This window comes from Podarcis erhardii (genome assembly GCF_964252035.2).
Source record: "Podarcis erhardii genome assembly, chromosome: 10".
NCBI lineage: Eukaryota > Metazoa > Chordata > Lepidosauria > Squamata > Lacertidae > Podarcis > Podarcis erhardii.
In genome coordinates, this window is record NC_138500.1 from 29,450,166 (window position 1) to 29,522,254 (window position 72,089).

At 45.8% G+C, this 72,089-nt stretch overlaps 1 protein-coding gene across 2 annotated transcripts; it reads right to left on the reverse strand.

Moving 5' to 3' along the window:
- Positions 1-636: 636 nt before the first annotated feature.
- On the reverse strand, positions 637-43,406 carry CARD10 (caspase recruitment domain family member 10). Of its 2 annotated transcripts, none has more exons than XM_081879457.1 (22): positions 43,151-43,406; positions 41,806-41,950; positions 34,891-35,103; positions 34,257-34,394; positions 31,914-32,239; positions 26,869-27,051; positions 24,640-24,795; positions 23,662-23,787; positions 22,540-22,737; positions 21,469-21,615; positions 19,523-19,638; positions 18,396-18,436; positions 17,017-17,137; positions 16,295-16,475; positions 14,327-14,450; positions 12,250-12,490; positions 8,905-8,974; positions 7,417-7,510; positions 5,421-5,573; positions 3,789-3,910; positions 2,932-3,047; positions 637-1,328 (listed from the first exon to the last, which is right to left on the reverse strand). In XM_081879457.1, exons 2-22 carry the CDS (start codon positions 41,810-41,812, stop codon positions 1,121-1,123), a joined length of 3,081 nt encoding a protein of 1,026 aa, XP_081735583.1. In that variant the 5' UTR covers positions 41,813-41,950; positions 43,151-43,406; the 3' UTR covers positions 637-1,120. The 2 variants fall into 2 exon arrangements, with proteins under 2 accessions (XP_081735583.1, XP_081735582.1); XM_081879456.1 differs by having other exon boundaries at positions 43,053-43,406.
- Between the last annotated feature and the right edge of the window lie 28,683 nt (positions 43,407-72,089).

Below are 72,089 nucleotides of genomic sequence, written 5' to 3' on the forward strand. Positions count from 1 at the left end.
ACCACCAGTCAATGCAGACAACACTGCAAGTCCGACTTGCTATAAGGCAGATTCCTACTTACACAGTTTGTGCCTTTAGCCACACAAGAGGCAACAGGTGAACTGCAAAGAGACACAATTCAAGAATTGTGCACAATTCCAAGCACAATTCAAAGTATTGGTGCTGACCTTTAAAGCCCTAAACGGCCTCAGCCCAGTATACCTGAAGGAGCGTCTCCACCCTCATCGTTCTACCCGGACGCTGAGGTCCAGCTCCAAAGGTCTTCTGGTGGTTGCCTCATTGTGAGAAGTGAGATTACAGGGAACCAGGCAGAGGGCCTTCTCGGTAGTGGCGCCCTCCTGTGGAATGCCCTCCCATCAGATGTCAAGGAAATAAACAACTATCTGACTTTTAGAAGACACCTGACGGCAACCCTGTTTAAGGAAGTTTTTAATGTTTAATGTTTTACTGTGTTTTTAATATTCTGTTGGGAGCCGAACAGAGTGACTGGGGAAACCCAGCCAGATGGGTGGGGTATAAACAATAAATTATTATTACTAGGCAAAAAGGAAGGAGTGGAGACAGAGGCAGGCAACTAGGAAGAAGTTGGAAATGTGCTTCCTTCCCAGTGAACTCAAGAAGCAGCCAGTCAGTCATTTCCATTGTTAATGCTGTTTAATTCTCTTTCCATATTCTGGTCTTCAATAAAAAGGGTCCATCAATAATTTAGGCACAATAAAGCAGCGGGCGCAGAGGGTGTCTCTCCTGCCCGCTCACAGTCCCTCTGGCTGAGGGGACACTGTATGTCCATATGCGTGCATACGAGGGCACCCCATCCCCCCCAACGCACACACATACTTCCATCAGGATGTGAATGGAGGTAGAGGCAACAGCCACAGAGAACACAGGAAACGAGGAAGGGCCTGGGAAAGTGGAGTCAATACTGGAGGCAGTGAAATGCAGGGGCACATTTTTCCCGATCTCGGGCTAATTGAGGGAACGACTGGACCACAAAGGAAATGGGCAATGTCTGTAGGATATCTGGGGTGAATCACAGATCCAGAATATCATCAGCAGGTCGTGGATCGAAGCCTCTGTCCTGCAGAGGCTTTTCTGCTTGCAGACACCTCCAGACGCCCATCACAAATCCCTCTCCTCGACCCACACAATCCTGGTCTGCTCCTGGAAGATGTGGGCCCGCACCACCTTCACCAGCTCCTCCGCACTGGCCCAGGCGTGAGGATCCACCCAGGCCCCCAAGCACGGCAAAGTGTGCAGAGTCCACTTGGCCTTCCGGCACTGCTTCAGCACCTCCGAGTCGCGAAGCCCAGGCTTCCCCAGCCAGCTCCTAGGAGGGAAGAGCACAGCAGAGAAACATGCCATCAGTAGACTCCTCAAGACGCTATGAATAATGCATTTGCCGAGATGGGTTAAGTCAAGCATGTTAGCTTAAGCATGTTGAAGTCTAATGGTCTGATCCCAAGAACTGATGGACCGCCAAGCAAACGCTCCACTTGGGAGCTTCCTCCGCCCCCTGCACCAGGACGATGTCACAAATCACAGTCCACGTGCGTTCCCATCTGAAGCAAAACATTCAGGATTTTTGCAGAAGGAGCTTAGAAAAATTCAGCTGTAACTGCCCAAAGGAGAGTTTGGGCAACCGGTGAAACCTTATGGTCCATAGCGTATCTGGGGATGGGGCGCAGTTCAGTGGTTGGGCACTTGTTTCATGTGCAGAGGGTCCCTGGGTTCAATCACCACCCAAGGCCAGGAAAGACTGCGTGTCCAAAACTGGGAAAAGCCACTGCCAATCCATATAGAGAAAATTGAGATGGGTGCAACTACCTATATGGCTTCTAATGTGGTGGTTTTTAAAAGCTTTCTGCATCAGCACTGATTGTGAAGGAGTTGCAGGGAAAAATTGAAGCAATGAAGGTGCAGGTTTTTAACTTGGATGGCCACCTGTCGTGGATGCTTCCGTTGAGATTCCTGCATTGTAGGAGGTTGAACTAGATGGTCCCTTCCAACTCTGCAATTCTATGGTCCCCCAAGTCAGTTGATTCAGAATATTGGCTCAGCCTACTGGGTCTTAGTGTCCTCTTGCACAAAATGAGAATAGTTCCCTAAAAACACTTCCTTGAGGCTATGGAGTTTGGGAGAGGACCAACAAAGATGGGGAAATTGTCTTTCAGGGAAACTTGTCAGCTGTTATACTCATCTTCTCACTGCAAGACACCTGTGTTCTAGGGTGGTCAGCTGGCAAAGCAAGAAAGAGGACATGGCTCCTGCAGTTTTGATTGCAGCGCAGAAGAGGAAATGTCAACAAGCATAGCTTGCTACACCTCCTTAGACGGTTCAATACCCCAGTCCGCTGCCTTATATTCATAGAATCATTAAAATTGTAGAGTTGGAAGGGACCACAAGTGCCATCTAGTCCAATCCAAATCTTTTGCCCAACGTGGGGCTCAAACACACAACCCTGAGATTAAGAGCCTCATCCTCTACTGAGGGAGCTGCATTTGTCCATTTAGCTCAGTCCACACTGACTGGCAGCAGCTTCCCAGGATTTCAGACAGGGCTATCTCACAGCCCTACTTGGAAATGCCAACGACTGAACCTGGGAGACTGAGCATGCAACACAGATTTCAGACAGTGTCTCTCCTAGTAGCAGGTGCTAGAAGGTGAACCTGGGACATGCTACATGCAAAGAAGATGCTCTTCCACTGAGCTATTGCCCTTCTCCAGGTGCTAATTCAGTAGGGCGTGGAGCTGGGTCTAGGCACAATGGAAAGGTTGGTGCTTCTCCTGGCAGGCTCAGCTAGAGGAAGAAGGGCTCTCATCTGGAGCTGTGTCTCGGCAGAACAGGGGGCGCCAGACTGCCTGTACCATCTGAAGCCAGTCTTCCCATCTGCATTGCAACCCGTGTCAATCCTGAGAAGGGCTTTTCATACCTGACTCCCCTGACATTCTTCTCTGTGACCTCGACATGGATAACGATGGGGTATATTTCACTTTTAATTAGTTCCCTCGCCACCTGGACCTCCAGCTCCAGCAGGCAGTGTTTGTTCTGCAAGGAAATCCAACAGATTTACTGATTTAAATGGAAAAGAAATAACCCGTCCCTGACAAGTTACATTAAATCAAACCCTACACTGTGAAATATCATTGCTTTTCCAATAGTAATTCCATTAAAAGATGGGATTTACAACCAAACCAGTGAGGAAAAGAGAGAATTGAAGGGCAGGGTCAGTTGATATACAGCACGCTGGGTGTCCGATACGTCTGGGTGGGAGGAGATCTCGACACTCACCTTCAGGGACACTCAGTCTCCCATGCTAGTCAAGGAGAGCATCCCCCCACAGACCTGCAGAGCTCACCAGCTTGCAGATCTGCACTCAAAAGACCCTCTCTTCTCTGGAGAAGGACAAATGGGATGTGTACAGATATTACACAAAATGGCAGTCATGGAGCTTACATAGGAAGTTGTGGAGACAGCTTGGTGGGACTGGTTTGAGGCAGAGGAAGACAATTTGGATTCTCCTTCCCTGGAAACAGGGCCAAAGTGTAGCCATTACATTTCCCACAACTCCAGATGGCAGCTAGTACACTCCCTGCTCTAAGAGGAATTTTAATAGTCTAGCAATTGGGAGTAGCAGTGTAGAAGCTCTCTCCACAAAGAGTTGCCTGGGTAGTGTTACAATAAAAGGGGAATCTAATTTGTCTCCGGTTTTTCCATAAGGCGTATTTAGCATAACCATTCGTCTCGCCCTGCCTCTCAGCCCTGAAATTGCAGTGCTCTAGTCCTCACCTTTCCAATAGCCTCCTTGATGGTGCGCATCTTCCCACAGTTCCTCTGGCTTTCAGAAATCCCATTAGCAATAAGACTATTCTTGGAGGAGGCAGAGGAGAGTCTTTGGTCAGGAAGGGCATCTGTGAATGCAGGGAGCAAAAACCACAAAAGGATGGGTCTTGGAGGAGATGTGCCAATAAGCATGAGTTATCATGGGGGGTGGGGAGGGATGCTTTGAAAGCCTAGGCCAGGGGTAGGCAACCTAAGGCCCATGAGCCAGATGCGGCCCAATCGCCTTCTCAATCTGGCCCACAGACAGTCCAGGAATCAGCGTGTTTTTACATGAGTAGAAAGTGTCATTTTATTTAAAATGCATCTCTGGGTTATTTGTGGGGCATAGGAATTCGTTCATTTTTCCCCCAAAATATAGTCCAGCCCACCACATGGTTTGAGGGACGGTGGACCGGCCCATGGCTGAAAAAAGGCTAAGAGGTGCACCTTCAATCTGAAATTCTCTTTAATCAAAATTACGTCCCAGTGAATTCAGCTACATTTACTTTCAGTTAAGAGTGCAGGGAATGGAAGCCTAAGGCTAACCTGTGAGTCAAACCCATTGAACACACTGGGAGATATTTCTGAATAAACATGCATTGGATCGCACTGTAAATCATGCAAGTTGCAATGCAGAACTTTTCCCCCAAAAATTGCCCTATTTTTTTTTCTTTTGCAAGGGAAGGAAAACAGAAGCAACGTCTTTTGTTTTTATGACCTTAGCGCTGTAGTTCCCAGCAGTTTTGTTAAGGGGATCGACCAATGGGGTTTTTTTCAAGATCCATCTATTGGCCCGGACCTCGATGCAGAAGAACTTCCTGTCCTTTCGTTTTCCACACCACACGGTACAAGAATCATAGCACAAGCTCAAGGTCCCACATTTCACTGCATTAGGAGGCATTAATCTCGTATCAGCAAACCTTCTTTGCAGCAACACTATGGGCCATGAACATGGGTCAGTGGCAGGTTTTCTTCTTTACATCATGGGTGGGGGACCTGTGGCCTTCTAGATGATGTTGGACTCCAACTCCCATCATTCCTGGCCATTGGCTACATTGGCTGGGGTTGATGGGAGTTGGAGTCCAACAATATCAGGAAGGCCATAGGTCTCCCATCTCTGCTTTCCATGAATACAGATCCTCAGAGTTCTGTTTCCTGCACCCAAAGTGTGGAACCTGCATTTGTGGGGCTCACGTAGGGAAGAGCAAAAGGCAGAAAGTCTTGTCAAAAGTCAACCCCCACCCACTTCAAGATGCAGAAGGAAGATCCTTGCTCAAAGCAAGGGTGGAGAACCTGTGGTCCTTCAGGTGTGGTTGGGCTACATCTCCCATCAACCCCAGCCAGTAGGACCAGCAGTTAGAGATGACAGGGAGTTGCAACCACTGCAAAGCCTGGATCACCCCAACTCTGAGCTAGAGGCATGAAAAGGAGACTTTCAATGCTTACTCCTGTAGGAGTAAAGATTATTAAACCAGAGACTCATTTCCTAGCATGGTCTCAAGGTGCAAGTCCAGAGCTAGGATAAAGAAAGTAGACCCACTTGGGGTTTCCACCTTCTCCACTGCCCCTTCATCAATTCACTCAGCCTCTCCTGCTTACCAGACGGGCACGAGCAAAAGTCGTGATGGGAGGAAGGGAGAGCCAGAAGGTTCTTAATGAGACGGGGTGCTAAGCATGCAGGAGAGAGCATGACAGGACGACGGGTCTGAACCATGAGAGGGCAAACTGGGCTGTAGGGCTTTTCAGTTCCATCTGCAAATATAAAGGCAGTGTCAATCAGCAAGAAAAGCGAGGGCAGGCTTGCTGGCTTCAGTGATTCCTTATCTGTCTTTAATATGGTGATGGTTGGAAGCTGCGTGGGCCTTTGAGGTCCCCATTCCCTGACCCCTGCAAGCTCTGCTCAGCCCTCTTCTGGCTGGAGAGGGCCTGCTTATTTATTTTCCAAGCGGAACAAGGAGTCCTGTGACCCACCACGAAGCAGGGATGGGAAACCTGTTGCTCTCCAGGTGTTGCTGGACTGCAGCTCCCATAATTCCTGACCACTGGCCATGCTGGTCGAGGCTGATGGGAATTTGAGTCCAATAGCATCCAGGAGGGCCACAGCTTCCCCATCCCTACCACCCTACCATAAGGTAAAGGGACCCCTGACCATTAGGTCCAGCCGACCATAAAGACTAGTAAATAAGACCAGTGAATAAAGCACAAGCTTTATTCAAGCAACAGCAAGTGCCTATCACCATCACCTATGATTTACTGGAAGGTAGGGAACCTCAGTCCTGGGGGCCACATGCAGCTCTCCATTTGGCCCTCGATGAGACTGTGCCACATACCCCTCCCACAGGCCACACCCTCCTCAAATGCTTTTGCCAGGCTGTGATATAACCTAATCAACAAAGGCAAGAATCACATCCATTGTTCTGCCCGCTTTGGCAGAACTCCTGACCCTCGGAAGGTTGCCCTTGAAGGAATGGGGTCCTTGGGCTGAAAGGGGCCCCCACCCCTGCTCTGTAGTTATCTTGGGGGAAACGAGAGGGAAGGAATGAGATTCCCATGGTTCCCACTTCTTTGGCAGGCACACAATGCCAACATAATCCAACTCTAAGGTTATCATCAGAGTGCCTTCTCCAAGATCAACAAGTGGTTAACAATGGAAGGGCCTTTTCAGTGGTGGCACTGTGGCAATGGAGCGTTCTCCCAAGAGAAAGGCTCACCTGGAACCCTCATCAGTGCCTAGCTAAAAGCTTTTTTTATATATATAATCTATTTAATCCTGGCCCATCTTTATGATTTTCTAGATTGGCTATTATTCTTTATTTTTAAGTACTAGCTATTTTAATGTGGGTTCCTCCCGTTCACTTTATTGAAAGCCACCCTGATTGCATAATTAAAGGGTAGAGTATCCACAAATTAGTGAATGAATGAATAAATACATTCAATGGGGCCAGACAGTCAGAGCATATAATGCCAATCCTGGCCTGGCTGCCAATTAGTTTCTGGGCCCAGCTCAAAGTGCATGTTTTGACCTCTAAAGCCTTAAGCAGCCTTAAGGACCGCAATACCTCAATGACTGCCTCTCCCCATATGAACTAATCCAGACCCTGTGATAATAATCAGAGGCCCTTTGTCATGTGCCTCCTTCACAAGAGGTTCACAGGGGCCTTTTCTGCAGCCCCCACCCCCCATTGTAGAATGCCCTTCCAAGAGGGGCTCGCCTGGCACCTTCATTACATATCTTTAGGCACCAGGTAAAAATGTTTCTTTGCAACCAGGCCTTTGGCTGATTAGCATTCTATGTCTTATAAAAATGTGTTTGAGGGGAGGGGGGCGTTATTGGTTTGCATTTGTTCTCCTTTCTATTTTGGGTTCTTACTTTTTATTTTTATGTTGTGAGCCACCCTGTGATCTTTGGGTGGTGTTTTGCATATTGAATAAATAAAGCAAATCCTCATGAATATGCAAAACACACAGAGAGAGACACTGCCCCTGTACAGAGAGCCCGCACACCACAGTAGGTAGACCATTCGTGGGAGCTACTTATCTGACGTTAACTCAAGAGCAACTCTTTTCTGTTGGGAGCAGAGGTTTGCAAATTCACCTGGGCAAAGCTCTTGCCAAGGGGCCTCCTCACTCTGCCCCCCTTGCTGCTTATGTTTCACCAGGCGAAGCTGGTCCAGGGCCCGTTTCTTCAGCTGGAAAGAACAAAGAGAAAGGGAGGGGAGGGGAGGAGGAGGAAGGAGACAGACAGAACAAAGCATGCATCACTCAGGCGCTTGCAAAATGACAGCTACATGTTTATTATTGGAAGTTAAATAGGCTGTGCCTTGAGATACAACTCCCCGAGTGAGGCAGGGCATAGCAGCAATTAAGAGCCTTCCTCTCTCGCAAGCTCCGGTCCTTCGAGAAAACAGCTCAAGGCATTTCTCTGCATCTCCCATAAGGGAAGGCTGTCCCTAAGAAAACGCTGCACCAGCAGAGACAACGGCTACCACACAGGGAAGTGTAGCACTTTTCGCCTAGGCTGTGTGTCGGAGAGAGAAAGGCAGCAAGAGCCCAGCTACCCACTCACACCCCCGATCCAAGAAACCAGACACTGAGGCCAGGAAGTAGGAGCCGAGGACTGCTCCAAGCTTTGCAGCCTGTGGGCAAGGGAAGAGGCTTAGACCAGGATGGGGTTTTCTCTCTCCATCTTCCCTTCCCCACCGCACCACTGGATTTTGCCATGATGAGCCTCCCGAAGTCAAGAGCTGTGATGATTTCCTAAAATGCAGGACCCTCCTGCCTAAAAATTGGTCTAAAACATCACAATCCTGCATCTTCAGCCACTCGTGGTAGCTTATGACCGCTAGACTTTTCACGGCAATTCCACAGGGTACGACTTGATCACTCCACAGCTGAGATAAAAAGTACTTCCTGCATGTTCAAAAGCACTCCCTCCTTGATGGTACGTCACACGTTGCAGGAAAGAACCTTCTTATTACTATTAGCAAAGATTCATATTCAGCCCTTTATCCCAGGGGCAAATGTTTAGTAGGCTAGCCTGGAGAGAGACTGACTGGCCCGAGGCTGCCCATCATGTTTTGTAGTTGAGTGTGGATTTGAACTCAGGTCTCTGTGGTCCAAGTCCTTCATTCTATCTGCTGCACAACACTGGCTGCACCATATCATTTTGTGTTTTTATACTGTAAAAGTGATCTTCGGTTGAAGGGCAGTTACTGATTGACTGACTGATTTGCAGGTTCCAGGATTGAGTCTAGACAATTCCTCTTGTGCACAGCTTACAAATGTGAGCCTCCTCTCTCAGCAACTTTGGCATTAACAGCCAAGGAGTTATACCAAAATCACCAATGAGAAGCAACCATTCTATCTGCTTTTCCCCCTCTGCTCCCTCTGAATCCCTTTTCCTTTTGGATTGCAACCCTGAGGATAGGGACTCCCTTACTAGTGCAAGCTGTTCTGGAAGGCTTTTGGAGAGGGGGAAGGTCTCCAAGAATGGAATAAAAGAACTTTTATGATTAACAATAAGGACCACCGGTCCTTTCTTCCCAACCCACACATTCCCCCTGTTCTCTCACCTCCAGCTTACCTTAGTCTTGCAGCCTTTTTGCTGGGCTGCCACTTGACTTTTCTCCTGTATCTTCAAGAGTTGATGAGCCCTGAAAGATGACGGCAATTGAAAACCAGTTTGCTGGGAGCACACACACACACACACACACACACACACAGAGAGAGAGAAAGAGAGAGAGAGAGAGAGAGAAGCAGTACCATGGCCAACTGCTCTCAAGAGGCACAGGAATTGATCATTCCAAATGCCCTTTTTAGTGAAGAAGGCATATTGAGATATCTCTCATCCTCACAAACAGCCAGGATGGTGAGCCTCAGCTCCTGTTTTGCTTAGCAAGGCATGGAGACACAGAGGTACACTGTCAGTGCTTCCAAACAGTCAGCGTTTTGCAGGATTCAAGCGCACATCAGAACTTTGGGTTTGTGCAACTAAAGTGGATTAAGGGACTCTTTCGGCCTAGCAGAACAAATCCAGTTTAACAAAAACAAAAGCCAGACTTAATGCAATTTGGAAAGTGATGGGGAATTCAGTGTTCAGAATTCAACACTGGAAAGAGGGAGGCGCAACTGGTTTTTCATTAAGGAAAGTCAATTAATCAAATGGATTTCAAAAAAAATCAAATGTGCATAAATATGCGTACAATTACAACAATAGCTTATGTAAGTGAGGGGAGGCATGGTGATGGAAGTGCATGCTTCAGCAAGGGCCATCTGTGAAGAAAGTGATGTGGGGGGGGTGCCACTTCTAAGATATGCCTGCCACCTTCAGTTTTTGCAAGTATTTAGGGTAAACTCACATTTAACTTTAAAAAAAAAAACTTACCATCCAATCAAACCAGAGATCCTTTTTCCCCCAGTCTATTAAAATGGCCCTAACCAATTAATTTAAATTATTAAAGGTTGCAGCCTGAGCTTTTATATACACATCATTACTTCCAGAGGGGCAGCCGTGTTAAGTCTTTTGCAGCAAGAACCATTTATTATGGCAAATTCCGTTAGCCTTTAAGATGCCACAGGACTGTGTGGTCATTACTTATTTCCACTCTGTTCCAAGTGCTTTAACACAATTCTCTTCTCATTCATCTCTAATGATACTGGAGGTGAGCTCAGCACACAGATCCCAACCAGGGAAGGCCACATGGATATTCCAGAGCTTGGGTTCTCCCGAATCCCAGCTCACATCCACTGATTCACCAGTTCCCTACAGCTCCCAGGCAGCCTCTGCAACAGCAGCATGGCTACATCTCCACCTGGTTGCCCCCCACCAAATTTCTGCCTCTGTTGCCTTACCCAGCACTGCCTGCCACCCACTCAGCCTTCTCTAAAAATCCAATGGAAACACAATAAAAAGCACGGCACCAAATAAAACTCAATTAGCACTCCAAAACCTAAGTCCATCTAAAATTAATCCAATAACACTACATAAATATTACAAGATACCTTTAAAAACCCAGTTTAAACAAGGATGCTTTTGCAGATTCTGCTAAAAACCTGCAGTCTGGACTTGGGCAATTCTCAGGGGGCAGAATGTTCCACAAAGCTCTTGTGCTGTTCTCCAACTGTTAGGATTCCTCAAAGGAGGAGGGCCTTACCAGAATAAATTAAATGGGAGTGGGGAGGCACTCACTAACAACCTCCCCTCCTCCCAGTTGTGGGTTCCCCTATAAACCCTTCTCCTACAGCACCCACATATCATAGTGGTTCTTAGATCTATGGGTTACAACTCACCGTACCTTGTGCTAGTCAAGTGCTGCAACTACAAAAAAATAGAGGGGAGTCTTAAGAAGCTGCCTTATGCCATCTCTTGGTATTAGTTGCTCTCTAGATCTCTGTTATGGTCTCTATTTTGCCCAGCAGCTGTTCTCCAGGTTCTGCTGCCCAAAGAGCACGACTGCATCTAAATATGCTTAAGTTATAGGGAGGGAGTTTTCCACTGAGCATCAGGAGAACTTGAATGGTTATGGGAAGGGTTGTAGTGCAGTGCTTTGAATGAGGAAGGCCCCACATTCAATTCCCATCATCTCTCAGTAGTGCCGGAAATGTCCACTGCTTGAAGCCGTGGAGAGATGCTGCCAGTCAATGTAGACACAGCCAGATGTTCCAGTGGGCCTGACTTCTTATAAGTTCCCTGTGCTCCTAAGAGCAGCTTAGAAGGCAGCCAATGACCAAAGCAGGGTGGAGGAATCCTCCTTCAATGCCGATCTTTATTATTATTATTATTATTATTATTATTATTATTATTTATTTGTACCCCGCCCATCTGGCTGGGTTTCTCCAGCCACTCTGGGCAGCTTCCAACAAAGATTAAAAATACATTAAAATGTAACCCATTAAAAACTTCCCTGAACAGGGCTGCCTTCAGATGTCTTCTAAATGTCATCTGATGGGAGGGCGTTCCACAGGGCGGGCGCCACTACCGAGAAGGCCCTCTGCCTGGTTCCCTGTAGCTTTGCTTCTCACAATAAGGGAACCACCAGAAGGCCCTTGGTTGTGGACCTCAGCGTCCGGGCAGAACAATGGGGGTGGAGACGCTCCTTCAAGTATACTGGGCCAAGGCCGTTGAGGGCTTTAAAGGTCAACACCAACACTTTGAATTGTGCTCAGGAACGTATTGGGACCCAATGTATGTCTTTCAAGATCTTCAGGCAAAAGCTGGGCAGCCATCAAGCATTTGGAATGCTTGAATTCTATGGATTCCCAGACTCAAGCACAGGGTTGAACTAGGTGACCCCTTGACCCTTCTCTCCCTCCCTCCAGTTTTAAAATTCTGTCTCAGGCAAATTTCGGCTGCATCACCTGCTGCTACTGTCCTTTTCCCCATTTTTAACTAGAGATACCAGGCATTGACCTTGGTTGCTTCCAGACAACCCGCTTACTGATCGATCATCCCAATTTGTTCGCAGGGAGATTAGATGACGAGTGGCTGTTTACTGAGCATCCATTCCAATTTGCTTGCTGAGAGGCTAGAGGATGTTGTCTCAAGTGTTACCCCACACTTTCTGTTGCATTTTCCAGTTTCTTTCCTCATTGCAAGAAGTATGATTGGGGCAGGGCAGGGCAGGGCAAGGTGGGAGGGAATGTGGTGGTTGCCTAAGGCCTGCCTTGCCTAAAGGATAACTTACTTAGTAGAGCATGAGATTCTTAATGTCAGGGTCATAGGTTCGAGCCCCATGTTGGAGCAAGGATTCCTACATTGCAAGGGGTTGGGACTAGATGACCCCCGTGGTCCCTTCCAGCTCTACAATTCCATGATTCTCTCATTCGGCTATAACTGCACAGCCTGAATTTGTCAGTTTGACTGAATCCCACCCCAAAAGACTTAAGTTCTTGTGCATTAAATCACACCCAAGGGACAGAGGCCCATTACCTGCTGTAGTTAGGTACCGTGCCACTGTCCAAGTCCTGGAGGGTGAAGGGATCCACGCGGGCACAGTACCACTCCAGCCGCCCCTTGTACAAAGTGTCTGTGACGTGAAGGATCTCCCGGTGCTTCACGCACAAGGCGTAAGGGTCGGCAAGCTCCAGGAGGCTCAGGTTGGCCCGCACGTAAAACGAGTCGCCAGGAACTTTCTTCCCAGCATCCAGTGCTTCTTTGAGAGGCTGGTATCCTGGTAAAGAGAAGAGGATGCAAATGAGAAGGGCCCTGCTGGATCAGGCCAAAGGCCCATCTAGTCCAGCTTCCTGACTCCTGCATTTGCCAACCAGGTAGCTCACAAGCCAGGCATGGAAGCAGCAGATCTCTCTTGTTGTTGCTGCTCCCCCCTCCACCACCAGTACAGCCTCTAGCATGCAGAAGAGACAGCAAATAGCAGTCGAGAAGCCCAAATAAATGCATTAGTTTTTGATCCAAAGCATGTTTTACCATCCTCTTCAGGAAAACAAATGGGGGCTCAAGGAGAAGCTCACAAACATCAATACAGTCCCTGCCTTCAGGCTTACAATCTAAATGACACAGCACAAAAGGAAAAGTGACTGGGAGGGAGGAGGGAAAAGGCAAAATCAGGCGCGGTTTTGTAACAAAGGGCCCCTCCGCACTTGGTTTTTGTTTGGGTTTTGCAGGTAAGGAAGAAGTTGTTGTAAGGAAGCTCTTGTAATGACCAGCTGGAATGAAAAGAGTTCCAAGGAGGAGGAGGAGGAGCCATGAGCTGCTGGTCTCTCGGCAGAGCAGATGGATGGAGTGCCCTGCTTCCTTTCCCTCCAACAGCTGGAGCTCAGTAGAGCGGTTGTCTCCAAGTTATTGTTGATGGAGGAAGGAACCTGATGGAGCTCATCGGGATGATGCATTATGTAAAGTGCACAGAAAAAGTCACACGAGAGAGGGCAATGATAGATAGAAGTCTTCAAATTCTGTGTAGCTGGGGGGAAAGTTCCACATAAAATTAGGAACTCACAGGAGCTCCAAAGAAAAAAGAAAAGAAAAGATGGGAGATCTAGAAGCCTCATGTATCCCTCTCCAACATCAGATAAGCAGGTGTGACTTAGGGGGCCCAATAAGTGGCCCCTCTACTCCTCCTATCCCTCCTGTGAACATGGTGTTCAAAAAAGCATTTGAGAGAGACAGAGAGAGAGAACTTCTGTATCCTGTTACTGATCAGCATGAGAGCAGAACAACACTGCCTTGCTCCAAAAACGGAGCAACAGGAAGAGTCCGTGGCTGGTCCCCTCTCCTTGCTCTTTTGCACGGAATTCTGCAGTTCCAGCATTGTGACAAGGCTACTTGGAGAAGTCCTATAAAGTGAGGTTCTGTATGTAAAAGAAGCACTAGTTTAAAGATGCTGATTATAGAGAGCTGATTATGGAGAGAGGGCTCCATAACGGCCCTGCTACTCAAAGGGAAGAGAGGCATCTGGGCTTCCAACCCAAACTGCCCTCCAGGCACTAACTCCCATGATCTGAATCCAAGCTAGTGGGGAGTCTGGCTTGAGCCGGACAGATTTTGGACAAATTCCATCTAGGTGACTTAAATTAAAATTAGGGGCTCTTATCACCGCAAGGGTAATCCTTAAAGCTGTACAAGCAAATTAGAAAGCCATGGGATACCAGAGACTTGCAGCAGCAATGGGAAATCTGTCCCAGCATGGCAACCTATATGACACCCTAAATGAACGGCGTGGTATACACTTCAAGTATTGCAAAAGAAAAGCATAGAGCTGCAACAGGGGCACTGCACTGAACTGCCACTCTTGGCTAACCGCAAGTCTCGTGTGATCTGATGGCAGGGTTCTAAGTTATCATTCCATAGCCACAGGGACTAGAAACTTGGTTTGTGCTTACTTTCCCTAAATAAATCAAAACGTGAAAAGTGGCGGCACCCTAGGCCAGATATTCAGCTAAAATATTTCTGCTGCAGCATCGCAGCTGCACAACAGACCCACAGCCTTGACTGTCCAGATTAGTTAAGGATAGAACAATCACATATGCAGGATTGGGGGAAAGTGGCTTACCTCTCATATCAGGGAGGAAAAGCAGAGCAGATGGATCATCCCAGTGCAGCAGACTCAGGTAAGCTACTTCCAGGGTGCAGTTCTCCAGAGAGAGCACTTCCCCGTTTAGCTGTGGACCCCTAAGCTGCCGCAGAAACACACACAGAGCAGAGATGCAGGGATCAGTTACAATTAGCTTTGTAAAAAAATAATAATAATCTGGACTTTAAAAAAAGAAAAAGAACTGTGCTGCTACCTCTCCATCCATCCCCTCTGCAACCTTTAAAACAAAACAAGCAAGCAAGCAAGCTGTAGGCTGTTAATGCACGCTTGATAGCAGGTTTCCCGGGGACAGGAGATCTGAAAAAACAGGCTGCTGTTGGATTCTTTGATCTTTCTTCAAAGAAGGGGTGCAGGGAATTGGGAGATCCTAAACTGAAGAAGAACTTTCCAGAGCTACTGAAACAGGCTCCAGGCTGCTCTGTTCAGAGGTGGACTTGTGGCCTATGCACATTCACCCCAGTGCCCATGTAAATGCTGGGGAATGGGACAACTTCTGGGGAGAATCAGGAACAAAGGAAGCTCATTCTTGCAGCCTAGACGAATATCAGCCACTAGGGTAGCACATGGACAGACATTAAGAGCAGCTATAGAACAAAGGGGGGAAACCCTAGGTCCAACTTGGCCCTTGAGATTCTCCCCAGTCACACCCTCCTTGAGCATTTTTGCCTGGCTGGAATATGTCTGTTAACTCTGCTAATGCCTCTTGCTTGCCTGGATGTGAAACTAGCCTGTCAAACAAAAGTAAAATCGGCATATATTGCTCCGCCTGCTTTGCCTCTGGCCCCTCCCACCACGAGCACATGGCCCATGGAAGGTTGCACAGATGGAAATGCAACCTGTGTGCTGGAAAAGGCTCCCCAGCATCGCTAGGGCAGGCGATGGGAGTCGGGCATTTAAGTGGGCACAGGTGTGCAAATCAGATTCAGAAACTAAAAAGGACGCCCAATCTTTTCGTAGTTGGTGTAGCCTGGTGGGTAAAAGACTTAAGAGCTGGGACTCAGGATATCCTAGGTTTGAATCTTGCCTCTACCATGAACTTGATAGGCAAGGCTCTCTTTCAGATTTCTATCTGCAAAATGGGAACAGCAGCAGTACTTGGCACATCCTACCCAGCTGTTGCAAGAAGGACAAAGAGGTAATGTATATGAAGTATTTTGGGAACACGGAATGCTGCCTTGTACCTAGTCACACCGTCACTCCACCTGGCTCAGTATTCCCTACACTAAGGATGTCGCTGGACTACAATTCCCACAATCCCTGACCATCAGACTCTGCTGGCTAGGGCTGATGGGAGCTGGAGTCCATCGACACCTGGAGCACCATGCCACAGGCTCCCTACCTAGCCGGCTTGCACAAAGTGCCAGTGGTTCTCCAGGGTTTCAGACAGGAATATTTCCCAGTCCTGTCTGAAGATACTAGGGATTGAACCTAGAACTTTTTCCCATGGAAAGCATGTGCTCTGTCACCAAGTTACATCCCTCCCTAACCACCTTGACTGCTTGCAAAGGTTAAATTACATGTGAAGTATAATTAGTATAGTCTTGGAATGGACCAAGCCCACATCCACATATCAGCGCCATCCTCCATGGGGGGGGGGGGGGATTTATGCAAATAAACCACTTACGACCTGATGCCAGGTTTACTTATGCATGGATGTAAATGACATCTCCATTGCAGGACTTATGCAAAAGTATGAGGGGACCCGTGCAAAAGTAACTAGGCATCAGCTGAATGTCTGAAGTAAGACATTTGCAATAAAGAATTCAGCCACTAGGTGTCATTCTGCATTGTATATCTGACTAACCAAGAGACAAACAAGGGGAGTCACCTTTTGGTTTATTACTGCAGCCCCCCCCCCACCCATTCCACTTCCTTATAACTCTTCCCACTCCGACATTATCTGCAATTCCATACATTCATTCATACCTCTAGGAGTCGGCATCCCTCTCTGAGCCCCACGCGCTCCGCTTCTGAGCCTGGCCTCACCCACTGGACATAAATCCCAGTTGTGTTTCCTCCAAGGATGGTGATGTCCCCAGCCAGTCTGCTGCTCTGGGGTGCTGGGACATCTGTGGGCCCCGTGTGAGGCAGATGCACCACAACAGACCTGAATGGGGAAGGAAGACAGCATGGATTTAGACTCTGGTACCTCTCATTCTCTGTTTCAATGAGCAGGATATGCGGCCGGGATGGACCTGTGGCCCTCTAGATGTTGCTTGGACTACGAATCCCATAATCTCTTTCTTACTGGCCATTCATTGGAATTGGGAGTCCAACAACTTTTGGAAGAACCACAGCTTCTGGTTGAGAACAGGATGCTCGACTAGAGGGACCTTGGTTAGAACTTGGAGAGCTGCTGCCAGTCAGAGCAGGCACTGATGGAGTAGATGGGTCAACAAGTCTATAAAAGGCAGCTTTACGTGTTCCAATCTTCACAACCAGGTGAAGCGGTGGAAGCAGCAGCAATGGTTGCAGGACCCAGTAGCAGGGAGGGGAGCTGAGTCCTGGAAACGGATGCCATTCAACTGCGGGCACAGACCTCACAGAGTTACCCAGAGTGGCTGCCCCACTTATGATGCCTGCATTCATAGGGCTGCCTCTCCAAACCATCAGGGGAAGGAGTGTTTGTTTGAGAAAGGGAAACAGACCTCCTGGAGAAGTCCTGCTTGACCGAGGTTCTAGACAAGCAGATTTCTGACTTTGCCCTGGTGTAGGCACTGCTGGAAGAGGAACGGGATCTGGCAGATGAGGGAGTGTTGATGGCGCTTCCTGAGAGAGACAGCCAGAACAACAACAAGTTACCATGGGCAACATGCAAGGATTCATAAGTACCTTTCATCTGAAAGGCATTGAAGTCATTGGGCTGGGGAAACCCCAAGCTCCAGAGCCGCATTTAAATGATCCAACTACAGGGGCAGCTGGCCATGTAGGTTAGGATTCACACAACCCCGCCCTCAACAAAGTTATTAGGTCACTTAACACCAGCTCGGTTGCGCAATGGACAGCTGCGGAGAAAAGCAAATCCCAGACAGCTAGAGTAAGGGCAGTGAAAGCTCAGGACAGGGGCTGCATGCCTCCCTCTCTGACCCTCAGGACTCTTCCTAGGCCACACCTCCTTTGCAAGCCACACCCCCTCGGTGGCCCTGTTGCACACCCTCCTTTCGCCTGGCTGGAATGTGTCCCCAAACTGTGGTTATGTATCCAAGCTTGCCTGAATGGAGAGCTGCGTGGGGGGGGGGGAACCCTCTGGCTTTTGTGTGTTGTGAATGTTAACCTACATTCAGTGCTCTGCCTCCGGTCCTGTGCCTCTTCCTTCATGCACCTCTTGGGTTGAAAAGAGGTCCCCCCACAAACACACACCTGAGCTAGAATAATCTCAGAAGAGACCCCTCAGTACATTTGGAGAACAGTGTATCAAGCAGAGTGGCAGGCAGGCAAAAGGATGGTCAGCTGTACTCCACCAATACCTAGACTGGATTCTTCCAAATGCCCATAAAAGGAGGCAGCAGGACAAATCCAGGAGTGGATTCCCCAAGTATGTTGGAGTGGACTCTGGGCAAATCTCCCCACTTTCCAAAGCCTCTGACTGCACAAGCCAGACACTTTTTGCACACGGGCCAACTGCCCCAAGGAGTGGCGTTGGTAGAAAACTCCACAATCTAGCCAAGGCCTGAGATATACAGTGGGACAGGCGTTGGGAGATTTACAGCCTGTCACCAAGAACCGATAACAGCCTGAAGCTGAAGCATTTATCTCTTCCGGTTCCCACTCCTCTGAAACTGAATCAAATTCACTGTCAGACAAAAACCCGCTGTAAATTAAACACACCAGACCGGAATAGCCTCAGAACGATGTGCTGCCAAGACCCTGGAGGTGGATCCCAAGAGCTGGCAGGGGAAGTGTGGGGCAAGGGTGCCCCCTCGTGGGCACATGGGAAGCAGCTGATTTGGCAGGGGGGAGCCCGCAGCTCTCAAGAAGAGAGGCTCTGTAACGCAGGGGGTGGGGGCAGGAGAAGGATTGGCAATACCTGTTAAGTCTTCCAAGCTGCCAAAGGACCCACAGGACCAACTAAAAGTACAAAGGAAACACAGAAGGGATTAATTCAAAAGCATACAAACATCAAAACCATCCCTCCACCTTTCTCCAGTGTTCTCTTGATGTCTTTTGTTGCATTTGGATCCTTCCCTGTCTCCAAACAGCTCAGGGTGGTTTGCATGAGGTTCCTGAACAGTCAGCCGTCCCAAATACTAGCTGAGGACAAAACAGGCTTAGCTACATTAGGTGGGACTGCTTGCAGCACAATCAAGCCACTTCCAGGGCTTATCATTGCAGAGATGCTCATAGATGCAGCCCTAGAGCCAGCTTTTGCATCCCTTCTCAAACGACAGCTGCTCATCCATCCTCCTGCACACAGACATCATCTGGTCCTACCCAAAAAGATACCCCACTTTCTCCGGAGAGGGCATATTGAATTCACCCCACCTTTCCTCCCTTGCATTTATCCCTGTGATCTACTATAACTGGTGCACCTGTATCTCCCTAGCTTAGGTCCTCCACATTTGCTGCCTGCCACCCCCTTGCATCCTACAGCATGCACAGACCACGAGGTCTCAGGTCCTGCCCACGGAGTCCCTTTTTCTTTCTACCTGCCCGTCGGCTCCTGTCCCATGTAGACATGGGGAGGGGAAAGTTTGAAAGGGAATCTTCTCCTGCTGAAAGAAGGCTGGCTGCATTTGGAGTCAGATCCAGCCCTTTTCAAGCTGCACTCAACTCAAAATGGGGTTTGTTTCCCCCCCCCCTTCACTGCCTCCTTGCTCTCCATGACAGCCCCACCTTTAAAAAAAGCTTTATGTCCAGGAAACAGGACAGTGGGAGAGCAGAAAAGGGATCCATGATGGGAAACTATGAAAAGAGCATCATCACATCCAATGAAAGGCCCTATATGGCTACTCTCCTGCCCTCCTACACAGATTCTACCTCCCTCCTCCCTCCCCCCCCCCACCTTATGAAGCTGGAGACTTGGAGAAGGGGAAGAACTGGGATTTTAAAGCATTCAAGTTCAATGCTTTAAAAAAATCCCTTGAGCCTTTGCCTGAGGCTGAAGACACCAACATGTAAGAGAGAGTGCCATTGCGCTGGGATTCCAAGTGTCACCTCTTGATGGGGGTGGGTCCGTCCTCACGCTGCCGCCGAAGAATGGAGCCAGTGCAGGGGGGGAAGGGAAAGATGGAAAGGCGGTTTATTTCTCTCTCGCGCTCTGGAGTCACTTCCTAGGGAGAGGGGAGAAAAGACCTGAAAGCCAAAACACCACACACACCACAAACTTCCTTGTCTCATCAGCGAGATTCCTTGTGTTCATCAGCGAGATTAAAACCTAGTAAACTGTAAATCAAGTGTGTGTACAGTTACACACTGCTTCAGTTACACCTCGGGTTACAACCGCTTCAGATTGCGTTTTTTCGGGTTGCAGACCGCCGAAACCTGTAAGTACCGGAAAAGGTTACTTCCAGGTTTTGGTGGTCGCGCATGCACAGAAGCACTAAATCACACTTTATGCATGCGCAGAAGCACCAAATCGCAACCCACGCATGCGCAGACGTGGGTTGCAAACGTGCATCCTGCACGGATCACGTTCGCAACCTGAGGATCCACTATATAAGTTTGTGTATGAGGAGAAAGCCTATGGGGGGTGGTTGGATGGAGGGGGTGCATTTTACAACAGGCAGCATGAAGGGCAGAGTTGCACCACTATTTGGGTCGTGGGTTGAAGAGTTTGAATCATAGAATTGTAGAGCTGGAAGGGACCCCAAGGATCATCTAGTCCAACCCCCTGCAAAGCAGGAGTTATAGCAGGGGCAGGGAACCTCAGGCCCAGGGGCCGAATGCAGCCCTCCAAGCCTACCTGCCTGGCCCTTGAGACTCTTCTCAGACCATATAAAGTTCCCAGACGCTGCTTCACACTCTCATTTAGTGTTTTTCAGCCTGACTGGAATATGTTCTTGAACTCTGGATAAACAAGGGAGTGTGCAGAAACTAGCCTAGCATACTAAGGTTACATCCACACCCACTGCTCTGCAAAACAGTGAAACAGCTGCCTAAACTCTTAGGAACAGAGGAAAATTGCCTCATTCCAAGTCAGATCATTGGCCCAGCTAGGACTGCGTTGTCTCCTCTGACTGCCCACAGCTCTCTGGGGTCCCAGGAAGGGTCTTTCCCACCAGGACTTAGGGCTGGGCAATATCTGGTTTTCGACATCGTGATATTATCAATTATATACCAATATATCACAATGTCTGAAATGAGGATGGAGTTATGTAGAGGCACTGGTTGGCTTCACGTTTTCCACCGCATAGTGATTTTTGCCAGCACCTGCTCTTGTGATTCGCTGGCCCCTGCAGGAGGCGGAGGAGAGCTGAGCTGGCTAAGTTAAAGGAGCAGCAGGAATGGAGAGAAGCTTTGGCTGGCTTCACGGTTTTCCTCACATTGTAATTTTTGCATAGCACACATACACATCATGATTCAAAATATATTGTCAGGTCAAAAATGATGAAACCGATTATCACAATATGGACTTTCAAACAGGTTTTGGATGATGTATTGATATATTGTCCAGCCCTACCAAGATTAAAGGTAAAGGTAAAGGTAAAGGGACCCCTGACCATAAGATCCAGTCGTGGTCGACTCTGGGGTTGTGGCGCTCATATCGCTTTATTGGCCGAGGGAGCCAACATACAGCTTCCAGGTCATGTGGCCAGCATGACTAAGCCGCTTCTGGCAAACCAGAGCAGCGCATGGAAACGCCGTTTACCTTCCCACCGGAGCGGTACCTATTTATCTACTTGCACTTTGATGTGCTTTCGAACTGCTAGGTTGGCAGGAACAGAGATCAAGTAACGGGAGCTCACCCCTTCGCGGGGATTCAAACCGCCCACCTTCTGATCTGCAAAGCCTAGGCTCTGTGGTTTAACCCACAGCGCCACCCGCGTCCCTAGATTACTTGATTCTTTTAAACTGGAGATGCCAGAGATTGAATCTGGGAAATGTTTACATGCAAGGCATGAGTTCTACTACATTCTGGCTTTATCCAACCCCTCTCTTACCCCGTTCTGGCTTATACAGTCATCAGGGAAGGCGACATCCAAGACGCCTGGCGTATCAACCACTCCACCCTCCAGCGATGGAGGCTTCTCTACCATGCTCCAAGTGCTGCTTAGGATGGAGCAAAGTGAATGCGAGGAGGAACACATCTGCAGGGTGGAAAAACAAAAGACGTCTCAGGGGTCAGCTCCTCAACGAGAGAGGTGGCACTGTTGAAACTTGGCAAGAAGCTGCCCTCTCCAAGCTGCACCTCCTGCAGTGATTCTAGGGGGGACAGAGGAGAGTCCACAACACCTCTGACCACGAGCCACTTCAAAGGTTAACTGCACCACAAGACTGCGCAACTGAAATTAACCAACACACAGGCTGCACTCCTATGCTCACTTACTTGGCAGTAAGCCCTAATGAAAACAATTGGGCTTACTTCTGAGTGAACATACACAGGCTTGCATGGTTCAAAAATATATGTGCATACGACAGGTAATGAGGCTCCCTGAAATCACACCATCTTCAACACGCTTGAGCTATTGTTTGTCTATCTTGGGCAGGTGGAGCTGCAACCAGAGCTATTCTGTTACTGAATGGTAGGAAAGCTTTCACTACGGATGTACACGGCAGATACTCACGGCCTACTTTATTATGACATGTGCTTCACAACACAGCAGGGTCCCTCCCAGGTTGTGGCATGAAGGCGCATGATCCAGCTACCTTGCTGAAGCAAAGCAGGTGTGGCTCGAGTGAGGGCCTGGATGGGAGACCACCTTGGAAACCCAGGCCTGCCAGCTCAAGCTCCATAAGAAGAAAAGCAGGAAAGACCCACTTGAATTTGAAGATGGACAGCTGGTAAAACTGCAAGTTTGCAGTTGAGGGCTTAAGTAACAAACCAAGAGCTTGATAAATTATCGGCTGCTAGGTTACCTTCAGCCCATCCCCTTAACGTGCAAGGAATTCTGTCCTTCCCTCCTAACTTTATTCCACCCAAGTCTAAGCTGACGCGCCTTCGCACCTTCCAAAATATCCACCTTCTCCCCTTCCTTTCTGCCCAAAAGCTTTCTCCTCTTTTCAAAACGCACCTTCTTGCCTAGGCCGCTGGTGCAATGGCATCGCTGCACCTGAGCTTCAAGGGTGCCAATCTTGCCCTCGGCCTCTGTGAGTCTGCCCAGCAGCTCGTCCCTCTCTTCCTCCAAGGCCCGGACACGCTTGCGGTACTGGTCCTTCTCAATGAGGATTTGGGAGTATTGCAGCTGAACGCCATCTCGGCTCTGGATTGCCTGAAACAAAACACATTCCTGGTGGGGGGTGGTTGACATACCTTGGGAAAGTGGGATTGCACACAGACAGACGCTTTCTTCTGATTTTGTTTTTTGTATACTGTAATGGAGTATACAAATTAAGCAACTTTGCATGCCTCTGTTTATCTTGCACAGCTTATCGATTCTGCTTTCCATAGCCAGGGGACAGGGACAAGGAGTTACCAAGAACAATAATGCCCCACCCTTGGCTAGTGCAAGGTCCTCTTCTGCCAACCAGGTGCCATCTGTATGCATTGGTGTCTTAAGGACTAGAGAGCCTGCTTTCTGGAGAAATTTTGGGTTTCCCCAGATGCTGAGCTCTGGAGCTCAGTATCATATCCCACACTTACGGACTACAAATCGCAGACAGGTACGGCAAGGCTCATACTTGGCTGGCAGGATACCAATCCTCAACTCCCTGCAGCTTCAGGAATAGAGTGGGGGGGGGGGTTTCCTCCGCATGACGGCTTCTAATGGGAGCACCTTCTCACTGGACACTGCTGCCCTCCAGATACCGGTGGACTCCCAATTCCCATCAGCCACAACCAGCATGGCCAATAGTCAAGAATGATAGGAGCTGGAGTTCAACAACAGGTGGGCCACAGGTTCTCTCCACTGTGGCCCAATGTAGTGATGAGCTTTTCAGCCACTGCCTTATATGGTGACATAGGACTAAGGAGAGGAGGGAGCCACCAAAAAGGTCTCCATTCCAGTTGATCTCCTCTGCTTCCAAATACTTTTCCTAGCATTCCTTCCATTTTGGCTTCTTGATTCTCATGACTAACTACATCAGTACCACTCGTCCTCACCTAGCAACCCAGAATGATAGTAGAGGGATTCTATCTCTTATCAGAGACCCTTGCTTCTAGCATAAGGGGAGACTGCCTTAAAGAAGCAGCTCACCTGATCTCTTTCCTTCTCAATCTCCTCTAACTGAGCCAGCACAGTATTCATTCTGTGTTTGTACAGGTCACAGTTCTTCTGCAGAGTTTGGTGCTTCAGCTGGAGGTCTTCCTTATCTTGCAGATACTGGAGAGGTGGGATGGGGGGCGGGGAGAGAATCCAGAGGGTTACATTTTCAAGGAATATATTTAGGGCTTAAAACTGCTGCAGGTTTAGACCTGCAACCTGTGCAACCAGATCTGTAACACATCAAGTGGGGAAAAAGAAGGATGCATGTGCAAATATTTATTGTCACCTCTTTGCAAGCACACACAGCTCAGCATACACCAGCTAATGGGGTTGAGAGCCTGGCTTCATGGTAGTAGCTTTGAACAGGGCTAGTGTCAGCAGTCAGCATTGATGGGCAGCTGCCAAGAGCCACACCCGGTGCCAGCACTTTGGTCCTGCTCCTCTTCTTCCTGGCTACCTCTGTTGTTCACCTTCCCCTCTCCAAGCAAGTGAGCAGTGGAAAGAGCAAAGGCAGGGGCAGGCGGCAGCATCCACTCATTTTGCCCTCTCCTTCCAGGCAGTGAAGCCCAAGAAGGGTCATGGCACAGCGGCAGAGGATCCGCTTTGCACGCAGACGGTCCCAGGGTCAATCTCAAGCATCTCTGGTCCAGCTGACAAAGAGACTTCTGTCTGAAACCCTGCAAAGCTGCTGCCACTATGGACGACACTGAGCTAGATGATGCTATGGGCTGTCTTGGTATCAGGCAGCTCCTAATGTTTCTGTGAAGCAGATTGGGCTGGGGCCGGAGTGAAGGGGAAGCAAAAGAGCCATAGCGAGGAGGGGACCCACTTAGAGAACGGTGACTTTTGAAAGCAACTTGGTGAAGGGCCCTGCAAAACCTGGCTGAGACATTAACAACTGAATGCATTCAGACCACAACTGCATCAAAGCTTCCCCCAAAACAGATGCCCAGGGAAGGGGCAACTGACCTTATCTCTCAGCTCCTCAGCCCACTGCAGCTCATTTTGCACAGAGTCCAGTTTCTGGCACAGTTCCTGCCTGTCTGCTTGCGCTTCCTTCCAGTCGTGCTCCAGAATGTCTAGAAGGATCCTCTCAGAGCCTGGGACTGGACCTTCACCTGCTACCTAAGCGACAGAAACGCAGAATCAGCTGCCTAGTGGGATGAGCCGAGTTAGAGATAGCATGATGGACAGAGAGAGAAACAGCAGTCAGCACTTGCAGGGTGGCTGTTTACAGTATCTCCCACTGGGGGCTTCAGAGTAGAAAACGTCATCTATATATACTTTTTTTGTTTTGTTTTATAATTTCCCCCACCACAAACTGCAGGTGCCTCTTACACTACAAGCTCCACACCAATTTTTATGCCAGGATGCTGGCCTAGATGGGCCATTGGCCTGATCTGGCAGGCTCTTATGTTCTCAATCCTGGGAATTCTAGTTTGGTGACTCCCTATCCACCACCTCACAGAACTACAACTCCCAAGGTTTCCTGGGGAAAGGAATGATGGGAGGTCTGCAGGGTGGATGTGCCCTAACAGCTGGTTCACATGCTAGCTCTGTTTGCACGTAACATGCCGGTAGGGATATCCAAGATACTGAATGGAAAATATACCCTCCATCTCAAACTAAAGAACCAAACTATGAATGATTGAAACTGTAATGTCAAAATGTCGTAACTAAGCAATGCTTTATGGTTCATTAGGAACACGGAAAGATGGGGTCACGTCTTCCAAGATAAGAACCTTATAATTTCATGCTTTATGGGCCCTGCTCTTAAACCACTCCAAGTTTAAATTACACAGTTTTAAATGGCAATATCAACATTTTGCTGAGCATGTAATAGATTTATATAACGAACTGATTCTATCCAGATGCTAACTCCTCACCAATCAATTTATTTTCACATCCTCAAGTTAAATTATGTCCTCTCCTGGTTAAACCTTTCTTCTTTGGGGGGTTGGGGGATTGGAAATAATCTCAAACTGAAAATGTGTTTTAAACATTTTTCTCCAGGTTTTGCAAATAGGCTGTGTATCGTGATATAAGGTCGTACAAACAGCATTTAGGGTGGAGAGATAAGAGATTTCACAAACCACAAGAGGTCTGTGATGCAGGATACCTTTTTTTAAACAAAACAGGGGGAAACGGTAAAATAATGTGTTCACATACTATCTGTGGGTTAAGATTTTGTAACCCAGATATCAACAGGCAGCTTTCATCTCCTAAACAGTCACAGCTGTTGAAACCACCCATTGGTATTCTACCTACATCTCTAAGCCAATACTAGACGCCTTTCTTTTAAACAGATTCTATTTCTCTTAGCATTTTACTAGGGCTAGAGGCGTGATCTAGCAACAGGGGCACTGAGATCCATCCTCCATGAGAAACATTGTGGTCGCCTTGGATGCAGCATCAGGGACCAGCCTTGCTGCAGGAGATTTGTCTGTTCAGCACATTTTCTCTTCGAAACGAATTGTGGGCGGTGGAAGCTCCAGCAACACAAAGGTGAAATTAGGAGCTTTGAAAAGGGTTTATTTGGGGCAGGGGAAAACAAAGGTTCGCAAAAAGGCAAGGCACCGCAGCAATGAGAATACGGCAGCCTTGTTGGAGGGCCACACGTAAAATCAAACATCTAGCTAGATAGCAGAGACAGGTAGAGGCAACGGAGATGAGGCTGAAGCACTGTGATGGGCAGGTGTCTTGAACCAGACCTTCCAGCAGCCTGCATCCCACAAACATATACCTCCTGCACCACCTCCAGGTGTGGTTAAGACTCCAGCTCCCATCAGCCACAGCCAACATGGCCAATGGTCAGGGATGATGGGAGTTGTAGTCCAGCAACTGTTTTTGCCCATCCTGAACTATACCAACTGTCCCAAGCCCTTTTGCTCTTCAGGTTGCCCTCAGGTCCTGCTGAAAGGCTTCTTGCAGGCATCTGGTTGGCCACTGTGAGAACTAAATGATCCAGCAGGGCTATGTATTTTAATTTTCCTGGGACCTTCCACATTCAAACCATATGCTCTGCCTTTGAGGTATCCCCATCAGACTGGAGAAGACATTACTGGACCGAGAAGAACCTCCCGCACACAGAGGCTGACTCTTACCATCCAGGAGAAGCTCAAGTTTCAGCGTTGAGACATTAGATGCAATTCAGTACAGCCCCTCCACGGGTTAGCATTAAACATTTTCAGCAAGTACCTGCAGGTTGCTCTGCAGCTCCTGAAGTGAAGCTATCAGTCTCTGGTTCTCTGCTCGCAACTCACAGATAGTGTCAGCAAGGCCACGATCCTCCACTTCTCTCTGGGGAGCTGCAAATGCCTGCTTCCTAAGTAGGGAGCATTCTTCTTCCAGGCTGCTGACCTTGCATTTCATCTGGTCTACCTGAAATATAAGAAACAAAGGCCACAGCCGCTCAATCCCCTTTTCTTTACTGATTTGATTGATTTGATTAATTGATTGATTGATTGACTGGCAGGCTGCCTTTGAAGGATTAACTTCTTCAAAGTGGTTCACAACACTTTGAAAACATAAAACGATGTAATTACAAATTATAAAGCCGCAGTCTAAAACCCTCAAACCTATCAAGTGATAATAAAGACAAGGGGATGAACTAAGCATGAATGAATCTGAGCAAAGTGAGCTTCTCTCCCCATAACCCATCCTATGATTCTGGGGATCGGAATCAGAACTTCCAGATCAAAAGGGAAGGATGCCAAAACAACCACTTCTCTTTTTAGGACAAGCACTCAATATCTCTGATTAAGAAGAAAGAATGCCAAGAATTAGATAGAAATTGGGACTGATCAGCTATTCCTAATAGCCTTGGGCCATTCTACTGGAGTAAAAATCAGGGTCCTATAAGGGTGGCATTCTCCTCGTTCCCAACCCCCAACCTTCTTTTCATGTTCAATGGCTCTGTCTTTCCCTTTTCCCAAACTGGGGGAGGAGTAGAGTCTTGCCAGATGCCTGGACAGCCTCAGGTGCAAAGCAGAAGACCAGGGTTGATCTGACAAAGTAGGTTTGCAATTTTTTCTTGATTTTATCTTTTGTAAACTGCTTTGAGGGTTTTTTTAACAAGCAAGTGGTACACAAATTTTATGACATATGTCATATTGTTTGGAAAACAGACTTGCAAAAACGGGAGGGGGGTTGCTCCTTTGTAAATGAAATTAATATGAAAACAGAAATTCTCCAACTTAGGCAGGATCAATCAAGTTATTCTCTCTCTCTCTCTCTGCAAGGGGCAGTCAGTGTGGCAGTTGTTGCTGAACTACAACTCCCACCATCCATCACCATTGCTCCAAGTTGGCTGGGTTGACCGTAGTTGTAGTTTGACAACTGGAGGATGACCCCTTTGGCTATCTCTGCACTAGACCCACATTCCACATTGTTTTCCATAGTGGTGTGACAGAAAGTGCAGAGGTGGTGCAAGATAAACAGGAAGGAGTACAGGATACAGGTAAACAGGGAGGAGCAGTTTAGGTAAACCCAGGAATGAAGATGAAGATGTTACAGCAGGGCAACAGTGAGTAAGAGCTCTGTGGCAAGAATCCCAGGAACCAGAAGACTATTATTATTCCAGATAAGAGACTAAAACAGCACTGCAGTTATTCCAGATAAGTAAAATCAAATCAGAACAGATTAGCTCATAGTGAAACTCTCCTGTCTCAGAGAGAGGAAAAAGGTATGTCAGTTGCTCAAGGTGAAAGCCAGGTGACCAAGCTGCAGCGCCATAAACTCCTTCAGGTATTTGGAATGATAAGAATCCTTAGGATGTGGGTTTATCACCCAACCGTTTAAGCTTCCAACCACTTTCTAACCAGCATCTCCTTAGTGGCCTTACAAGGTCAATTAAAGGTTCATTCATGTTTTTATCTCACCTGGAGTACCTACAAATTTCCTGATGAGTCATCAGCTGGGAAGTGATTGGGAGCACAAAAACAATCAGATGACACACCTACATTCTAAGCAACAACGGGGAAATCCTAAGCTTGCCTTGCATGCACACACGAAACCTACTATGCTTAAACCACAGTACACCAAACTCTTTATCTGATTAAAACAAATGTGGAAAAGATCAACGTTCTGTCCCATAAATCACAAGAAGGGCAAATAAAGAAGTTTTCATCTCTCTCGTGAGCACACACACACACACTAAACCATTTCACATGAACACAGGTTTTAGCAACAGCAAATAAGCATGAGGCTTTCTTTAATTGCTGCTACATACTGATATTGCAGATCTGGGTTGGTTTTGCTAGGCTCATATTCTGACTCTGCCATGAGCTCAGCAGAGGGCCTGGGGCAAATTCCTCTCTTCAGCCTCAGCCTCCACTTCTGTAAAATGGGGGTGACTAGTGGGACTTGCAATAAAATGTTGCAGTGCAAAAATGCTTCTTCTTCAGGGTTCAACACTTCATTCTGTTCCCCCCATCCACCTGGTTTTCTTTATTTCCCACCAGGCAGCCAGCATTTGACAACCACTGATGCAGCTCAGGCAACTGCCGGTAGATTTCAGAGCTTTTTAATACTGGCACCTTTTTTGGTCACCACACCCCATTCAAAAGGTACTGAATTACAGCTAGAAACATAGAATCAGGAGTGCACTTACAGCGGTTTTCCATTGCAGCCACAGCTTGAAGTCAAGGCACGGCTACAAAGGATGGCTCTTTTCAGATGCAGCTTGAATTAAAGAGGCTGCAAAGGAAGCATCTTCTTGAAAGCTACAGGTTTAAAGTTGGAACACCTGACATCATATCATGTCAGCTGATTGACAGGTGAGTAGCCCTGCCCAGCTGCCAAAGTGGCCCTTGGAAGGTGAAGGAATTCTGGGTCCAACCTGCCAATCTGATCCAGTTCCCTACCCATGGTATATCTGATAAAACCAACCTCACCCAACTGGGGAGTTTTAAGGGAATTACTGATATAATAATAATAATAATAATAATAATAATAATAATAATAATAAATAATAAATTTATTATTTATACCATGCCCATCTGGCTGGGTTTCCCCAGCCACTCTGGACGGCTTCCAACAAAAGATTGAAATACATTAAAACATCAGTCATTAAAAACTTCCCTAAACAGGGCTCCCTTCAGATGTCTTCTAAACATCAGATAGTTGTCTATTTCTTTGACATCTGATGGGAGGGCGTTCCACAGGGTGGGTGCCACTACCGAGAAGGCCCTCTGCCTGGTTCCCAATAATAATAATTTATTATTTTACATGAAGCATTTTGAATACTGTGAGCCACTATTAAAAATATCGTAATTTTAATTGCTGTTGGCATCCTATCCTGAACCTTTAGGGACAGAGTGGGAAATGTGGAAATAATAAAAATAATCTACAAGAAGAATGACATGTTATATACATGTTCCACTGTGAATAAGTGCAGGCAGACATACACAAACGTACCCTAGAAGCAGGCCCTCACTTTCTGGTACTTGCATCCTACATGAAAAGATGCTCTGTTATAAACACAAACGAAGCCCCTTTTCAGTTCACTAAAGAGAAGATTAAGAAGTGCCTTAGCCATGGTCTGCGTATTAATGCCTTCCTGGAGCAAATGTGAAAGTAACTACAGGGCTCAGATCTAACCAACGAAGGCGAGGACTGCCACCATCAATCATTTTTACGGCGTCATCAATATGCATAGTGCTTTACGGAGCAAAATAGCAGACAGTTGCTTACTCCACAGTGGCCGTGCCGTACAGGGGGACAAGTGGGAGAGATAATAAAAGGAAGGGGAGGACAAGAGGGGAGGGATACAAACAAAAGAGAAACCACAAGACAGAAAGCAAACAGGGTGTGTACATATGCCTAAATTAACTGAAGGGGAAGTGGGGGGAGAGAGAGCTTTGAGAGGAGCCCAAGAGAATACAAAACTCCCAAGGAGGGACTTGGAAGGCGAGAAAAAGCTGGCTGGGAATATTTGGAACATCAGGAAATGCTATACCTGGTAAGACATATGCCTTGCATGCAGAAGGAAGCAGGTTCAATCCCAGGTGTCTCCAGTTCAAAGGATCAGGTGAGGTGATAGACCAGGCATAGGCAAATTTGGCCCTCCAGATGTTTTGAGACTACAACTCCCATGATCCCTAGCTAACAGGACCAGTGGTCAGGGATGATGGGAACTGTAGTCCCAAAACATCTGGAGGGCCGAGTTTGCCTATGCCTGTGATAGACCCTTGGCCTGGAGAGCTGCTGCCAGCCAGATCAGACACAATGGGTTGTTTCCAACTCAGTTATACTCAAGGTAAACCCATAGAAATCAGTGAGTTAGTCCTGTTTAGCAACGTCAATGGGTCTACTCTGAGTAGGGCAAACACGGGCTACATTCAAAAAATGTCCAAGACTGACAAATAATCTGACTGGGTATAAGACAGCTCCCTACCCCAGTAAACCTCAGCTTAAGAATTATTGTGTTATGAGACTTGCCGGAGAACACAGCTACTTCTCTATAATTCAGAACCTTTTATTTGTACCTGAAGCTTTTCCTAAAGTATATGCACGCTCTGGCCTTCATGCAAAAACAGCAGCCTGGATATTCTCTTATGACACCAGTCCTCCAAAACTGATTGCACGACAAAAGTTCACACACCCATAACATAGTGTCATTTGGAAAATATAAGGCGTTCCCTTTCCTGGTACAGTGGTACCTTGGGTTAAGAACTTAATTCGTTCTGGAGGTCCGTTCTTAACCTGAAACTGTTCTTAACCTGAGGTACCACTTTAGCTAATAGGGCCTCCCACTGCCACCGCACCACCATTTCTGTTCTCAGCCTGAAGCAAAGTTCTTAACCTGAGGTACTATTTCTGGGTTAGCAGAGTCTGTAACCTGAAGCGTCTGTAACCCGAGGTACCACTGTATATACACTCCTGTGTTTCTGAGAATCCACTGGTGGTGGCATTCATTCCAAATCGCTGCATTCCTTTGCCTAATTTCCTTGAGCACTACTCTGGGGAAACTTTTTTAAACCTTCAAATGTGAGACAACAGTCATGCAACTCACTGGCCAGCCTTCAGACACCTTTCCCCTATTTCCCTATAAAGGAGTGGCTGGCAGGCCTGGGCCAATGAACCCAAAGCACCTACATCCAGGCAGGCAGTGAATCATTAACACAGTGATTCCTGGCACCTTGGTTTATCTTGGGTGTGCGCACCCATTTCCATTGCCCTGTTAACACCTGCATGCATTCACCAATAGTCCCCACCTCCCTCTTTCCCCCTGCTCTCCATACCCCCAGCTGCAGGTCCCGGCTTCGGAGAACAGCAGCGTTCTTCTCCTCGCACAGGTGGGTGTAGCGCATGGCCAGCATGTAGTTGTCGTCCTTCAGCTTCAGCAGCTCCATGCTGTGGGAGTCCCACTCCTCCTGGAACCTCTGGTAACGTTCCTGCACCTTCTGCAGCTTCTGGAGCTGCTGCTTCAGCTGGGCGCCCTCCTCCTCCAAGGCCCGGTTCTTCGCCTGGAGCCCGTGTTCCTTCTCCAACTGCCCTCTCCGCTGAGCCCTCATCTTCTTCACCTCCATGATCAGGAACTGAGTCAGGCCTTCATGGCCCTCCTCGTCTGGAAAGCAAGAGGATGCTCAGCAAATTGGGCACATGGGGGTTACAGCCAACCAAGTTTCCACTCACACTAGACCCACTGAAATTAATGGGCCTATGTTAGTTAGTGGGACACAGGTGGCACTGTGGGTTAAACCACAGAGCCTAGGACTTGCTGATCAGAAGGTTGGCGGTTCGAATCCCCGCGATGGGGTGAGCTCTCATTGCTTAGTCCCAGATCCTGTCAACCTAGCAGTTTGAAAGCACGTCAAAGTGCAAGTAGATAAATAGGCACCGCTCCAGCGGGAAGGTAAACAGCATTTCCGTGCGCTTCTCCGGTTCCCCAGAAGCAGCTTAGTCATGCTGGCCACATGACCTGGAAGCTGTGCGCCGGCTCCCTCGGCTAATAAAGCGAGAGGAGCGCCGCAACCCCAGAGTTGGTCACGACTGGACCTAATGGTCAGGGGTCCCTTTACCTTTACTTATGTTAGTTAGTGGGTCTACTCTAGGACTCGTTTTGCAGATAACCCATGGACTCTCAAGGGCCATAGCTCAGTAGCAGAGTGCCTGTCTTGACTGCAAAAAAAAATCCCAGAGTCAATGTTCAGCATATGCAGGTAGCACTGGGATAACCTTCCTGCCCAAAAATCAGTTGGTATAGATCAAGAGTGGCCAACCTGATGGTCTCCAGAGGTTGTGAACCACAACTCCCATCAATCCCAGCCAGCACGTCCAAAGGTTATGGGAGTTGTAGTTAACATCTGGGAGTTGTAGTTAACATCTGACTGGTAGTCATGTTGGCTACCAATCACGTAGACCAGGGGTTCTCAAATTGTGGTCCGTAAGCTTCATACAGGTGGCCCATGGTGTGTCTGTGAAGAACAGGGGGAGCAGCAGATGTGAACAGCAGGCACAGTGCATTTAATATCCATACGGATTTTTATTTTATGTTGTATTTATGGAATTCACCCTGTAATACAATACAACATATGAAATAAAATCAGCAATAACAATGCAATTAAAAATCATGCCACATCTGTCACAGCACACCACAACTGCTGCAACAGGCAGGAGAATCATTAAGTGGTCCACCAAGATCCTCAGCAATTTGCAAGCAGACCACAGGGTGGAGGGAAGTTTAGGAATAATAATTAATAATAATTTATTATTTATACCCCACGCACCTGACTGGGTTTCCACATCCACTCTGGGCAGCTCCCAACAGAATATTAAAAGCACAATAAAACATTAGACATTAGAAACTTCCCTAAACAGAGCTGCCTTCAGATGTCTTCTAAATGTCAGATAGTTTTTTATTTCCTTGACTTCTGATGGGATGGCGTTCCACAGGGCAGACGCCACTACCGAGAAGGCCCTCTGTCTGGTTCACTGCAACCTCACTTCTTGCAGGGAGGGAACGGCCAGAAGGCCCTTGCAGCTGGACCTCAGTGTCCCGGCTGAACAATCGGGGTGGAAATGTTCCTTCAGTTATACTGGACCGAGGCCATTTAAGGCTTTAAAGGTCAGCACCAACACTTTGAATTGTGTACTAGGCCAAATGGAGCAATGGTCCAGCTCAGTGTTTCTAACCAAGGGCAGTCAAATCACACATTCACAGGACGAACATGTTCACCACACATTGGCTGGCATTTGCAGCAGCGGACAATGCCACATGTGGAGATGTTTCTTTATAAACATACACTGGGCATATGCCAGGAAGATGCAGTCCAACTGAAGCATCCCACTGCGTGTACACAAACACACATCTCTGCTTCACACTTTGCAGCAGTCACAGAGTGGGAGTTGGGGTGCTGCTCCTGCCCTGCCTTCCCAGATGTGGCACCACTGCTGCTTGTCAAAAATGGGATGGGGCAGGGAGAGGTGGCGGCGAAGGCAGCAGAAGCACCAGGTTGGCCACCACATGCCCATTCACCCTGCATGTGACTCCCAGGCACTGACCCGACCCTGACCTGCTTAAGCAAGCTGTCAGCCTCCTGTGCCAAGGGACCTATAAGGAGGAGACTTCCACAACTTCTTACCCAGGATCATCGAGCAACGCTGAACTGGCTGCTTCCCTGTCAGCTGGGTGAAATGCTCAGGGTAATAGAACTCCAGGGATTCTAGGAACGCTTCGTAGCCTCTTTTCCCTCGGTTTCGCAAGATATCCATGAGGAGTCCTGCAGTGGAAGACAATAAATAATAACAATAGAACAAATGTGTGCCACATGATCAGTAGCGAGCCGAACCAAAAACCAAGCAGCTTCAAGTATCCAAAGATATTATTCCAACCTTCTCCCGCTGTCCCAAAACCAGCACAGCCATGCAGAAGCTGCTAGATCCGGAAGGCTTGAGCCCAATTTCATTTCAGTCTCCGTCTCCCTGCGTGTGTCTTAAGCTCCATTTTGTAAAATTGGAACAACAAGAGCATAAATCATAGTGATTGTTGCGTGGGTAAGGCAGAGTGGGGGGGAGAAGGAAAGGGAGAGAGAAAAGTTCTTTTCATATTAAAATGCAATGTGAAGCCATGATAAATAAAAGCAATAAGCCAGGACCGTAGAGACATGTGTCTGGGATCCATTCCTGGATTAGGGCTTTGGGCCAGGACTGCTTTATACAAAGCAAGCCCTCACCCCCAGCGCTGTACTTTCCATGTGAGTTCTTCACTTCTCTCACCTGTCCGGTTGCTCTTGCATGGAAACTGATGGGGACTCAGCACCATCTCTTCATCCTGCTCATCAATCACACGGCACTGGCGGAGGTATGGAGTCAGTTTGGCTGGGTTCAAAGAGCGGGTCAGCTTGTGCCGGACACTCTCAATCTTTTCCCACAATGCATCTTCTTCCTCTCCTGCCTCTGAGAGGCTTTCGTTTACTAGCTCCTTAGGCCCTAGGGGTGCACAGACAGGGTCATTAAATTTGAACTCGTTTTGTCAAACATATGTTGGAAATGTAAAGAAAAAGAAGGGACTTTTTACCATATATGGAGGGAATGTAGAGAAGTTAAAAAATTTTGGGAAATGATATACAATGAATTAGAAAAAAATGTTTAAAATGACATTTGTAAAAAAAAAAAAACAGAAGCATTTTTGTTAGGGATTGTAGGACAAGACCTGCGAAGAAAAACAAAGAACTTATTTATGTATGCTACAGCAGCGGCAAGAGTCTTGATAGCACAAGGATGAAAGAATGAGGAAATCCCAATGAAAGAACAGTGGCAAGAGAAATTGATGAACTCTGCAGAACTGGCTAAATTGACATGTAAACTGCGGGACAAGGACAACTGTGACTTTAAGGAAGAATGAGAACTTTTTACAAATTATCTAAAAAGACAACAAAATGAACTGGACTCCTTGGCATGTTCTGAATAAACATACACAAATTTATTGGTTGATAACATGATAGATAGACAACGCAAGGATATGTATAATTTTATAACATGCAGAGAAATCAGAGAGAGGAGCTGAGGGAAGTCCCTCTTGGGGGGCAGGAGGGATAGAAGGGGGTGGGGGAAAAGGGGGGGAATAATGTGTGTGATTATGTGGTTTGATAATTTGTTATGTTGAAATTGCTTAATAATGTTTTTTTAAAAGAAAAATGAACTCGTTTCCCCTTGATGAGCTTTCAGCCAGTCTTCCGTACTCATAATCAGGATGGCTATTTCCCACCCTTTCAGAGTGCGCTCCTGGGTGAATGGGGAATGACAACATGGAAACACATGTCTGTTTGTTGTTCTCCTTTCATTTACAGGGAGCCAGTGATGTGCTCTTATGTATGTGACATAGAAAATTATGGGCTACACTGCATGGATAATGAAGGAATTGGCATTGGACTTGACACCAGTTCTTGGGGTGCTTCCAGGCAGCCAATTTACCAAGCATTCATTGTGACTTGCTAGCATGGAGGTTAAATGACACTGCATCAAAGCAAATAATATTCCATGTTTTCTAGAGCATTCACTCATCACCTTCCTTACTGGAAAAAAAAGTCTGACCTTTTAGGGAAGCAGGTTTGTTGTACGAGACCTCTTGACCAACCGCAACCACACAACCTGAATTTGCTGGTATGTGGACTGAATCTCACCTGAAAATTGTGACAGCCTGCAAGCACCCTTTGAGTGCAAAAGCAAACCCAAAGAACGAAGCAACAAAGCTGTTGCTGTTGCTGCTGTAGTGACCAAATGCTCCTCCAGACAAACCAGTTTATGCAGCATTCACCCCAATTTGCTTGCTGTTTATTGAGCATGAGGTCTGATTTGTTTGTGGGGTGGTTATACCACAGTGAGTATTCATCCTGACTTCCTTGGAATTTTGTTTTTTTTTCATCAGTTCCCTAATTGCAAGACAGCTGGGTTTTTTATTTGTTTTTAAGTAGATTTGTTGCACCACTTTAATTACAAAAACCTAAATTTCCAGCATCTGACTGATTTCCTCCCACACGCTATTGATGGTCTGGAAGTCGCCCAGAAGCAACAGAGATAATCTCCCTGCCAAAAGGCCTTTACAATGTCTCCTCTTTAGCATCTTTCAAGTCCCTTCTCAAAGCCCACAAAAAAGGCAACCATCTCCAACCTGGTGCCATAGAGCCAAAAACTCCCATTGTGTTATGTGTCCAAAACATCTGGAGGGATCAGGCTGAGGGAAGGCTGGGTTAACTCTTTTGTTCTCATTTGCACCTGAGAACTAAATAGAAAGAACGGCATTTGCTCCCATTCATCTTTGTTACTATTGCCTATGGTGGCCATCTGCCCTAATTGCCAAAAGACAATCCTCTATCTGAAGGGCGATCAGAGGACAAGTCCAGTGGGAAAACAATGAATTATAAGGGAGAGCAGGGCCTTGAAATTGCCCATCAGGAACAGGGAGCACCTGAGTGGCAGACCGAGCAGACACACAGGACACCTGGCCACAATCTTCCTCACTATGGCGAGATGTATAGCTCGGTTGGTAGAGCATGAGACTTTTAATCCCAGGATTGTGGGTTTGAGCCCCATGTTGGGCAAAAGATCCCTGAATTGCAGGGAACTGGACTAAATAACCCCCGTGGACTCTTCCAACTCAACATGACTCCATGAAATTATAGTAAATGATTACTACATTTGTATCTATATAAATCAGGGGTGCCCAAACCTTTTTTAAAGAGGACCAGATTTGATGAAGAGAACATGCATGAGGGCCAACCAGAGTTGCTGAGCTTTCTTTTGAGGTTTTTTTGGAAATTTTACCCCAGGAAATAAACTGCCACAGGGGATGGATGAAACCGACCAGTGGGCCAGATTAGACCCCCAAAACGGACTTTGGGCATGCCTGACATAAATAGATTAGTTACAGATATCTGGTATCTGAAGAAGTGTGCATGCACACGAAAGCTCATACCTAGAACTAACTTAGTTGGTCTTTAAGGTGCTACTGGAAGGAATTTTTTGTTTTGATAAATAGATTAGCGTAGCCTTGTTTATTCTCTTCAGGTGCTGATGCATTTCATATTTTTCCCCTTTTTGCCATGCATTGACATTTAATTACTAAAAGGACACCCTGCTCTTCCTCCTCTGCACCCTTACGGAAATTTAACTTTTTCAAAGCAGGTGTCTCAATTTTAGTCTGTAAACCACCATGTGTATTGATAATGCTTTGTAACAGATAAAAACATGCTGAGACCATAAGGAGAGCCCTGCTGGATCAGGGCCAATGACCCACCTGGTCCAGCATCCTGCTCTCCCAGAGGCCTCACCCTGATGCTTATGGGATGTCAGACCTGATTGCCTGAACACTCTCCTCCCCAGGTGTGACTCCAAGCAGCTGGCATTCACAAAAGTGGACCTTGTGCGGAAGAAGCAGGAGCCTCGCCTTCTCTGGCAGCTGCCCACCCTAAGGCAAACCAGAGTGGTGCACTGTTCCCACCAAGCCAAACCAGCAGGAATGTGAGAGCATTTAAAGGCCCTGAAAGGAACCAAGCTGATAAATCTGATCGCTCAGTGACAAATAGACATCCCCAACTGTTTGGTAGTACGGACACACAGAAAACACCTTCCCACAAAGCGGAAAATGTTGCCTCCACTCCCTCCCTCCAAAGCTCAAAAATGGCAATCTTTACATGGGCAAAGTCAGCATCCTCCAGGGAACAAAACTGCCATCATGCCATCAAGCAGGAGCAAATCCCCAACCTCAGGGCCTCCAAAGCAGCCCAGTATCAACGTTGCTCATAATGGCAGGCCTGAACCTGACCTGCAGCTCCCTGGAGCTTCATTTCCCCTGCCTTTTCTAAGAAATTGAAGAGGCAGGCAGGCAGATTAGAACAAATACGTAATGCAGAGCCCCAGATTCATATGTTTGCTTTTCCACGGAAACCTCGTTCAGCAAACACCAGTGTTGTCTGCAGGAACAAGAAACCAAGCCTTTAGTGTTATCAGTCCAATCCTGAGGAATGCTCTGCCCATAGAGATCCAGCAGCCGCCTTCTGTTTCAATCTTTATATGCCTCCTGAAAACTTTTTGATGCCACCAGGCTTATGCAGATGATCAGGAAAGCACCTTCCCATAACTGGAAACTGATGGTCTCCAATTACAATTTTTAATGTGGTTCTTTATTATATACAATGGTACCTCGGGTTACATATGCTCCAGGTTACAGACGCTTCAGGTTACAGACTCCCCTAACCCAGAAATAGTACCTCAGGTTAAGAACTTTGCTTCAGGATGAGAACAGAAATTGTGTTCTGGCAGCAGCGGGGGGCCCCATTAGCCAAAGTGGTGCTTCAGGTTAAGAAAATTTTCAGGTTAAGAACAGACCTTTGGAACGAGTTAAGTTCTTAACCCGAGGTACCACTGTATAGATATTGCTGTAAAGGTCTTTGATATTTTTATGCTATAGAGGTACAGTGGTACCTCGGTTTAAAAACAGCCCTGTTTACGAACGATTCGGTTTACAAACGTCGCAAAACTGGAAGTAGTGTCCCAGTTTGCAAACTTTACCTCGGTCTAAGAACGGAATCCAAATGGTGGAAGGGCACCGGCAGTGGGAGGCCTCATTAGGGAAAGTGCACCTCAGTTTGAGAATGGTTTTGGTTTAAGAATGGACTTCCGGAACAGATTAAGTTTGTAAGCTGAGGTACCACTGTATATGAATATTTTTATAAATAAATAAAATGGACATATGGTACCCAGTAGGCTCCAAGTCATGAACAGGGCTGAATTCCTTAAGTAACTTAAAAAGGACCTTTTACACAACTTATTGTTTGACTTAGAAGTCCTAGGTGACCTGTCTGCATACTTAATATTGGTTTTATACACTTTTAATTGTCAGTTTCTTCCGAGGATCAAGGGATTGAGCTACAGAGAATTTTGTTAAGAAATATCTTAGCTGCTGCCACCATTAGTACTCTGCAATTCCTTGGAGTGTCTCCACCCCCCAGAGTTCAGCTCGGACACTGAGATCCAGCTCCAAGGGCCTTCTGGCATTTCTCTTGTTGCAAGAAGTAAAGTTACAGGGAACCAGGCAGAGGGCCTTCTCAGTAGTGACACCTGCCCTGTGGATCACTCTCCCATCAGAAGTCAAAGAAATGAACAAACAAACAACTTTCCGACGACACCTGAAGGCAGGAATGTATTGGGAAGTTTTTAATGTTTAATATCTCACTGTGTTTTTATATTATGTTGGAAGCCATCTAGAGTGGCTGGGGCAACCCAGTCAGATAGGTGGAGTACAAGTACGGTAATTTATTCCTATTTTTATTATGGTTCCCAGGAAAGAGGAAATGATTGTGGAAGGAATTTATATTCAGCAATACGGCTAGGTCTGCAATCTTCTTACAATGAGGGCCAGTCCATGACATTTTGTTTCCTGAGGTGAAGCACAAGACGGCGTCCCCTCTCACATCCCATGATCAGAGCCAATTGGACAGGCATCTGAATCATACTTCAACACTGGTGATGGGACAGCATTTCTGTAGCACCAGAGGGCAGCAGGATAGCTCAGTGGCGTAGCGTGGGGGTGCAGGGGGGGCCGCCCGCACTGGGCGCAACATCTGGGGGTTAGGGGGCGCAAATCCATGGGTTAGGGGGCGCAAATTACTTGCCTTGCCCCGGGTGCTGACAACCCACGCTACGCCACTGGGATAGCTTAGGGGTGGCAAGCAAAGCATGTGAAACATACAACGCTGTCCACAGGAGAAGCAGACTGGGTGGTTTCCACTGCTGACTGGGGACGCACCCCAAGTTTCGCTGACTAAGGCAGCAGGAAAGCTCAGAGAGGATGGACTATATAGCTTTTTTGTACAGCATCTGCTTTGCATGCAGAAAGCCTCAGGTTCAATCTCTGGTGTCTCCAGTTTGTGCTGGGAATGTTCGCTGTCTGAAATCCCAGACAGCAGCATGTAGTCAGTGTGTAAACAACACTGAGCCAGGTGACTCAACTCAATATAAAGGCAACTTCCTATGCTCCTCTCTCTGCCTAACGGTAGGGCTGGCCCTCCATACAATATTACTGAATACAGTGGTACCTCTGGTTGCGAACGGGATCCATTCTGGAGGCCCATTCGCAACATAAAAAGCCCGCAACCTGAAGCACCATATCTGCGCAGGTGTGCAGCGCAATTTGGCACTTGTGTGCATGTGCGAAGGGCAATTTAGTGCTTGTGCGCATGCGCAAGCGGTGAAACGCGGAAGTAACCCTTTCTGGTACTTCCAGGTCGCCATGGGACGCAACCTGAAAAAACGTAACATGAAGCAGACGTAACATGAGGTATGACTGTATCTAGACAAAACAGGGATAATGGATTTGGGGGGGGCAGGGTGAACAGCGACTGGTGGGGAGAATTCTAGGCCGTATTCACACAAACACAAGGCAGGGGCATTGAGTATTTCACCACGAACAATTCAAGGTACTGTATTGTCAACATTGCAATCTTTTAAGCACCAGATGAGACACTGTGGAAAACAGGATGCTGGACCCGAAAGGTTCTTGGTCTGATTCAGGAGGGTCTTGTTATGGAACAATGTTCTGAGTAATACAACTTTATACATTCATTCATTAAGGTCAGCATTCACTCCTTTGTTCTAACATCTCAATAAGCCCATTGGCGGTTGATAAAGATAAGCTAAAGAGATGGCACTGACTGATCCTAGACACACATTCTGTGGTATTAATAGCTGCACAATAGGCTGGCAGCTATTGAGCACCAAAGCTTCCCTTTGAAGCTAAAGAAAGCTGACAAACTACAGTTTGCCTGTGACAGTAAAAGGGGGGAATCCCATCCCTCCTTGAACTAAATGCGAATAAGTGTAGCTCTGTTTCTCCCCATCCTGGCTGATTAAGCAGGGCAGGGCCATTCCGGCATGAGTCATCAATCTCAGACACACAAATGACCTGCTGAATCATCAGTCGCAGGTCTTGCCTCTTCCCCCCCAGGGCAGGTATTTCCTACAGTTGCTTCTCTGCCATAAATCCCAAGTGACTTATGGGGTTATATATTTAAGAGAGGAAGGGAGACGAGGGATGTCTCTCTGAGCCACACATACACAACTTCCATATAGAACAACTTCAATCTCAAAATAAGCCAATCAGCTCTGCAGCCCTTTGCACCTCCACTGACTTACCCGTCATGCTGAAGAATCACAGGTAGCGCCAGCCCAGGATAAAAACTTCAACTTTGGCGACCGCTTCTGATTTCCCCCTTTTAGTTATGATATGCATCCGTGGGCCATCTCAATTTCCGGGAAGGGTGGATTATCCTAAGTGCAGCTGGCAAGAGAACAACAAAAGCCTGTGTTATTTTCTACAGCAAGGTCCTTCCCTTCTGTTTCATTAACTAATTCTTAATGACATGAAGAATGGTTATTTTCATCTCCACACATGCAGGCTCCCCCCCCCCTTTTTCTCTTGCTCCTTCCTCACGCATCTCTCTCCCTGGGATTCCTGAGTGTCCAAAGTACACACAGTAGAATCGCTGCCGCCCCACCACAAATCTCTGAGTCGATCAAAGGGAGGGGGGAAACTGTTTTGAAAGTGGCACAGTGATTTTCACTTTTCACCACCTCCTTAAATAATGCCACTGCTCAAATATTCAGTATGGCCGGATGCAGCTCAACGTGAGCTCTTGGAGGGATCCGAGGTGGCAAAAGCACTTTACAGGATTCAAGAGATATTAATTTAAGCCAGGGGTCTATAGGACTTGCTGCACAATTTAGGGCTCTGCACACACACACCTCTTATTTTGCATCCAGTGCTCTCCCATGGCTGGTTTTGAAAAGCAGTGTATGCACAACATTAGCCACAATCCATATCTATTCTGTCTGTATCCTGTCATTTCTTATGACATACGGCATTTTGATGCCTTTCATTCCAATCTGGCTTTGAACCAAACTGAGAAAAAAAGAACAACCTAGCTGCATTTTAAGCTGGCAATGTGTGTGCAGCCCAGATTCAACACTGGGAGAATTTAAAATGAGCATGCATCTGACCATGTGCAGACATGATCCTCCTTCACAAAAATCAATTACAGGTGGCTTCCCACGCATATACTACTAGCACTGATATTGAGGAAGGTGGAGAGAGTTCAAGCTCTCAGGGCAAGGGGAGTGCCATTCCAAGCAATCTTGGGCCTCACTGCAGAAATTAAATACCACTCACATCACTGTAGATCTATAACTACACGTACCATTAGGTACTTAAATAACACTATCTCTATGCAGGGGTGTTAGCAAAAAATAAATACAAAAGCCGTTTCTTTGTTCCCAGGGGTTTACAATCTAGAAACAGGCAGAAGGAGGGCAACGGAGGGAAACAAGAGGCAGGGTTGAAAAGGAAGGAAAGAAACGCGAATATTTCCGATTTACATACTTACATGTAGGATACCTTGCAGTAGGAATTGGGACCATCAGCCACACACACTCACAATAAGGGTCTCAGGAAACATTCCTGGGTATCACACACAAAGTGTACCTGCAGGCCCGGCCCCGCACACTCATTCACCGGCTTCCTCTGTGCACCATGAGGACTATCACCTTGAGCCTCTGAGCTGACCGGGGCTCATTAATTCCACAAGGAATCGGGCATCCCAAGGAGCAAACTCCCGAGCCGTAAGGAGCAGCCGGGAGAGTTGGTCCACTTTCCCCGCTCCGCGCGCGCCCTTTGCCTCCCTCGTCGCCTTCTTCCGGATTAGCCCCGCACCCGGCCCGCCTCTCGCCCCTGCATACTCTCGCCTACTCATCCCTTGCACACACACACACACACGCACACCTGGCGGGAGCAGTCACCAGTCACCAGCCTGGTCCCGGGCCGGAAAGGGGGCCGGGCTATAGGCAGGCAAGGGCAGATTTGCACACTGGCGTTTGAATGGAGGAATTCGCCCTCTGAGCCAAAACAAGTCCCAGCAGCCCCTCCGCCGGCTCAGGAATGCGCGCCGTGTGGATGCCATTCCCTGGGGGGAGACAGGCGCTCGCCCGGGGGGCGGGGAGGACGGCGGCGAAAGGGAGCGAGGGACCCCGAAGCCAAGAGGGTCCGAAGGGATCGGACCACAAGATCCCTTAGGGAATACATGTGCTTCCTCCCAGCTCGGCCGGTGGGGCGAATGGGCATTTAGCCATCACGTAACAATGCCTAAATGTTTCACATCTTGCATTATCCTGAACAACACTGTAGAGGAGTTCCGTGTTGTTGTTATTCCTTTCTGGGTTTTTTTTTTTTTTTTTTTTTTTTTTTTTTTTGAGGGGGGAGGAGGGTGGTCTGCCGAAAAACACCATGGAGCGACCTCTTGGCACCGGCAGCGTTCAAGCAAGGGGATTTGTCGCTCAACAGGCCCATTGGATTATAGGAGCAGGTTGCATTTGGTCGTGGTTTTTTGTTTTTTATCCTTCCCATCAGCCCCAAAATGTTTTCAGAGCAGCCCACGGATCTGCCGGGAAGCTTACAGTCTTAAAAGACGCCACGCGAAAGGCAAATAGGTTGGAAGGGAGGAGGAAATAAGCGAAGCCAAGTGCACGGTCTTAGTTACAAGTTCTGTTAGTATTTGTTTATATCTATAATAACAAAGTTTGCCAAAACAGAAAGAAAACCAAAACCAAGGAAAAATATAAAAATAGGGGTGAGAGAAAAGCAGAAAAAAACCCATCCGTTCACATTAAAAAGGCAGTCATCAATATGTCCATCTTTATGAAAACATATTAAGTGATATGTGCTATGCAAATGTCCACGCAAAGTTGGCAGTTATAATAAATGTGTTCAAATGTGCACATCTAATACACAGTTAAAGTATATGACCCCCCCCCCGGGGGGGGGAAGAATCCTGGGAACTTTAGTTTTTCACTCATGGAGATACAGTTCCTAGCAGCTTTGAACTACAGTTCCCAGGATTCTTTTGGGGGAAGCCATGTGCTTTAAGTGTGTGTTGGGTGTGCTTTAAATGTATGGTGTAGATCTGCCTTATATACATGCAATAGTTAAATGTTCTTCTAATGACAAACTGGGGCCAAAAGTTGCTCAGATGAAATGGCCTTGCATCCTTTCTCATCCTTCCTCTGTTACAACCTGATGTTACCTGGGTTACAAGAAAGTTATGTGTGATCCCAGAGGTCAGGTGTACTCCCAGGTGTTTGTAGGTGTCACACCTGCCCAGGAGCAATATTGCAAAGGGATCCTCCGGGTGTTGAGTTGTGGTGTGTAGCTCAACCCAGTAGGTGCACGGCTGCTGTGAAAAAAAGACAAAATCCATGTTGGGGATCATTAGGAAACATAAAGTCAAATAAATAAAACTGCCAATATCACAATGCCCTTTTATGCCAATCTTTGATGCAAACACACTTTGAATACTTTGTACACTTCCAGTCACCACATCTCAAAAAGAATATTGAAAAGTCGCAGAAAAGGGCAACCTGAATGATCAAGGGGCTGGAGCAATTCAATTGCAATGAAAGGTTACGGTGTTTGGGACTCTTTATCTCAGAAAAAAGGCAAGTAAAGGAGGACAGTAAAAGAGCTGTATAAAATTATGCATGGTTGGGGGAAAGTAGATCTCATAATAGTAACACCTGGAGTCATCCAATTAAGCAGAATATCGGGAGATTCAGGACAGACGGAAGGAACTACTTGTACAAAAGGTTGTTGGAACTATAGAATTCTCTACTACAAGATGCTCTGGATTGCTTTAAAAGGGGATTGGGCAGAGTCGTAGAGAGTAAGAGTGGCTACTATGATCATACATTATTTCTAGTATCAGAGGCAGTATGCTCTTAAATATCAGTTGTAGGAGAAGACTACGATGCTCAATTCCTACTTTGGGGCTTCCCATTATCTAATGGCTCGCTACTGGTAAAACGGCAGCAGTCTAGAATATACCTTTGGACTGATCATGCAAGACATTTCTTAGGTCCTTATTGCTATGGATTTGGGGGTGCCCTGACTCCTCCAGGTTTCTGGGTGCCCTGACTCCCCCTAGATTCCTGGGTGCTGAGTGTGTTGAGAATTAAGGTGAGCTGTGTCCTTTTGCAGGAGGTTTTTGGAAAGAGCAAGAAGAAAGGTGAGGCAGAACGCCATGTGGACTGGCAGGGAGAGGCTGCACCCAGAGTCCAGGGATCATAGCTAACTTCTGCTCTGTACACAAGCTTTGCTGAAGCTACGAGAGAGGGAACAAGAGACACACTTGAAGTGTAAAGTTCTGCATGCCCTCCATCAAGGCTCTGGTGTGGGTGGGTGTGTAAAGAAAACCATATATCTTAAAGACACTACAGTCTGCGCTGTGCCTCATTCCAAAGGAAACATGAACCCTGGTTAAGTGCCAAGACCCCTGGAATTTTGCACCACTTGGCAAAGACTGACATGGCCTGTAACATCTTTTCTCAAGAGATGTGGTGCAGAACTTTCCCTGGTTCTTCGTACCTGCCTCTTCCTTTTCTGCCTGCTGATTGATGAAGAAGGCAAGCAATTTCTCCAGAACACCGATTTGGATTAATTTTCATACACACATATACACACAAATGTACAGAAAATAAATTCTTCACGAAAAAAACAATAATAAGAACAACACAACTTAATTATGAGAAGAAACAAAAACAAAGACAAAGACAAACATGTAAGTTATTGACTTCCCTCCACCTCAGTTTTGGGTTATGTAATACATTTTTTCCCGCAGTTTTTCTTTAAAACTTTTGTATGTCGAAGGGTTATATTAAGCCTACTGTGATCTTTGGATTTTTTAAATCTACTTCAATATAGGTTATGAATTTGTTCCATTCTTTAATAAACTTTGTTTCTTTCTGGTCTCTAATTTTTTGTGCTAATTTTGCCAATTCTGAGTGTTCAAATAATTTACTTTGCCAATCTCTTACTGTTGGGATATTGGTTGATTTCCAATTTTGGGCGATTAAAATTCTAGCAGCTGTTGTTGCATACTGGAATAAGTTCTGGTCCTCTTTCTTAATTTCATTGCCAATCATTCCCAGAAGAAAATTTTCAGGTTTTTTAACAAAAGTATATTTAAACGTTTTTTTTAGTTCATTATAAATGAGCTCCCAGAAGTTCTTGATTTTTTTCACAGGTCCACCACATGTGGTAAAAACTGCCTTCCTTGTTTTTACACCTCCAGCACAGTTTATCTCCATTCTTATAGATTTTTCCTAATTTTACAGGGGTGATGTACCATCTGCATCTTTTCTCAAGAGATGTGGTGCAGAACTTTCCTTGGTTCTTCGTACCTGCCTCTTCCATTTCTGCCTGCTGATTGATGAAGAAGGCAAGCAATTTCTCCAGAACACCGATTTGGATTGTTGGGTACACTTTTGTAGAGCCACCAACTTGAAACCTTGGAAAGAAAGAAATCATGGGCATGGGGCGAAAGAGATCTGTTTTTCTTCAAGCACTAGTGCCAAGTGAATGATGTTACCTGAAAGGTCGCCTGCCCCTGTATAGTCCTGAAAGATTGCTTGTCTCAGATCATTTGGGGAAATTCTACCACACCCTACTGCCGAGCTTTCCAAACTTTTCACATTGGTGACACACTTTTTAGACATGCATCACTTCGCAACACAGTAATTCAGTTTTACTGTCAAGCCGGAGGTTAAACTAACTCCTTCTAGGAGATATGGACACATATTGCGTGACATACCTACACACTGCAGCCAACACACTAACGTGTCGCAACACACAGTTTGGAAAGCTCTGCCCTACAAAATACCATAGGCGCTGACCTGAAAACAGGCATTTTCTGCTACTGCGCCTGCACTCTGAAATGCCCTTCCCTCTGTCATACGTGAAGCAGCAGCCATCAGTTGCTTCAGACATCATGTAAAGACACATATTTTTGAGCAGATTTTCCCTGACACATAGAACTGGACTGTGGGGGTGCTTTTTCTTTCTCCATCTGTATTTCATGTATATTTGTTTCTATATGCTTTTATGCAGCTGTTTTGTGTAACATTTTTGTTTTAATGATACTGATGGTTGTTTTCATGTGGCGCTACACTTAAAAATAAATATTAAGCAGCTTATAAACACTTTTCTGAGTGCTCACTGGAAGGACAGATCGTGAAGCTGAGGCTCCAATACTTTGGCCACCTCATGAGAAGAGAAGACTCCCTGGAAAACACCCTGATGTTGGGAAAGATGGAGGGCACAGGGAGAAGGGGACGACAGAGAACGAGATGGTTGGACAGTGTTCTCGAAGCTACAAACATGAGTCTGACCAAACTGCGGGAGGCAGTGGAAGACAGGAGTGCCTGGCGTGCTCTGGTCCATGGGGTCACGAAGAGTCGGACACGACTAAACGACTAAACAACAACAACAAACACTTTTCAATAAATAAATGAATAAGCAAATGTTATGTGTTTCTGAAACCATACATTTTCTGAAGCGCTAATATTGGCTGACAGTTAGTAATGGCTGTAAATATACCCCCCCCTCACTTTTTTTTTCTTATGAAAGACAAATAAAGAGTCCTGAAGGCCTTTTGTCATTAACAAAAGATGCAAACTCCAGAAAGGAAGCAGAATTACCAGCCTGGCATGAGGAAAGGGGTGGGTAGCTGGGTGGAGGAACAAATCTAAAATGGCTGCCACTGAACACTCACACAAATGCAGATAGCCAAGACAGCCCAAGATACTGTGCTGCCTAAACATGGTTAACAAAGTAAAATATCTAGGGGTGAACATAACAGCAAAAAAATCTGAATCTATTTAAGGACAATTATGAAAAGTGCTGGTCAGAAATTAAGAGAGATTTAGAAAGTTGGTCAAGACTGAAACTTTCCTTGTTGGGCCGAATTGCTGCTATAAAAATGAATGTATTGCCAAGGATGCTGTTTTTATTTCAGACTTTACAGATTGTGGATAAAATGGAGTGTTTCGGGAGGTGGCAAAGAGATATCTCTAAATTTGTCTGGCAGGGCAAAAAGCCCAGAATTAAGTTTAAAATATTAACTGATGCTAAAGAAAGAGGGGGGGTTTGCCCTGCCAGACTTAAGGTTGTACTATGAATCAGCAGCTTTTTGCTGGCTGAAAGATTGGCTGCTTCTTGAAAACACTGATGTGTTAGATTTGGAAGGATTTAACAATGCTTTTGGATGGCATGCATATCTGTGGTATGACAAGGTTAAGATTCACAAGAATTTCAAGAACCATATTGTAAGGAAAGCAGTGTTTAATGTCTGGACAAAATATAAAGACTTATTAGAAAACAAGACCCCAAGGTGGTTATCACCTATGGAAGCTAAGGCTGTGAAAAGACCCAATAAGGAGGTCGAATGGCCTAAATATTGGGAAATTTTAGAAAGAGATGGAGACAATTGGAGATTGCAGAGTTTGGAGAAACTAAAAGATAAAGAGCGAGATTGGTTACATTATGCTCAGATTAAAGAGGCTTTTAAATTGGATAAAAAGTTAGGATTCCAGGTGGAAAAATCGAAACTGGAAACAGAATTGTTAGAACCTAAGACTAAACTACTTTCAAGAATGTATAATTTGCTGCTGAGGTGGAGTACACAGGATGAAACGGTTAAATCAGCTATGATAAAGTGGGCACAGGATATTGGGTACAACATCATGTTTGCTGACTGGGAAAAGTTATGGACCACCGGTATGAAGTTCACGGCATGTAATGCCTTGAAAGAAAACATTATGAAAATGATATATAGGTGGTACATGACCCCAGTCAAGCTAGCAAAAATATATCACCTGTCAGATAATAAGTGTTGGAAATGTAAGGAAACTGAAGGAACGTTCTTTCACCTCTGGTGGACTTGCCCCAGGGTTAAGGCCTTCTGGGAAATGATATATAATGAGCTGAAAAAGGTATTCAAGTATACCTTCCCTAAGAAACCAGAGGTCCTCCTTTTGGGCATTGTTGGCCAGAGGGTGTTAAAGAATGACCGAACATTTTTTATGTATGCAACGACAGCAGCAAGGATACTTGTCGCCAAATATTGGAAAACTCAAGATTTGCCCACGCTGGAAGAATGGCAGATGCAACTGATGGACTACATGGAGCTGGCAGAAATGACTGGCAGAATCCGAGACCTGGGAGACGAAGCAGTGGAGGAGGATTGGAAGAAATTCAAGGACTATTTACAAAAACACTGTAAACTATATGAGTGTTAAGAAGGATGAGAGATTCGAAAACAACAGGGCACCATAAAGCTAGTTGAAAAGATTATGAGAATGAGTGAATTGTATGAGAATAATAAATTTTGAATAAATACTATGTTAAAATTAGGTATTCAAGATCTAGATAAAATATTCAAAGTTAGGGACAAAATATTGAAAATGTGTATAATAAGAATGGAAACAAGGTGATAAGTTGCTGGCTAAAGTTTTATTAATGTGGAATGCAGGAGCGGGAGATGTGAGGAAGTCCAAAAATGAAGAAAAGATGGTTATTACAAGATGTTAAATTTTATGTTTGTTTCTTTTCATCTGTTTTTTGTCTATTCTGTTTTCTTTCTTTTTTATTGTATTAACAAAACTCTTAATAAAAAATAAAAAAAAGATACTGTGCTGCCTATGGCAAAATAAAATACAACTGGTGGTGCCCCTGGTGATAAAATAATTATGATAATAAATTAATGATATATTAATGATATATTTTTGACCTTTCATAATGCCCCCAAAGAAATCTATTGCCTGAAGCATGTGTGTTGAAATTTATTTTGGCTGGGGGTGGGGGGTGGGGTGACTCAAGCGGGCAATACAAAAGCGCTCGCTATTTGCTATTTGTTTTTTATTTTAGGAATTGTGTTGAGGCAAGCATCCAAGGTAACCTAAAAGGGATTTAAAAAGCAATAAAACCAATTTAAAATATGAAACTGGCAACATTAACTATTTACAACATTTTAAACACACACACACACACACACACACACACAAATACATTAAAAGCCCAGCAGCAGTATAAAGTATTAAAAGCATTTGAAAACAGGAAAGTATGAAACTGGCACCTAAAGGAAACAGGGAAGGTCTGATGAGCCTGCAGGAGGAAAGAAGTTGCAGAAAATCAGGAAGACAGAGATGGAGAAAATGAGGAAGAGTAGCAAAAATAAGAAGCAAATCCCATATTGAAGATTGGGGTTAAAGGTGGGGCCTGGGTGCAGAATAATCCTGCTTTAGACGTAGAGATTCTGGATTTTTTTAAAGTAAAAAATATTAATAATAGATGTAGATATTCTTGTCTGATCTGCAGTGGCGTTTGAGTGGAGAAAAATTATTGCCTCATTAGGGTTGCTAACCAATCAAGGAGTTCTCAAAAAATAAATTAGGCAGTGGATTTTTGGGGGGAGGCCTAGGCAGGAGACCTTCAATGTGGCCCCATTCCCTCAGTAAGCCTACCCTCCTCACTGCCATTGTGGCTGGCTACTCTTGTGCTTCACAATGGCTTGCAAAACAGAGCCAACGAACAAGGAGGTAGGATTCCACCTTCCACCCAAAACGACAACAGTTGCATTTTCTTGTAAGTAAAGAAGTGTTTATCACTGCAGACTAGTGATACAAACTTGTCGTGAGGGAAAGAACAGAAAATAGCCAAGGCAAAGGGGTAGCCACAATAAGCCCAGTTCAGATTCAAGGCCAAGGGGCAGTAACAGGGTTTCAAGACTTCAAAGGAGCTGTGAAATTGTCCCAAAAAGTTTGCCTGCCTCCCCACCAAGCTTTTAAGCGGAGGTGAAAAGCGCCCAGCTACTTGTGAGAATCCCTGTGCCAGTGGGAATTCCTGGCCTTATGGCAGGAATTATTAATATTTATCAGTCACCTTCCCCACATGTCTCAAGTTGATGTACAAAACACAATAAGCCAGCTAGAAAACAGTCAAGACCAACGCAGAAATTGATGGTAGTTATACTTAAAAACAATACAGAGTAGATACTGAAGATGGCAGGTTTGAAGGTGTTGTTGTTGTTGTTTAGTCGTTTAGTCGTGTTCGACTCTTCGTGACCCCATGGACCAGAGCACGCCAGGCACTCCTGTCTTCCACTGCCTCCCGCAGTTTGGTCAGACTCATGTTTGTAGCTTCGAGAACACTGTCCAACCATCTCATCCTCTGTCGTCCCCTTCTCCTTGTGCCCTCCATCTTTCCCAACATCAGGGTCTTTTCCAGAGAGTCTTCTCTTCTCATGAGGTGGCCAAAGTATTCTTCTCATGAGGTGGCCAAAGCTTCACGATCTGTCCTTCCAGTGAGCACTCAGGACTGATTTCCTTCAGAATGGATAGGTTTGAAGGTAGATTTCATTAATTCTGAAGCATTCAACATACCTCCACTGATACAAACTCACCTATTTGCAAAGGTGGGTAACTCACTTGGTTAGAGTGTGGTGCTAAAAATACCATGGTTGCAGGTTTGATCCCCTTAAGGAGCAACTGCATATAAAGGTGGGGGGATACATGGCAGAAACTTATTCATCAGATACCATTTTTCTCTCTTTCCAGCCCCCTTCCTTCCTTCCTCCCCCCCCCCCCACTATTCCTCTTTGTTCAGCATATCGGAAGGAACAGGTCACTTTTGCCAGAGATCTGAACTGATCACCGAGGGCTCCCCTTCCACATTCATTATTCCAACCTTCCCCATTTTCCCCCTTCCAGACTCCACCCCATTTGCAAGAAATCAGACTGAGGACCACATGAAATTAGGCCAAGGACCTCAGATTACCCATCCCTGTCTGATGTGGCAGGTCACCTCCATCCCCTTTTACTTGACCTAACTCACAAGGACAAGCTTTATTTAACGTCACTATGTATTTACAATCATTTGCCATTTAATTATAGAATTGTAGAGTTGAGAGGGTCCCCTACGCTCCTCTAGTTCAACCCCCTGCAATGCAGGAATCTCAACTAAAGAATCCTTGCGGTTGATGCTAATAATAGCAATACCTGGGCTTTAAAAATTGCATTCTTCCTGAGTTACCCAGTTTCATTATCTTACTTACAATCCTAGCAACAGCTCTGTAAGATAGGGAGATAGAGCAACCCCACATAATGAGCAAGGTTGATTAGCCAGTCATCTTAATGACATACCCTCCAAGTGTCCCAATTTTCAGTCCCGGAATTACAAAAGCCATCTTGGCTTCTGATTTTATATTGGAATGTCCCTATTTTCCTTGCCAATTCCATTGCTGCTGAGCTCAGAGAGGAGGATGAGCGGGTCCTTGTCCCAAGCGATGGTGGCAGGAGCATCCCATTGCCTCTCCATGGCTTCCATTGCCGGCCTCCACCCTTGGGCAGCTCATAGTGGCATCTATCTGGAGAGTGGGCAAGGAGGAGGAGAGAGGCTGCAGCCACAGAGGCCCAGCCCTGTGTGACATGAGAGCTCTGAGGGACAGGCAGGCATGTTTTGTGCATCCGTATCTAATCTTGCCCCTTTCTTAAATTTATTTATTGATGTATGTTTTTCTTTTTGTAAATCGGCCAAAGCATAAAATCAAATACAATCAGGATTAAGGGGTTTTCTTAGGATGGTGGAGGGTGGGTGTGCTGTGTCCTTGTTATGTACTGAAGTTCTCACCCTGGGCCAGCAGGGGGATACTGTAGATAGTTATGCAAATGAAGGATTGAAAAGTGACGTTCAGTGATTGGATAGTTTGTATGCAAATGAAGGATCGAAAAGTGATTGGGTAGTTTTTAGATTGGATAGTTCAGTGATTGGATAGTTTTTAGAAAGTTGCAACAGTTACACTGTTCTGGAGCTCTATATAAGCAGGCTGACTGAGCTCCTCTGTTCAGTTCTGTTCTGGCCTTTTGAATAAACAAGGGCTGTTTGAAGAATCGCTGTGTCGTCTGATATGTTCGCCCACAACTTAACAGTCCTGTTGGTATATTGGTTGGTATATTGGTGTAAGCTTCCAAGAGGTCCAGAGTTTAACCTCAGAGGATGCTGATCCATGGTTAAATGCCATGAAGGCTGAACTTGATTCCTTAGAGAGGAACAAAACTTGGGAACTAGTTCCAGGCCTGCCCAGGCCACAAAAGGTTTACAAAGTTCAGTTATTGCAAAGGTTTTTCAGTGTTAATTTTATGCATTTTTTAAAATCACCATGGTATTTAACAATAATATCTTATGTCCTTTAGAGGAAAAATTGTGAATTGTAGAATTTTAAATACTCGTCATTATCCTTGGCTTCACTCAGTTTTGTTTATAACACTCTCCCATTTTCTTCCAGTTGTGAGGGTGGGGGATGGGGAGGGGCCTCACAAATGGAGTAGCCTAGGGCCTCTCTTCATCTAAATCCGGCCCTGCCCAGCTGCACAGGGGTCAGCAAACTTTTTCAGCAGGGGGCCGGTCCACTGCCCCTTAGACCTTTTGGGGGGCCAGACTATATTTTGAAATAAATAAATAACAAATTCCTATGCCCCACACATAACCCAGAGATGCATTTTAAATAAAAGGACACATTCTACTCATGTAAAAACATGCTGATTCCCGGACCGTCCACAGGCCGGATTGGGAAGGCAATTGGATCCGGGCCCCGGGCCTTAGTTTGCTTACCCATGGCCTAGCAGCTCATAGCTCCTCCAGCTCAGGACTCAGAAAATCATTATTCCTCAGCCCCCTCTCACCCTGAAAAACAATTATGTTCTATCAATTATGGATGCCTATGCAGATGCAACCTCTGTTGGGCTCAGTGGGACTTACTCCCAGGCAAGTGGGGTGTGGGATTGCAGCCTTAGTTACATTGTTAAAGCAGTCAGTGATTCAGGGAAGTTGTTATATAGTACTGCATTAAAAGGGGGAGACACAGACAGCTCGTTCTGCTGTGTATGCTTGGAATAAACAAAAATTTACAGTAAAGGTTTTCGTGGACTAACACATATATATTTACCAGTGACTTGGCTATTGATCACTGTGATAAAAGATAAAATACATATTATAACAGGAGCAGAGAACAAGTAAAAATAAACAGCAAAGATAACTGGGTAAAATAATCCCATAAATAGTGTGACTCGCCATAAAAGTCTTCATAAAACACTTAATGGAATAATAAAACATTTACAGCAAAACCATCCATATATTACATTAGATTTATGACTTAATTTCTTCCACCCACCATCCACCATATTTGTTCAGACTCCACCAAACCTGAATTTTACCAACCAGCGTTAGAGAAGATAATAGCATGCATCTGTGGAGGTTATTTTGCATCTGCAGATAATACTGTCCATTCATTGACATTAGTGTGTGTTGTGCAGTGCAATACCAATGTATATTTACTATCATGTTCAGTGATACTCCAGAAACATGGGAGGGATTGCAGCATTGAAGTACAATCCACTACTCATATCTACTCAGAAGTAAATTCAAACTGTTTAATTCAAGGGGACTTACTCGTATCTCTTATTTTGGGGTGATTATCTCCTGATAGCCAGCTGTAACCCTTTGAAGATTCCTTACATTTAAGATAGACTCTCCCATTTAGTGTATTCCATCTTTCCTCTGAGGACCTCCTGGAAATATAAATGATTTCACTTATTTCCCCTGTAAATTAGGTTAGACTGAGAGATGGTGACTAGCCTAATATCACCCAATACGTTTTGTGGGTTAGCAGTAGGGCTTTGACCCTGAGTCTCCATTGTCTAACAACTGTTACAAAGTGGTTAAATGACCAGAATTTATATGGTGTTCATGTGTATCCAAAGTTATCACATACGTTACCTGACTAATTCAGAAAACACTTCTATAAGTAGGTCAGCATTATTATTTCCTTATTGTTGATCAGAGCCCAGAACCCAGTGACTTGTCTAACAAAGCAACTCAGTCATTGCAATACTGAGATCTGAACTATGAGCATGGTGGTTTAATCACTTAGGTTACAATCCTAACCCCCATTTCCCTGGAAATATGCCCCACTGAATTCAATAGGACTTACTTCTGAATAGACTTGATTAGGATTGTGCTGCAAGCCACTATGCTACAGTGGCTTTCTCTATGTGTGCTTCCCCCCTCTCTGTATTGTATACCCGTCCACTGTTTATTTGTTTTACAGATAAATATGTAAGAACAGACACACACTCCATCCCCTACAAATACCCATAGTTTGCTACAATTTCCAAAGGGGTCACCTAGATCAGGCTATGCAAGAAATACTTCCCTTCTTCTTCTCTTTCCATGGTTCATTTTGCATATCATAAATCCCTGCATATTTTACAAAAACGATACCATTCAGTATTCCATTATTACATCCATCAAAACTGATTTACACTGTTGAATTTATCTTAATGCTGCCAGCGTTTTCAGCTGTACACAGTTATTTCCCATATACAGTGGTACCTCGGGTTACATACGCTTCAGGTTACAGACTCCGCTAACCCAGAAATAGTGCTTCAGGTTAAGAACTTTGCTTCAGGATAAGAACAGAAATTGTGCTCCAGCAGCGCGGCAGCAGCAGGAGGCCCCATTAGCTAAAGTGGTGCTTCAGGTTAAGAACAGTTTCAGGTTAAGTATGGACCTCCGGAACGAATTAAGTACTTAACCCGAGGTACCACTGTAAACGTTTTCCAGTCTTCTCTATATGTGTGTTCTTCTGGTTCTCTTATTCTACCGTATATGTTAAGTCTGCAAGCTGCACATCTTCTGTCAATTTAATTATCCATTCTTCTTTGGTTGGGACCTCGCTCATTTTCCATTTTGGGGCTAACAAAACATGGGTCTCAGTAGTACATAAACATAAATATTTATTTATGTATTTCATAAATAATCATACATAAATAAACTTTTTTAAAAAACCTGGGAATTTTAGTCTGAATTATCCCCAACAGAAAGGACTCTGTGTGTTTGGGGCAGGGGAGTACTTTTGAACATTTTTTCCCCAATTCATTATGTATCATTTCCCAATACTCTTTTACCCTTGAAGAAGTTTGCTTTCTAACCACATAGTTGTTCAACTCAATTCAGCACCAGGCACCATGACAGATGGCTAGGGATGATGGGAGTTGTAGTATAGCAACATTTGTAGGACCATATAACAGACATGTAAGCACTACCTGATGAAAGAAACCTACTATGCGCACTGACACACTTCTTTGACCTTTCACCCAAAACATACCACCAAATCCATTGTCTACAGCCAAGCCCTACAGCAGGGCTAGGCAACCTAAGGCCCATGGGCTGGATGCGGCCCAATCGCCTTCTCAATCTGGCCCGTGGACAGTCCGGGAATCAGCGTGTTTTTACATGAGTAGAATGTGTCCTTTTATTTAAAATGCATCTCTGGGTTATTTGTGGGGCATAGGAATTAATTCATCCCCCCCCCCCAAAAATATATAGTCTGGCCCACCACATGGTCTGAGGGACAGTGGACTGGCCCACGGATGAAAAGGTTGCTGACCCCTGCCCTACAGCCACAACTGTTCAAACTTGTAAGGTGGAAATTACCAACTTAAGCATTTACATCAGGCAATCCTCAGGCAACAATATCCACCCAACTGTATGATAATGTAATTATTACCATCTCATCTCTACTTTTCTGCATTTCATTTCCTCCTTATCTCTTATCTTATCATGTGTATGACAATTCACGTATCTGATGAAATGGACTGTTGTCTACCCAAAGGTTATGCTCTCACAAACTGAATGAACAAAATTTTTATTGTTCAAAGCCGTCACAATATAACCAGAACAAATTGGGTAGGCTTTAAGGCATGGGTAGGCAAACTAAGGCCTGGGGGCCAGATCCGGCCCAAATGCCTTCTAAATCCAGCCCACAGACGGTCCGGGAATCAGCGTGTTTTTACATGAGTAGAATGTGTGCTTTTATTTAAAATGCATCTCTGGGTTATTTGTGGAGCATAGGAATTCGTTCATTCCCCCCCCCAAAAAAATATAGTCCAGCCCCACACAAGGTCTGAGTGGACCGACACCCTGCTGAAAAAGTTTGCTGACCCCTGCTTTAAGGTGCCACAAGACTCTTTGTTGCCCTAACTCTGTTGCAAGTACAAATAAAGGGAATGTGGTAAGAGACTTCGTAACATGTCCAGAAGATACTGTGAAGTTTCCACGATTGCTGGAGAATATTAACAGAAAAAATTGGAAGGATGCCTATGATGGTAAAGAAAAATACTTTGGTGAGGGACAAGAATGAGCAAGATAATGTGCTAGATGAGGTACATCTTGATAGTTAAGAAACAAGCACTGCTGCGAGCTTGCTATCTCCTAACTTTTGCACTTAATAACACTGGAAGTAGAGCACTGATCAAAACCGACTGCAAAAATTAAGTGCGGGCTTCCCAAGCCATTCACAATATTTCCAGGTACAAATTGCATTGAGAAATCAGCTAATTTAGACAGACCCTCCAGTTTAGTATCAAAAGCACAAAGAGGAACTTTGAGCGTTTCCTCTGCTCCTCTCCCCCCCCCCCCAACCCTCTTCCCTCTGTTTCTTTGTTGTCCCTAATTGCCTGCACTAATGTTTCTATAATTAAATGGAAGAGAAAAGGCGGTAGCAGATATCTCAGAGTTGTTCCCTTTGGTAATAATAACACATATCGGGGTCAGTCTTGCCAACATTTCATCATGCCCACAGGTTTTTGCAAATTAATGTTAAGCTTTTAAAAAAAGGAAAAAAGGGAAAAAAGAGCAAAGCTGTACATTTTGAGCTTCTGAAACAAGGAGGGATGTTCCATTGCAGAGGGTGGGCAACTTGTTCATCACTAGGGCCACAGGTGATTTCCATATTTGAAATGATCATCACATTAGCAGGATTTACATAAATGGGCTCAGACACTGGTGGACCTGGGGACTTGTTCCACAAAGCAATTTATGCAACTTACAGTGCAATACCAGAAGAGGCAGTTCTTCAAAAGTCTAGCAGATGCCTATTAGTTAATTAGGAGCTCAATTTACACTTGCAGAGATTCAGCAAAGAATGGGTTTCCGTTCCTCCTTGCAAAATGTGCACGGTTGCCGGGAGAGGAAGCACATTTTAAGGGGAAAGACACAGCGTGTCAGAAAAGCTGAGAAGCCTCCTTGTATCAACTGGCAGCCATTGAAAATGGGGAGGGCAGAGGTTTGTGGCAACACTGGATCATAATACAGTGTCTATAGGACTGGGACAGACTGGGGGCAGGGAATACATTCTCCTTATCCAACTTTAGATGAGTGATCAGTTTCCCACCTTTCCCAAACAAACCCGATCTTTCTGGAGGAAACAGACACCACAGGCACATCAACGTCCAGCAATAATTGTTACAGGCTCAGCTAATAAACATCTATTTCTGTACATATGCAAGCCAGTCACATGCATATTCCCAGAAGTAAATCCATCCAGATCAATACAGCCTCTTTAATTATTCAAATAGTTTCAGCTAGCAACCTGAGCTAAAAATCTGACTTTTTGGTTCAAATCCATATCTGGAATTTTAAGCACAGGACCAAGAGCTGGTCAAAGAGTCGGTGCTCCTAGCAGCTCCTGTATTACTTCAGTGTGCAGTCCTGTTCTACAGACTTTGCAGAGACACACCTGTGGCCTCCATCCTCTACCGCTTGAAAAGTGCAGCCTTTAATCTGCTGTGCTCTGTGTGTGTGTAATGGAGAGCCTTTGCAAACAAGCACAATTCAGCATTTGCATTTCCTCTGCTCCATTAAGCTCCAGTTAACACAGCCGGGTGTTAACTCTGCTGCTGACTCATCTTTGGGAAGGGAAATTTTGGTGGAGTGGCAGAGTTCCACAGAGGTGGGGGTATGTTCAAGGCAGCTCCTGTCTTCTCCCTGCCAGTCACCGCACATCTATTGTGCGCTTTCTCTTTCTCCCTCTCGGATGCAGCTGTAAAAGAGAGAATGAGAGAGAGAGAGAGAACTCAACCCAAGGCCTCTAGTCAGCGTTAAATTCCAGTCTCGCTTCTTTGCCTCCAGTCAGAAGAATCAATTCGCCAGTTTCAAATGAATGATCAGAAGCCAGTACAAGCTGTACTGTCTTCAGTGAACTGAGACCAAATGGAGCTTTGGCAATTGTTGCTGCTAGTTATTCCACAGCAGCCAACCAGAATGACTCTCCCGCAGAATGACTATTTATTCCCTCTGCTTTTTTTATTTTAACAAGATCTCTTGCACAAGGATCACGGGGTATGTGGCAAAGAAACGTTCAAAGCTTAAAGCAAAAAGGAATAATAGCTTCCCCTGAAAAGGGGTGATATTGCACAGGGCTGAGGAACCTTTTGGACCCCATTATGTGCCAGATTCCTAAGGTCAGATCTGACTGGTCAGGAGGGTTGCCCACAGGGAATTTACTACACAGTCAAATTGAGCAGGATTTAAACTTCCCATCATCGTGGAACAGGGGTCGGGTGGGGGTTGATAATCCTTCAGGGAAGTGGCACATGCACCCACCCCATCAGCTGACACCACTGGCCCATCACAGTCGATTGACAGTTTTGCATGACTTTTATTTTTTAAGGTCTTGAAGGCCAAACAGCCCAAGATCAACACATGGGCCGGATGTTCCTCACTCCTAGTATAGCATTATCCCACCAAAATGGAAATGCGCACACAGACCTGGTTGTTTCAATCTTCACTAGAAATCTACGCTACTTTCACCATTATTGACCTATATCTATTTGATAAAAAGGACCTGGGATCAGATCTGAGACCAGAAAACATACACGAAAGGATAGTCAATGCATTGGATATTTGTCTCCGGTCAAAGTCAAGATAACGATTTGGGAAGCTGGCACTGACAGTAAGTCTTGCTTCTGGTTTTTCCAAAGTAAACTTGACCACACACTCCTCATCTGATTCCTTGCTTCCCTAAGCCCTGTTCAGACACTACGTTGGAGGTCAGTTCATTCTGGGCATGCACATGAAGATGCCACCATAAGAAAGAATGTGCATGACATGTGGGAGAACCCAAGTATACTGGGAACCGATCACACATTCCTTTGTATATGTGCACAATGCACAGTAAAGTCTTGTGCCTGTGTATATCTCATGGCAACTTCATAGCTGTATACATAGTTGTGATCAAATTCACAGAGGCAGCAATAGAGAGTAGCACAATTTGTCTACCCAGCATACGTTGTTGTTAGAATACCTCAGTTTTAGTTTCATGATAGATACAGTACAGCAGTGGCGAGAAGCCCTCAGTATATCATTGGACTCTCTGCTCCCTACAGTATAGGTTCAGGGGCAGTGGGGTGGGAAGGCAGAGTCCCCCTCTTGCACTTACACTGCCCGAGGAGAATGCTTTACCCTGCAATATGGGGCAGGCCGCCTCCGGTTGAAGGTTTTATGGTTCAGGCACCAATCAGTTTTGCACCCTCTAAACTTGTCGGAATTGTAACTTTGCATTTGTCCTCCTGTAATATCTGCAGCTCTGTGTGAGATTAAGGGTCAGTAGGGCGAGGGATTATGCAAATCCATCAAGAGCGCTGGGTTGGGGTGGGCTTTGTGTACAAATTAATTCAGCGATCTGAAGCGAGCTTACTCAAATGTCACAAATAAGCCCCCCACAAGATAACAGCTGCAAGGCGTCACACTTAAATCAGCTTTCTGCATTCCCTGTGTCTGTAACTGAAATGCAAAGCGCATATTGACTAGAACAGATGGGGAACCTTTATGGGAAGTGTACCATGAAGTCAAGGCCAATGCATTATATAATGCCGCTCTGTTGAACAACACAAAACTTTCCCTGCCCTCCTCCCATGTACTGAAGCAGCAAGCACCCAAAAGTCTAGGTCATGGATGAGGACCCTTTGATTCTTCCAGTATCAATGGACTACAGTTCCCATCCTCTCTGACCATTGGCCATTTCACTCCAAAGACACTTTGGGTTTTTATCCAGCATTTAAAAGTTGTACATTCCAGATTAAAATGTGTGCTTAACATCTCTTGCGGAGGGGAAACGTCTGAATGTCTAAACAAGAGCAAATGAGGAATTATCCTACTTATGCACCAGATAGTCAAGTACCCAGGTAATTTCCCCACTGGGCTGTCCCTAAGAGAGTAGGAGACTGATACCCATTTAAGGTATTCCAAACAGATCTCCTGACTCACAGAATTAGCATCTTATTTGTTTGTTCCTCTCTCCATCCCTCAAACAGGCTTATTCTGAGGGCTGATCTCAATTGTTAGCATCCATCTTTCTCAAGAGGCAATGGGGGTGAAGTCAAATTGCTGTGATTCTAGATTCAGGTAGGTAACTGTGTTGGTCTGACGCAGTTGAAATAAATTAAAAAATTATCCAGTAGCACCTTAGAGACCAACTAAGTTTGTTCTGGGTATATTTTTTTAATTTATTCAAACTGCTGTGTTAGCAGCACCAAAATGACCTCCTCAGGTAAGACTGAGAGCCAGTGTGGTGCAGTGGTTAAAAGCAGTGGACTTGTAATCTGGTGAACCAGGTTCGCATCTCCACTCCTCCACATGCAGCTGCTGGGTGACATTGGGCTAGTCACACTTCTCTGAAGTCTCTCAGCCCCACTCACCTTACAGAGTGTTTGTTGTGGAGGAGGAAGGGAAAGGAGAATGTTAGCCACTTTGAGACTCCTTCAGGTAGTGATAAAGTGGGATATCAAATCCAAACTCTTCTTCTTCTCAGGGCGCAAGCCTGGGAAGTGTGTCTGGGGATCCTGGGTTGCCCAGATGTTGACCCTCCTCTCGGCCTCACTGATGTGGTCCAAAGGAAAGCAGAGCAATATGTTTGGCACCAGCTTGGCTGCAGGAGTTGCTAGAAGGAGGCATACAAGGCCCCATCCAACCATCTTAGAGACTTCACTCCAGATTTGTGTAGGGTTTTCTTCTCCCAAAGATATCCTGCAAGGCAGCGGAGGACTAATCTCAATAGGGTGTGTGGGTGTGGGTGTGTATGTGGGTGTGTATACATATATATATATATATATATATATATATATATATATATATGTGTGTGTGTGTGTGTGTGTGTGTGTACACACACACACACACACACACACACACACACACACACATATACACACACACATATACATATATACATACTGTATTTTTCACTCTATAAGACGCACCAGACCACAAGACGCACCTAGTTTTTGGAGGAGGAAAACAAGAAAAAAAAAATTCTGAATCTCAGAAGCCAGAACATCAAGAGGGATCGCTGTGCAGTGAAAGCAGCAATCCCTCTTGCCGTTCTGGCTTCTGGGATAGCTGCGCAGCCTGCACTCACTCCATAAGATGCACACACATTTCCCCTTACTTTTTAGGAGGGAAAAAGTGAGCCTTATAGAGCAAAAAATACGGTATATACATATATATATTCTGCCTTTGAAAAGTTCAAAGTGATGGGGATGACTTTCTCCCTGTCCACCTGGGGTTGGGTGACTCCAGACAGCCCCAAAGCTACAACCTTTATTGGTTTGTTTTCAAGATCTCTATGCCTCTTTTCAGCTTCTGCTAACCAAGGCAGTGCATACAAAGCAGTCACATAAAATGCTGTAAAATGCTGCATTAAAACGAACATCAACAGTTAAAAAAACGGAAGCATATGATAAGGTTAATTTCCCTATTCCTTACTTCACTACACGTGTTAATTAGCTTAGCAATGCTAGGACGGTTTTAACAATTTCCAGACGAGTGGCCAGCATGTTAGTCTATTGCAGCAAAGAGTCTTGTAGCACCTTAAAGACAAACAACTTTATTATGGCACAAGGACTTTCATGAACGAGAGTCCACTTCATCCGGTACATGAGGACTGGGGAACCTTTGGCCCTCCAGATGCTGCATAACCACAACTCCCAACAGCTCTAGCAAGCATGGCCAACGATTGGGGATGATGGGAGTTGTAGTACAGCAAAGGTTCTCTTCTGCTCAGATACATACTGCAGAGCCACACCAAATGTTTAAAGCACATTCAACACACATTTAAGGTGCATGACTTATTCCAAAGAGAGCTACACTTCTCTGCAATCTTAACAAACTGCAGTTCCAAGTGTTTTCCTGAGTTGCTGGTATACACATGGTTGGGTGGGAAGGGGCAAACAGAGAGGTCAGAGGGAAATAAAATTCACAAAGTACTTGGATAAAACACATTATCCTGATTTAAGCCAGAAGTGATGGAAGCGATTCTCTTGATAATTTCTAAACTGGTAGCTTCTAAGCAGCAATCTCTAATTTCTATACATTTTAAGCTTTACGTGAATTGATGTAGGCTGCACATTTTGCATATCATTGCCATTGGGTCCTCCTGTTATGTTGGGTAGTGTGGCTTGCAGCTGTTCACAGGTTCGCACTGGTGAGCCCACAGCAGGGGCAGCCAACATAGTTACCTCCAGGTGTTGGACTACAACCTCCATCATCTCTACCTATTGGCTGGTTGAGAGTTGTGGTTCAGCATCTGGAGGGCACCATAATAGCTACCCTTGGCCTACAGCAGGCACAGCCAAACTTGGCCCTCCGGATAATTTGGGACTACAACTCCCATCATCCCTAGTTAACAGGACCAGTGGTCAGGGATGATGGGAACTGTAGTCCCAAAACATCCGGCGAGCCAAGTTTGGCCATGCCTGGAGGGAAGGCCTTATTATGTTGGCAAGCGAGATTTCTTGCACATAGTGCTAACTCTGATTTGATTTGATTTGATTTTTATTTATTTTATTTCCATGCCGCTTTTCATTCAAATGAATATCAAAGTGGTTTACAATCAATCAATAACAGTAACAGAACAGAACATCTCATGAATCATATAAAATAATTAACAAATCATCAATAAAACACTACTAACAAAACAGCAACTAAAAAATAAGCTGAACGTCACAATTGCAGCAAACATCACATTATATGATTGAAAAATCAATACGGCATTTATAATCTATAAAACATTATTAGCAACATTAACAAAACAGTAACTTAAAAAAACAAGCTAAGCACAGTTAACGTCATATAACACTCTCTACACACCCAAGTCCAGTGCTTTTTTTCTGGGGGGGGGACGCATACCCCTAAACATTTTGTGAATCTTTGTCCTTTTGTCCATTTACTGTATTTATTTTTCCCAGTTAGAACTATAAAATGGTGATTTTCTTGAGTCAAAATGAGAGTACCCCTAAACATTTTTTGAGGAAAAAAGCACTTCCCAAATCTATACTTGGTAGGAGTGGGGGGGAGATGCCATTTTCTGCTCTACCCGAATAAGCAAAATATGCCTGAGTTCTTGGGGGGGGGTGCAAAATGTTCAAAAAAATGGCTGTAAGAGCAGCATATCCCTCTTAAACCAGAAGTACTCCAGCAACAAAAAAGTTTAGGAAACACAGTTCAACTTAATGGCTTTACTTGCCCTTAAGTAACCACAGGGTTCCAAACTAGATGTGCAGCTTCGTATCTAACTGTATTTCCCCCGAATACATCACACTGGTCTGCATGCAGGCAGCTGAATTAGATGACCTCCACGTCTTTTATAGGCCTACGATTCACCAGCCCCCAGGGAGAAAAGGATTGGTGTGAACCCCTTACTAGATTATGGCCAGTTTCCTCCTGTGTTCATTAGAACCTCAGGCCATGTGCTGGGGCAAAGAAAAGCAAGGCTTGAGCGCCTGCAGCAAAAGCAAATCTTAGATACGGTCTTTTAAATGGAATCCATTTTTCATAACTGAATCATTTCTCAGTGCAAAGCTCGGTCCATCCTTCAGCCAGTGATGAATAAGCCTGAATCAGAATTAAACCATAAATCTCCATCTTCAGATAGGTATACCCCTGGCTCTGCTTCTGAATTGTCTTCTTATTAAAATACTGACTTCTTATTAAAATACTGTTGTGTTTGCAAAAAATAAAATAAAATAGCCGATTTTCTGTCTCCCTCCTTCTCTCTCTCTCTCACACACACACACACAAACACACACACCTACACACACTTTCAAACCATACTTTAGTCCAGGGGTCAGCAAACGTTTTCACAGGGGACCCGTCCACTGTCCCTCAGACCTTGTGGAGGGCTGAACTATATTTTGAAAAAAATAATGAACTAATTCCTACGCCCCACAAATCACCCAGAGATGCATTTTAAATAAAAGTACACATTCTACTCATGTAAAAACAAGCTGATTTCCAGACCATCCGTGGGCCGGATTTAGAAAGCGACTGGGCTGGATCCGGCCCCCGGGTCTTAGTTTGCCTACCCATGCTTTAGTCCCTGGTCCCAAAGCATTCAGAAGCATGTGTATTATTGAAGCTGATTAGGATGCTACAGGGGAACCTGTGGCCCCGCAGATGTCATAGGAGAAGGATCTAGACACATCAAAGAAGCGTTTCAGTTAAACCGGTTGCAAACTGTATGAGAAATCGGGTAAGCAAACACAGAACTCCACAGCGCCATCTGGTGTGACAGTGTTAGAATGCATAAACAACGCATATAAAGTGTTTTTTCTTTGCCAGTGTTGTGGAGACCGGGCTATAGCTCAGTAATAGAACATCAGACTTGGATGGGGAAGGTCTCAGGTTCAATCCCCGACATCTCCAGATAGAGCTGAGAATCTCCTCTGTCTGAAACCCTGGAGAGCTGTTGCCAGTCAGACAATACTGAGCTGGATAGACCGAACATCCAATTCATTGTAAGGAACATTCCTATGTTCCTGCTTTCACCAGCTGCAATCAGCCTGGCTAATGGTCAGGGAAGGTGGTCATCATAGCCCAACAGCATGTGGTGGACTCATTGCTCCTGGAGTAGCAGGTGTTTAAGGCTTTTAATTGCCCCTCTTCTGCCCCATAGCTCCCTCTTCCTGACAGTAAGAGCTGGACAGCGGAACAGTCTCCCGCAGGAGGTTGTGAACTTTCCTTCCTTGGAGGTTTCAAAGCAGAGGTTGGATGGCCATCTCCCATGAATGCTTGAGCTGAGATTCCTGCATTGCAGGGGGTAGGACTAGATATGGCCCTTGGGATCCCTTCCAGCCCCACAAATCTAGGATTATATGTATGTCTCATCCTCTCTTGTCCCTACTATCATACAAGAGAATCCTGAATACAACTTTTACCAGGTCAGACTATTCATCCATCTAGCTCCCTATTTCCTGCTCCTATTGGCTGGAAATTTTCAGGATCTCAGGCAGTGCCCCTCCCCCACTTGATCATTTCTTTGAGACTGAACCTGGGTGCTTCTGCATGAGAATCCCGTGCACTACCCCTGAATCATGATCCTTCCCACACCGCTGCCCAAATTTTTATAATACTGCATTTATTGCACTGGGGATCTATAATGCCAACTTGAAATTAAGAGCCTGAGAAGTTGCTCCGAGTTTTTCTTTTGTTTTGTTCACTGGCAGAACAAAGAACAACACGTAGCCCTGTGTGCCAGATGAAGGCAAACAAAACAAGTGATCAAAGAAATTAACAATTTAATCCAGTTTAAACACCCTCTCTCTCTCTGCTCTCCGGCTCCCCTAAGCAACAGTTCAGAGACTGTGCATCAGCTTAATCGAAAAGCTTTGCCATTTCTATTAGCAAATACATAAGAGCTTGATTCTTCACTGTCTGGGCTTGAAACAGCAAGGAGCTGGAATCCTCCCTGTAGACTCGAAGCACAAATTGGAATTACACGTTGGCTGTTGATTGCAACAACGCCCACACCCACATTGCACTCAAAGGTAGCTGGCTAGCAGAAGGCCAAAACTGGAGGTGTCCATTGCTTAAAGGGAACAAGCCAAAGTTACAGGACGGATAAAATATTGAAAGGGCCGCAATGGGAGTATTAAGGCTGCGGGATGGAGCGTGGCTTTCTTTTGTCAGTGTGAGATCTAGCTACTCCTTCTATGTTCAATGTGCAGATGTGGGGGGGGGGGGCATGGTTTAATTAACCAAAATGGCAGCCTGCATGCACAAGAGAAAGGGAGGCATCTGTAGAGTCAGCTTTGGGGGGGTGGAGAAACAGAGGTTTGTAAAAGTAAAACAAACAAAAAAAAAACACCAAAAAAAACCCCTCAATGAAGGGTAGATACAAAAAACAGCCAATAGGGGACTGAGCATGCACAGTGACCATGGAGTGCTGAGCAACTATGGGGTGGGGTGGGGAAAATTTGGAGGGTGGGGCAATGGAACAATTGTTTGTTTGTTTGTTTGTTTGTTTGTTTGTTTATACATACATACATACATACATACATACACACACACACACACACACACACACACACCGCCCATCTGGCTGGGTTTCCCCAGCTACTCTGAGTGGCTCCAAATAGAATATTAAAAACACGATAAATACACCAATCCTTAAAAACCTCCCTAAGCAGGGCTGCCTTCAGATGTTTTCTAAAAGTCAGGTACAGTGGTACCTCGGGTTAAGTACTTAATTCATTCTGGAGGTCCGTTCTTAACCTGAAACTGTTCTTAACCTGAAGCACCACTTTAGCTAATGGGGCCTCCCGCTGCCGCTGTGCTGCCAGAGCACGATTTCTGTTCTCATCGTGAAGCAAAGTTCTTAACCCGAGGTACTATTTCTGGGTTAGCAGAGTCTGTAACCTGAAGCGTCTGTAACCTGAAGCGTCTGTAACCCGAGGTACCACTGTAGTTGTTTATTTCCTTGACATCTGATGGGAGGGCATTCCACAGGGTGGGCACCACTGCCCAGAAGGCCCTCTGCCTGGAATGGAGCAGCTGCATTTCTGAATGACAGCTCCAAATTTGTGTAGGGTTTACCCCTTAGCCTTTTCCTCTCCCAAAGACATGCCGCCAGTTAGTGGAGGTTTTGGACCAGAGTTTTCCTTCTTCTAGATGGATTACCTTCCCAGGTTGACCAGCTCCCATCTACCCCCGCAGGGAGGGAGGGAGGGAGGGAGCCCTCCGAAATGCACACAGTTCAGCAACTGCAATGTAAATGAAGCAAAAAGAATGAGATGATCTGTTGGGCTCTGGGGCTAATCCTGCTCCACTTTGCTCCGTAGGAGGTTTGCTGCTGACTCTGCACTTCCATCGACAGCTCCCCAACTAGCAGCTTGTATGAATTCATTGAGAGATTTTGGTTCTATTTGCGATTCTCCCACACCGCACAGTCGCCCACTAATGACTGCCGCATTTTGGATGCATGTTGGCATCCTCCGAGGCCCAAAATAAATATTTAACGTCCCCCAGCTGGATGTGTAAATTCAGAAAGATATTGTTTTCTTCCCTCTCTTTCTGGAGCAGCGGGGAGTTCAGAGCTGACTTCCCAAGGTCAGTTCTTTTCAAAGAAGAGTACACTGAAACCTTACAGAGTGTTTGTAAAAAATAAATTTTAAAAATCAGCTTATTGACACAGTCACAGGTAAGGAGGGAAGACATGGATGGGATGTGGAAGTCCATGCCGGGAGGATTGCCAGCCCCAAGGCAGAAACTGTGCAGGCCTAGGGTGGCTATGAAGGATGCTTCCAGACTGTCACTATTTTGGGGTGGGATTCAATCATTGTTGTTGGCCTCTGTCTGTCTAGAGAGACAATGGAGTGTGCTTCCAGGGGTGAAGTCAAACCACTGTGTTAGCAGCTCTGAAGTGACCTCGCTGGAGCACAAACCTGGGCAGTGGGCATGGAGGTCCAGGGCTCCCCAGATGACAAGACCCCCCTCTCGGTCCATCTTTTGACAAGCAGGGCCCATGGCCACACTGCACAGGCCTCAGAGACAAAAGCAACTCAGAGGACTGGCTCTACGCTAGGTGTGGAGAACCTTTATCCTTCCAGATGTTGTTGAACTACAATTCCCATCGCCAGTGGCTGTTGACCCTGCTTACTAAGATGGATGGGAGTTGTCATTCAGTTTCATCTGGTGGGCCAAAGGCTCTCCACACCGGCCTAAGCAAAAAGTGCCTCAGATAAGGACCTAGCTGCAAACCGCCACTATTTATCCTCCCGTTTCAAAGCAAACAAAATTTGGCCAGGAATGTCAGGGCTTCCTGTGGGGCATAGTTAAAAGCCAGTGTATTAATTACTAAATTATTTACTGAAGGCTTAAAAGGAACATTTCGGAAAGGAAAACTAATTTCTCTCCTGCATTCACCACCTGTGTCTATGCTAACAAATGATAATCACAATAACCCACATAACCGCCAACATTTCACAGATGAAAATAGGGGTGTCCAGTGTTGTTTTTCTAGGGAAAGAGGGGCCGGAACTCACAGTGAACCTCATTCTCTTAGAATGGCAATGGTGCCCTCCAGAGAGGCACCAGAACTGAGTTCCAGGTGAAATAAAGACCTGGAGATGTCCTATTCCTCCACCCCACCAACATTTCTCTGATGAAAATAGGGACGACCTAAGGATAAGCAAGACTTTCTGGGATCAAATCCGAAACCAGGATAGCTACTGTAAATCCAGGACTTTCTCTAGGAAATAGGGGCAACTGGAGGGTCTGTACCCATTCAGCACCTCTGGGGTGGGGGAGGCAGGACCCCTCTGAACAGTTGCTGCCTTCAAGTCCTGCTTGAGGACTTATCAGGAGCCTCTGCTGGGCCACGATAAGAAGCAAGACCTTTGCTCCAATCCTGTAGAGCTCATATTAGGTTCCTCTGTTACATGAAAGACCACCTTCTACCACTTAAGACGGCCCAATCCTGGTTGCTGGGGTTGGGGGTCCTTTCTCCATCATCCCCTGCCTTCTGGCTGGAGAGGTGTGTGTCTCAACTATGGCATCCCATTTGTGGAATAACAGTGGCCCTGCCTGCTATCATTTTGGTGCCAGAGAAGGACCTATTCCTTTGCCAGAGTTTTGTGTGTGCTGGTTGTAAGTTTATTTCCCCCTTTTTATTTGTAAGTTCTCTTTTCCTTTTATTAGTTCTGAGTAAAGTTGGGGGGGCTGGTATTTTTGCTGCTTCTTGCAGGAGTTTCCCTGGAGTCTTACTGAAGAAAATCAGAAAATGAAATATTAGAGGCTATTTAAGCATTTGTGGTGGGCGGACGGGTAGGGAGAAGAGGAAATAAAGCTCCTAGATCAGATTGTTTTACTTCACGTTATTACAAAACCTTCTCAGCTGTACTGGTAAATCTATTGCGGTGGGGGAACAATGGATAGAATACTGATGATCAATAAACCACCATAACCATGGCAGGATCCAACCATAACAGTAATAGGCAAAGATTCAGCAATAGGTTCATACAGACCTATGTCTATTTCACACACTTTTTATTTTTTATGTATTTTATGTATTTTTTATGTATTTATGTATTCTCAGCTGGGAGATTAATTAACACCATATGCAAATATATAAATCAGGACTAATCAGGCTTCTTTTGCCAAGAGAGATCGTTTATCATTTATATATTATACTCCCAGCACAGATAAGCAAACTTTGATGAAGAAAAGGCTGTTTGACAAATATTGACTACAATATATTTGACACTCTTTGGGGGTCTACAAATTGACAGCTCACATTTACTCCCGTCTCCTACCCCCCCCCCAAAAGATAAAGCACTTGCACTGCCATAAACAGCCACAAGGTGTCTCTCTCTCACGCTGTACTCGGGTAGTATATGAATTGGCTTCCCAGGAATTGAGGGGAGGAGAAAATATATTTCACGAAGTTGCGGGGGCAAGAATATCCAGGACTGGCCAAAATTGTCACATTTTTCCCTTTTAAGGGAAGAGTGCGAATTTTCATCAAATTCCAAGGCCCCCCAAAAGCAGGGAATGTGAACTCATAATTGACACAATGGCAGTGCACCTAATCTGAGCCAACATTGCCCTCTGCTGTTCAAAGGGGTAACTGTTAGTCTGTGTTAAACAACAAGGGCTTCTCCAGACAACTTGTTTCCTGGGTGTTTGCCGTGATTTGCCTGCTCCAGGGCCAGCCCACCCATGAGGCAAGGTGAGGCAACTGCCTCAGGCGGCAGGATCCTCAGGGGCAGCAGATCAGACCTCCAAGGAAGCCATCTCCCACTGTTGCTGTGGCACAATCCTTGGAGGCAGGCGTTGTCACTTGGCATGTCGGAGGCTCTGCTGGTTTCTTCCAACCCCGAGGGAGGGAATGGCAGGGGGTGCTCTGTGGGGTCTCCTAGGCTCAGTCTGCCCCTGCCTGGTGTGTTTCAGAGCAGGCCCCTTCCTTCCCCAACCCCCGATTTGTTGTGCTGGGAGGAGCTGCATGGTGCCTCAGTCAGGGCCATCGCTGTGGGACAACCCTGAGATGGGCTCCACATTTTGTAGTTTGCTAAGGGTGCTGGGAACCGTAGCTCTGTGAGGGGCAAGCTGCAGTTTCCCAAGATTCTTTGTGGGGAGACGTGTGCTTTAAAAGTGTGTTGGGTGTGTTTTAAATGTATGTTGCGACTCTGCCCAGTTGGAGGCAGCAATGTTTATGAATGCCAGTTGCTGGAAGCCACAGAAAGGGAGAGTGCCCTTGTGTTCATGTTCTGCTCGCTGATTTCCCACTGTGAAAACAGGATACGGGACTGTAGTGATCACACAGGGTCCCTGGATGTTCGATGGTCTATTGATCCCGGTGCCACCACTGTGATCGCTTTCCCGCTGCCACCAACCTGTTTTTCTCGGGTACACAAAGAGTCCAGACAGTTGT

What these genes read in the sequence shown, in the direction of transcription:
- CARD10 (XM_081879457.1), bottom strand. An exon ending in TTTCCTCCCTGATATGAGAG is followed by an intron (nt 12,491 to 14,326) that starts GTAAGCCACTTT and finishes TCTCTTTACCAG; the next exon opens with GATACCAGCCTCTCAAAGAA. An exon ending in TTGGCAAGAGCTTTGCCCAG is followed by an intron (nt 5,574 to 7,416) that starts GTGAATTTGCAA and finishes TTATATTTGCAG; the next exon opens with ATGGAACTGAAAAGCCCTAC.